This window comes from Budorcas taxicolor, chromosome X, assembly GCF_023091745.1.
Source record: "Budorcas taxicolor isolate Tak-1 chromosome X, Takin1.1, whole genome shotgun sequence".
NCBI lineage: Eukaryota > Metazoa > Chordata > Mammalia > Artiodactyla > Bovidae > Budorcas > Budorcas taxicolor.
Genome location: NC_068935.1, coordinates 106,045,252 through 106,117,340, shown reverse-complemented (window position 1 = coordinate 106,117,340; position 72,089 = coordinate 106,045,252). Strand labels below are relative to the sequence as shown.

Genomic DNA, 72,089 nt, shown 5'->3' with positions numbered 1-72,089 from the left:
TTTCCTATATAGTGGTTCTTAACTTTGGCTGTGCATTAGAACCACCTAGGGACTTTAGAAAATTCTGAGGTCAGGCTACACCCCAGACTACTTAAGTGGCAATGTGTGAGACCCGGGCATCAGGGTTTTCCTAAAGTTTCCCCAGGCGATTACACTGCAGCTGGGCTGTCCAGCGATTCAGAAATCTTGCTGTATAAGAAAGGCAGGTGTCTGGGACTTAACAGCAGGTGAATATTTCATCAGATATACGTGTCAAAAGGTAACAGAATCACTGATTTCCTCACACTGAGCTTAGATAACCAAATAAAATGTAGCTTCTTTGTATTCTAAAATGGATCTGAACTTCCTCCTGACTCCCCTTCCCCAGTGGCACACACAAACACACAAAAACCCAAACACACACACAAAAAAAACAAACAAAACAAAACTTTGCTAAGCCTGGTGTCTCTATCTATGCTAAATTGAGTAGTCTCTTTGCACTAGCTGGAGATCTTAGACTTAAAATGCTTTGTATTTCATTTAAATTTTTTTCTTTAAATTTGTTTTATTGAAGTATAGTTGTCTTACAATGTTGTGGTAATTTGTGCTGTGCTGCAAAGTGACTCCAGTTATATATATATATGTGTGTGTGTGTGTTCTTTTTCATATTCTTTTTCCATTATGATTTATCACAGGTTACTGAATATAGTTCCCTGTGCTATACAGTAGGACCTTGTTGTTTATCCATCCTTTATATAACACATCTACTAACCCCAAACTCCCAGTCTATCCCTCTCCATCAGTCCCCTCCTCCTTGGCAACCACAAGTATATTCTCTATGTCTGTGAGTCTCTTTCTATTTCATAGATAAGTTCATTTATGTTATATTTTAGATTCCATATATGTGATATCGTATGATACTTGTCTTTCTCTTTCTGACTTACTTCACCTAGTGTGACAATCTCTCAGTCAATCCACATTGCTGCAGATGTCATTATTCCAATTCTTTTTCTTGGCCAAATAGTAGTGTGTGTATATACCCCACATCTTTTTTATGTTTTAATTTTCATATGTATTTAATAAATTTACAAAGTTTAATTTTTCCTTATAATTTGTACAGAAAACTCAAATATGGACAATCTGTATTTTTTCTCAGTTCGGTCGCTTAGTCATGTCCAACTCTTTGTGACCCCATAGACTGCAGCATGCCAGGCCTCTCTGTCCATCACCAACTCCTGGAGTTTACTCAAACTCATGTCCATTGAGTTGGTGATGCCATCCAACCACCTCATCCTCTGTTGTCCCCTTCTCCTCCCGCCTTCAATCTTTCCCAGCATCACGGTCTTTTCAAATGAGTCAGTTCTTCACATCAGGTGGCCAAAGTATTGGAGTTTCAGATGCAACATCAGTCCTTCCGATGAATATCCAAGACTGATTTCCTTTAGGATGGACTGGATGGATTTTGCAGTCCAAGGGACTCTCAAGAGTCTTCTCCAACACCACAATTCAAAAGCATCAATTCTTTGGTGCTCAGCTTTCTTCACAGTCCAACTCTCACATCCATACACGACTACTAGAGAAACCATAGCCGTGACTAGACGGACCTTTGTTGACAAAGTAATGTCTCTGCTTTTGAATATGCTGTCTAGGTTGGTCATAACTTTCCTTCCAAGGAGTGTCTTTTAATTTCATGGCTGCAGTCACCATCTGCAGTGATTTTGGAGTCCCAAAAAATAAAGTCTATCACTGTTTCCACTGTTTTCCCATCTATTTGCCATGAAGTGATAGGACCAGATGCCATGATCATAGTTTTCTGAATGTTGAGCTTTAAGCCAACTTTTTCACTCCTCTTTTGCTTTCGTCAAGAGGCTATTTAGTTCTTCTTCAGTTTCTGCCATAAGGGTGGTGTCATCTGCATATCTGAGGTTATTGATATTTCTCCTGGCAATCTTGATTCCAGCGTGTGCTTCCTCCAGCCCAGTGTTTCTCATTATGTACTCTGCATATAAGTTAAATAAGCAGGATGACAATATAGAGCCTTAACGTACTCCTTTTCCTATTTGGAACCAGTCTGTTGGTCCATGTCCAGTTCTAACTGTTGCTTCCTGACCTGCATACAGATTTCTCAAGAGGCAGGTCATGGGGTCTGATATTCCCATCTCTTTCAGAATTTTCCACAGTTTGTTGTGATCCACACAGTCAAAGGCTTTGGCATAGTCAATAAAGCAGAAATAGATGTTTTTCTGGAACTCTCTTGCTTTTTCCATGATCTAACGGATGTTAACAATTTGATCTCTGGTGTTTTTCCAAAAAGATACAAATGAACTTAATTTACAAAACAGAAACATACTCACAAACTTGGAGAATGAGCTTCTGGTTGTCAGGGGGAAGGGTAGGGGACAAGGATAGATTGGGAGTTTGTCCCACATCCTTTTTATCCATAAAGTGCTATCTTTCAGAATATCATCCCTGCCCTCCTCCTTTACTAAGATGGAGTCAAGGAAAGACACTATATGGGAGAGACACTGTGTGCACTGACCTTATGGCAGAGGGAAAGCCGAACCCTCTGGCCTGAGACTGGTCCTGGGGCCAGGTCGGGCCAGTGTTAGCTCACACCTGGGCCCTACGTCTTCTGCTGGGTTCTGCTGCCCAGGTCTGCCGTGGATAGGGCCAATCCCCTGCTGCCTTCCTCAGCATTCCTCTTCTCACTGTGAGTTGCCAATCCCGGAGTGCACCCCATTCCCTCTTTTGGGGCCTGCAACCTGGCTGCTCCACAGAGGGCACATTGAAGGGTTTTGGCCTGAGCCTCACGTCCCACCTCCCCAGCAAGGGCTTCTGGATCCCTATGGCCACACCAGAGAGCTCATCCCTGCCCTCTCTCTGTGTTACCTCAACTCCTCATCGGTTACTCATGATTAGGTTGGGCCTTGAACAAGTGTCACTCATAGAGTCAACAATGGGAAGAGAAGCTCCGAATCTGTCAACTGATTCCATATATCCCTTCCCAGGCTGAGGTCCGGAGAAGGCAATGGCACCCCACTCCAGTACTCTTGCCTGGAAAATCCCATGGACAGAGGAGCCTAGAAGGCTGCAGTCCATGGGGTCGCTGAGGGTTGGACACAACTGAGCGACTTCCCTTTCACTTTTCACTTTCATGCATTGGAGAAGGAAATGGCAACCCACTCCAGTGTTCTTGCCTGGAGAATCCCAGGGACGAGGGAGCCTGGTGGGCTGCCATCTATGGGGTCGCACAGAGTCGGACACAACTGAAGCAACTTAGCAGCAGCAGCAGTGTATATATCAGTGCTACTTTTTCAGTTTGCCCCACCCTCTGCTTCTCCACCTGTGTCCACATGCCCGTTCTCTACGTCTGCATCTCTATTCCTACCCTGCAACTAGGATCATCTGTACAGTTTTTCTAGATTTCACATATATGCGCTCATATACGATATTTGTTGTTCTCTTTCTGACTTGCTTCACTCTGTATGACACACAGAGTTCATCTTCTTAACCTCTTCTCTCCCTCCATGAGGACCCTTCCCCTCTGCATGCTCCCCACTTCTCTTCTTGAGAGGTGTAAAGACAAAGAGCTCTAAGAAAATATTCTTTTGACATGAGAGGCCCAGGATGTCTCACTACCAAAAGACTTTTCAGAAAGAGCTGAAGTACAATATTTTAAAAGTAAATGTGTGTGCCAGAAGACCATTCAGTTGGGTTAGCTATCAATCATTAAGCCTCCTACTCCCAACAGAATTGAATCCATCTCTGTGGAGTCCAAGTCCTTGCTTCAGGCTCTTTTGAATTCTAAACACTTCCATTAACCTAGTTTGATTTATTGTGAAATGCTTCCACCCTCACTCCTTAGCCTTACTCACTACTGCCTTTTAATTCCTTCTGTCCATTACCTATACCTGCACTATGTACAGCATGGCCTGGTGAGATTATATATTGTTTCCTTTAAACCACACACATACACATTTTTGTCTTGAGATGAGAACTCAGGATTCGCTTTGTTTTTTGTTGATGTATATTTTTAGTTGTACTCAATCTTTGTTGCTGTGTGGGCTATCTCTAGTTGCAGTGAGCAGGGGCTACTCTTCGTTGCAATGCACAGGCTTCTCTTTGCAGTGGCTTCTCTTGTTACAGAGCACAAGCTCTAGGCACGTAGGCTTCAGTAGTTGTGGCCCAAAGGCTTAGTTGATCCACAGTGAGGGGGATCTTCTCAGACCAGGAATCGAACCCATATCCCCTGCATTGGCAGGCAGAATCTTATCCACTGTACCACCAGGGAAGTCCTATATATTGTTTTCTGATTGTGTCCTCTGTGTATATTTTATTTCCCCAAACTGACTGTGAACTCCTGGAGGGCAGAGACTGTACAGATGGCAGAGACTGTATCAGACTCACAGCCCCCACAGTGTTAGCACAGTAGGGTGCACAGAGAAGGGGCTCAGTCAATATTTGTGGATTGATTCCCTTGGGGAAAAAATAAATGATCTCTATTTGCTTACTTTTCAAATCTTTGAAACTTAAATTCAATCTCTGGCTTCCTTTATTTGTCAAATATACACTGGGCTCTGTGCTAAACTGCGTAGGTTGAAACTTTAGTACTGCCACTTCCTAGCTTTGGGCTAGGTGCACTCACCCTCTGTGCCTCAGTTTCCACAAATGTAAAATGGGGATATAATTGTGTTATCTCACAAGATTGGTGTGAGGAGTATAAATGAGATAATATACACTGAAGAATTAGACTAGTGCCTGGCATGTTGTAAGCATTCAATAAATTCCAGCTATAAAAAATGGATGCACATTTACCTTATAATCCCACTTCTCCTACCCTCTAGCTTGAATACCCCAAGCACACATTTACATGCACATGACAAAACATAATATTTAAAATATTTTAAATTTTCTAGCCATTCACCCATTTCCTCACATTTTTCTTTTTTTTTTTTTTTCCTCACATTTTTCAAACACTGTTTGTTATGTCATTTCCCAAGAAACCCCTTGATGGTCAGGCTTTCCAGATGGCGCTAGCGATAAAAACAAAACAAAACAAAACAAAACAAAAAAATCCCTCCTGCCAGTGCAGGAGACATAAGACACCCAGATTCGATCCCTGGATTGGGAAGGTCCCCTGGAGGAAGGCATGGCAACACACTCCAGAATTCTTGCCTGGAGAATTCCATGGACAGAGGCGCCTGACAGGCTACAGTCCATGGGGTCACAAAGAGTTGGCCACAAATGAAGCAACTTCATAGGCACTTCAATGGTCACATGATCCTGGCCACCAGGTGGCGGTGTTGTTCAGTCGGGTGCAGTATGTTAGCAGTTGCCTTCCACTAGGGCTTGGCCTGAACTTCCACTGCTGTTTCAGAAATAGCACAAGTTACTTTTCTTGTCCTGTGACTAGCTGTTTTTTCCTTCTGCTTCTGTTCCTATCTACTGCTTGACTCACCTCCATTACACATCTCACCACCTCCTCAAATGACCCACCTCCATTACATATCTAACCACCTCCTCAAATATGCACTGTGTAACTGTGGCCTCATAGAAATCTGATTGAAATTTCCATACCACCCAGCAAGGTGTTGACCAGAAATGAAAAAAGTGAAAGTGTTAGTCGCTCAGTCATGTCCAACTCTTTGTGACCCCATGGCCTGTAGCCCGCCAGGCTCCTCTGTCCATGGGATTATCCAGGCAACAATACTGGGATGGATATAATGTTTTTTTAAAAGAGCCACCTTGAACATTCTGGAAATTAAAGGTTAAATCACTAAATACCTGCAATAAATCACTAACAGGGCAGAAAAGGCAAATGCCCCGCTGGTCTCTCCATGCCAATCTCCCCCCTCCTCTGCACTCCAAGCCCACAGCTGGGCCATGGGGACCAATCCTGACATTCGGTGGCCACCCGGACACTCTCTATGGCTTCAGAGTCCTTCCCAGGATGACTTTCCTTGAAGCTTCCGGTAACCAACAGGCCAACAAGCCAAACCCGTGTTTGCCAGATAGAGCAAGCTTGTGGGTTCAGGTGCAGTGTATGTGCAGTTCCCAAGCCCCACACCTGCATTCAGCTGCTTCCCAGAACCACCGCCTAGGCCCCTGCACCATTTCCTCCTCCCTAGTATGATGACAATAGCCAGGCGTCTAGTAACAGCTGCCGCCTCCAGTGAGCCCGTCCTGTGTGCTCAGTGATTCACAGGCGTTAACTCACTTCACCTTCAGAACAGAGCTGAACTGTGGCGGTGACACCTGTGGACACTATGGCTGAGGTTCAACGATCAGTCAAAGTCACGCAGCCCAGAAATGGAAGAGCTGGGGTTGAGACCAGGTCACTGACTTGAAAACCTTCCCTCTTACCCAGCCACTCCCTGGAGGTCCCATAGGACATCACATGTTCTTGCTTCAGCAGATAAAAGTGGAACAAGGCCGCCACCCTCACACCCACCCCACACCCACAATTCCCAGCTGTCCCGCCCCCTCCCTACCCACAGCTCACAACTCTGCAGAAAAATCAGATCTGGCAACTCGACCTGCCACTTTAGAAAGGCTGTGGTCTGTGGTCTTTCCCTCTGGGGCCCTGGTACCAGCGAGCTAGGAAGGTGCCCTGTGATACCCAGACGGGCAGGGCGGCCTTGTGGCAACGATAGTTGGGCACGTGGAGAGGGAGCTGACACTATCTGCAGGGCTGAAGAAAGGCCCTGAATTTGGGAAGAAGAGAGGATGAACTTAGGAAGGACAGGAACACAAAGGTTAACCTACGGGGACCCCTGTCCTCTGACTCAGAGCTGAGGTGCAGCTTCTCCGGGTCATCAGGAATTCTTCCACACCCTGCAGAGGGGCAGCTCCCACGTGGAGAACTTCTCCAACATAAGGGAAGGGCTCAGCACCTCCCTAGCTGGGGCAGGATACACAGATAAACCATTCCTAGGTCACGAGCTTCCTATGGAGCCAGGCCTGGAGTCTCTCTGGAGCGCTGGTGGTGGGGTCCATCTTCTGTTGCCGCATTGTGTGCTGCATTCCCAGCCCCATGCTGCTGCAGAGAAGGAGTAGGTGGCCGTGACAGTGTGGGTTCACTACACGGTGGATTGTGTTGGCCTGAAAAATGGGTCGTCATGGAAACCATGGAGGGCTGCCCTGGAAGGGCCCTGCTACCCTCATGTTTCCACCCATGTCTCATGTAAGGCAGTTTCCAGAATTCTTCCATCTGTAGCTATAAACTACTAATGGATCCCAAAATCAGTTTCATGTGTCACAACCAGAATTTTGTTTACAAAATAAAATAGGCTAGAGTTGAATACAAGGGAAAATATCAGAATGCCTAGAACATATCAAATCAGTTTTTCTTTGGGGGCATTTTTGTTTCAGTTCTATATGTTTACGAGGGTAGTGAGTCACAGTATAAAATAGATTCTTGTCATAGCTGTGGTCCAAAATGCTTGTAAACTGATGCTAACCTGAGTCTCATCTTGACAGAAGGGAAAAGCTTGCATTTTTTTTCAGAGGAGAAAAACATTTCCAGTAGTCAAAAATGGGACACAACCCAAATGGGTCTCAAAGATAGAAGAGATAAAGTGGCATAATGATGCAATGGGAATATTATGTATATGGCAAAGGAAGTGAATGAACTATAGCTATAAACAGTAACATGGATGAAACATATTAACATCATGTTGAACATAAGCAAGATGAAAAGGAAGACATAATTTATGATTCAGCTTATGTAAAAATTTTAAAAGGCAAAACTAAACTCTATGGTTTGCAATTACATCTATCTATGGTAAAATTAAAAAGAGAAGTAATCATTACATAACATCAGGCAAATGGTTACCCCAGAGGCAAAGGGGTTTGACGATGATCAGGAAGGGACACCAGGCAGGGAAACCAGAGGCCTGACTGTGTTGTTTCCTAACCCTGCTGGTGCTTACCTGGGAATCCACTTTAACATTATTCATTAAATTCTATGTTTATGTTATATGCATTTCTAGGTATTCATCTTTCATAGTTTAAAATAAGATCATAAAAGTATAGCGATGAAATTTTACCTTTCAGTCTACATGTTTATTAGTTTCTAGTTTTATGACTTTCTGGAAAACATCTTGACAGTGAAAGGAAATAATTATGAAGTAAAGTATGTCAGGGCCTGTTCATTCTAGACCAGCACTGGACAATAGACATTTCAGTGATGATGAGAGTGTTGTGCTTCTATGCTGCTGCTGCTGCTGCTGCTAAGTCACTTCAGTCGTGTCCGACCCTGTGCGACCCCATAGACGGCAGCCCACCAGGCTTCCCCGTCCCTGGGATTCTCCAGGCAAGAACACTGGAGTGGGTTGCCATGTCCTTCTATGCTATCCAGTGCCAAATCTACTAGCACGTGTCGCTGTTGAGCACTTGAGACAAGGCTAGTGTAACTGAGAAATTTCAAATTGTATTTAAATAAGGAAGTCTAAAAAGCCACATGTGACTAGTAGATTGTACAATACTGGTCAAGACCCACTTTCTTGGTATAATCAAATGTAATAATGCTTTTAAGATCAACCTAAATCTGAATCCTACCTCTGTTCCTACCATTGTAAGAATTTAGGTGGAATAGTTGGTTTTTCTAATCCTTATCACACTCATCTGTAGAATGGGGATAAAAAGAAACACATCTTAGTCTTGATATGAGGACTGTATTAAATTCATGAATGCATACTGGAGTGAGTTGCCATTTCCTCCTCCAGGAGATCTTCCTGACCCAGGGATTGAACCCATGTCTCCTGCATTGGCAGGCAGATTCTTTAGTGCTGAGCCACCAGGGAAGCCCATATAAATATATAATATAAACATATATATTCTTTTGCATATGGTCAGCGGGTTTTTCTTTGCTGTGCCTTCTTATATAACTTGCCTGGTGGTGTACTTGGAGGCCACTCTGACATCATGATGGATAGAATCGTACATGACAGGGAGGACGCTTTAATGGCCTCAACTCTTCACCCCTCCCTATGTGCACAGCCTTTGTCATGTGACTTTTCAGCTCCCCCCATCAAGGGATGACATGTATTTCCTCCCCTTTGAAACTGAGGTCAGTCATGTGGTGTGCTTTGCTCCATGGGATGTTAGCAGAGGCTTGAAAGAGAGCCTGTCTGGTTGGGCTTGCTCTCCTGCACCACTTCCATCCATATAAGAAGGAAGTGTCCAGGTTTGCCCACTGTTCCTAGGAGGAGGATGAAAGACACAGGGTGTGGAACCATGGCCAGCCAAGCCCATTCTAGATCAGCTGACTCCTAACTTGCCCAGCCTAGATTAGTCATCTATCAGTTCAGTTCAGTTCATTTCAGTCGCTCAGTTGTGTCCGACTCTCTGCGACCCCATGAACTGCAGCATGCCCGGCCTCCCTGTCCATCACCAACTCCTGGAGCCTACCCAAACTCATGTCCATTGAGTCAGTGATGCCTTCCAACCATCTCATCTTCTGTTGTCCCCTTCTCCTCCCACCTTCAATCTTTCCCAGCATCAGGGTCTTTTCCAATGAGTCAGCTCTTCACATCAGGTGGCCAAAGTATTGGAGTTTCAGCCTGAACATCAGTCCTTCCAATGAACACCCAGGACTGATTTCCTTTAGGATGGACTGGTTGGATCTCCTTGCAGTCCAAGGGACTCTCAAGAGTATTTTCCAACTGATCCACAAATTCGCTGAAATAATATTGCATGTTATTTTAAGCCACTGGGTTTAGGACATTTTATTAAACAGTAGTAGCCAATTTATTATATTCATCTAGACAAATTCTGTGGCCTCCTCACTTTTATTCCTGCCTCTTCCAGTCCATTTCCTACTGAAGTCATAGTACTCTTATAAGACATAAATCTGCTCATCTTACCCATCTTCTTTAAACCGTTCAATGAATCTTTTCTTTACCTTTAGGATAAATTACAAACTCCTGCATAATCTGGCCCCTACCTGTTTATCTAGCCAGCCTCATTTCTTGGCATGACCCAGATCTCTCTCTGGACTTTAAATACACTGAACTCTTTGCAGGTGTCTGACCGAGTCATTCTCTCTCTTGCCTCCAGGCCTTGGAACATGCTGTTTTCTCTACAGGGAGCATGTGTGAATTTCCTACGACTGCCTGAACAAAGTAGTACCACGAAGTGAGTGGCTTAAAACCACGAAAATTCATTGTCTCCTGGTTCTGGAAGTGAGAATTCCTAAATCAAGTTATCAGCAGATTCATGTGCTCTCTGAAACCTTCCTCACCTCTCCCTAGTCATTGGTAGTTGCCAGCCATTCTTGGCATCCCTAGGCTGGCAGTGGCTGCAATTCAATCTCTGCCTCTGTCATCACATAATCTTCTTCCCTTGTGTCTTCACCTCCTTTTTTTAAAAAAATTTTATTGTTTATGAATAATGAAGTCCTGGGTCTTCATTGGTGTTTATGGTCTTCTCTAGTTATGACACACATGCTTAGTTACAGCATGTGGGATCTAGTTCCCAGATCAGAGTTCGAACCCAGGCCCCCTGCATTGGGAGTGTGGAGTCTTAGCTACTGGACCACCAGGGAAGTCCCACACATCCTTTTCTTATAAGGACACTAGTCAGATTGAATTGAGGACCCATTTTACCCCAGGATGATCATATCTTTTTATTCCCCCACGTTTATTGGGATATAATTGACAATGATGTATAAGTTTAAGATTAGTTATCTTAAATAAAGTTAGTTATCACCTCTGTCATCACACATAATTAACATTTAATTATTGTAATGGGAATGTTGGAGATCTACTCTGTTAACAACTTTCAAGTATATGATACAGTATTGCTAATTATAGTCGCCATGCTGTACATTAGATCCTCAGAACTGATTCATATAACTGGGCACTTTTACCCTTTGACCACCAACATACTGATCTAGGGTGGCATCATCCTGCAGCAGCTTGAAGCAGATCTTGGGTTTCCAGCCAGAGATTGGTCAGTGACAAAGCCCTGGCCCTTCGGCTGTGCAGAAAAGGATTCCCGCAAAGATGGAAAGTAGTGAAACAAGTGAAGTATTTATTGGGTGGAAAAATAGAGTACAGTGCATGTGGTTAAACACACAGGCAGGCTCAGAGAGAGTCGCTGAGTCGCACCCTTGTAGTAGTTTGAATCACTTTTATGGGCATTTCTTCCGGGTTTCCTTTGACCAGTCATCTTGCTTTGTCTGGTCCTGAGTCTGTATTTGGTTTGTCTCAGGGTCCTCCCGTGTGTGTGTGTGTGTGTGTGTGTGTGTGTGTGTGCCTCTCTCAGCCAAGATGGATTCCAGCAAAGAGGCATATGGGTAGTCGAATCACTTACTATGAGGTGACAACACCCCCTCCCTTTTGACCTCCAAGGAGCCTTTCTGTGTATGTGTAGTCAGGGAGGTCTCCTTGACTTCAAGAATGAGAAATATGTTGTCTTTTATCTCTTATCTTGGCAAGGCCCAGAATCCTCCATCATCCTGCTTTTATGGAGTTTCTGCTGTTATGGAATTTCTGTCCACAGAGGAGAAAGTGTTCAGCCTGGGGCCCATCTATCTTCTACCTCAATATATATAGCTCACATCTTCTTTATCCATTCATCTGAGCCATACTTTCTTGTTTCTTTACATGCCTATAATATTTTGTTGAAAACTGGACATTTTGAATCTTATCCTGTACTAATTTAGATTATTTGCCTCACTTCCAGGATTTGTTGTTGCTTGCCTTGGGTGGTAGTTGTTTGTTTAGTGACTTCTCTAAACTACTTTTGTGAAGACTGTATTCTTTGCAATGAATGCTATATGAGGTCTCTGTTCCATCAGCTCAGTGGTCAGCTAGTCATTGAACAGAGATTTCCTTAAATGCCTTGAGTCAAATTTTTAAAAATAGAAAGAAAGAAAAATATACTCTCCAGGTCCTTGAAGAATGGCTCCCTCTTGGGATAATCCTTCATACATCAGTCATACCATTTACAATTCTGCCTAAATTTTCACTTCCTACTTACTTGGAGCATAAAGATCAGCTATATGTAGAAGTGTATAGTTTTCTCGGGTCTTTTTTGAGCACGCATCCTTCCCTGGACATGAATGTGGCCTTCTAGTTTCCCCAGTCTACAAGGCAGCTTGTCAAAACTTTTATTCCCCAAAGAATGTCCTACCCAGCTTTTCCTGCCAGGCTATCAGAGTTTCTGTCATTTGCCCCAGTGGTTATGTCTTGCCCCAGGTCACAGTGGCTTTCCTTTCAGTGCTTTTGAGGGAGGATCTTTGCATGGCCCCTCCTCCACTCTGAGACAGCTCTGATTTAGAGAAAACAAAATCAAGCACTTGTGCCAGTCCTTCATGGAACCCCTAGACCAATCAAAACAGACAAATGCTGTCCTTGGGGTTAAGGTCAGCTCTGGTCCCTCCACAACCAAGTACCCACAATGGGAACGCAGGCTGCTGTCTTCAAAGTCACTGCCATCCTGCAGAGGGGGATGGGACTAAGGTAAATTAAAATGCCACAAAGCTCTCCTACTGTGTTTTCATGGCCTTTCTCTTAGTTAAGTATTCACTTGTTGCTGTAAACATTTCATTATCATCCAGTGTTCTGATGAGGTTTCTGCTGACAGTTTTTCCCCAGGTTTTTCAATGATTCTGGGCATGGACAACCTCCCTGATTTCCTTATTCTGCCTGTATTGATCTACTCAGGGTGCTAAAACAAAATACCACAGACTGTGTGGATTCAATAAGTGATTTTTTTTTTTTGCACAGTTCAAGGGGCTAGAAGTCTTAAGGTGCCATCAGGGTTGGTTTCTGGTGATGCTTCTCTTGCTACTTCCTCACTGTATCCTACATGGACTCTTCTCTTGCACACAGGAGAGAAGAGAGAGCTCTCTAGTGTCAAAGTCTTCTTATGAGGACACCAGTCCAATCAGATTAGGGCCCCATCCTCGTGGTCTCATGTAACCTTAATTACCTCCTAAAGCCCCTGAGTCCAAATACAGTCACAATGGGGGTTAGGGATATAACAGATAAGCTTTATTTTTTATTTTTAAAAATTTTATTATTGGGTTATAGTGCCTTAGAATGTTGTGTTAATTTCTGCTGTATAACACCGTGAATCGGCTATTTGTATAATAATTCCTTCCTTCATAAGCCTCCCTCCCACCCACACCCCCAGACTTTAGAGGGACCGAATTCAGTCCATAAAACCACCATTTTTACTGACATCATCCTTGACTTCATTATTATTACAGGTTTTCAATAAAAGGAAATTTTTTCCCTGTAATATTTTATCTTCCATGCTCCTGGAAGATATTTTTTGTTTTTTGGCCATGCTGAGTTTTCATTGCTGTGCGCTAGCCTTTCTCTAGTTGCAGTCAGCAGGGCTGCTCTTCATTGTGGTGTGTGGGCTTCTCCTTGTGGTGGCTTCTCTTGCTGAGGAACACAGGCTCTAGGTACATGGGCTCGGTAGTTGTGGCACACAGGCTTAGTCACTGCATGGGCAGGTGGTATCTTCGTGGACTAGGGATCGAACCCCTGTCCCCTGCTTTAGCAGGTGGATTCCTAACCACTAGACCACCAAGGAAGTCCTGGAAGATTATATTTTAAAGTCTACTTGCGAGGAAGTTTGGGAGCTTCCAGAGACCTTGTATTTGTTTTTATTTGTTTTTGTTTTCATTCTCTATGTTGGGAGGCAGTGGAGGAGAAGGGAGTTAAGAAAATCTTGAGAGTAATGAAAACACTGCCTGCTGTGCTGGTATTTAACAGGCTAAACCATCCTGGGGAAATGAGAGTTAGAGAGTACCTCATTTTGACTCTGAGCTTGCATTGCTCATGGTGCCTCTTTGATTTCAGCTGTTTCATGAATGCCTGCAATGCAGGAGACCCGGTTCAATCCCTGAGCTGGGAAGATCGCCTGGAGAAAAGAATGGCTATCCATTCCAGTATTCTTGCCTGGAGAATTTCACGGACAGGGAAGCCTGGCAGGATATAGTCCGTGGGGTCGCAAAGAATTGGACATGACTGAGCGACTAACACTTTCACTTCATTTCATTAATAATTGCAATTTTATACAGTCACTTAAGACCCAAACATTGTTCATCATTGCACCATATTGCTAGATATTTTATGAGAATTTTAGTATCTAGAGCCACATATTTCCATGGACACTATCAGCTTTGATGGGTATGTGTTGTTTTTAAGCCAATCAATGCTTTTAAAACTGAATCACACTCTCAGGACTGATATTTATCCAATTATATGTGTATAGATAAAGACATTTAAATTTCTAAGGCAACTGAATAAATGTTAACTATCATCCAGAGTCATCAAATCTTTTTTAAAATTGTGGTTTCATTTCCACAAAAATGTTTGCCTTTGTTCAAAATCATGAATCCTTTGGGTCCAGGGAAGTTTAATAAGGGAAATAGATGTGATCTCTGAATTATATAACAGTCTGAGTTGTGTCTGAATATCTTCACTTCCTTGAACTGATAACAGTATTTCACATTTTTAGCCTGTAGTTTCAAGTTCAGTGTGTGCAGATGTCTTCTCACATCAGTGAGAAAATAAAACTTCATGGTTCATTTGAACTCTTGTTGTAGAGCTTCTTAGACTTTTTAAATTCCTGAAATCTCAGTATCAAGAAAGCAGTGCAGTAAATCTCACAAGTAACCACAAATTAATAATCTCACTGTGCTAAAATCAAATAAATAGTCATTACCTGCCTTCTTATTTTTACACATGGTCCCTAAATTAGCAAAGTTTGAAAGTCCACACAGAGGAATATTCTCATTCTTGATCCACCTCATATGCAAGGGATGACTTTGCCTAACAAAGTCATTATTCTCCTGGTGCTTGTAGTAGAAGGTAGGCACATCAACTCTTCCTTTGGACTTGAATAAACCACTCAAGCATATTTTTTTAGCCATTTATTGTACATGACCCACATGTGGCCAATGAACTCTACTTTCCTATATATGCTGACATTCTCCAGAGTTCTGCAATTTTCTTCTTCTTAACAGCCAAATCACTACAATTCGAACGCCAGAGAATGCCTGGAAGTCCAGTGTCTTTTCCCAAATATTTCCAGGAATTTTTCAGACTGTTGGCATCCTCCTGATGGTCTCCTGCTCTTCCTTTCACGTCTGATCATCTCATCATTTTTTTTTCTCCTTGCTGCCTCAGGCCCTCCTAGTCTATTTCACCACATGGCCAGCTTCCACTTTATCCCTCAAGATGACCATTAATTCAAGACTGATGCTATGTCGTGCTGGTTTATCAGCTGTAGTGGAGATAGAGGAACAACATAAAGGAATGACATTATAGGAAAGGGAAAACCAACAGTCATTATCGTGTGGCCCCATTCTTACAGATTATTACCATGAACAGGAAAGTTCCTTACTGCCCATGTCCTCTTTCTCTTTTTTAAAATTAGATGACTTCCCCACCCCCGCCCCCGCCCCCCCAAAACCATGCCACAAGGCATGTAGAATCTTAGTTCCCTGACAAGGTATCAAACTGGCGCCCCCTGCATTGGAAGCATGAAGTCCTAACCATTGGGCTACTAGGGAAGTCCTGCCCATGTCCTCTCTTGGGCCAGAGACTCTGTTCTGTTCTTGGGCCTGTTACTCATCTCTGTGAGAAACACTTCTGTCCTCCAGGACATGCTATTTCATGGTCTCCAGTGCAAGCCTCATATCAAGGTAACACTGTAAGTTTCTTCACTCAAGGACATCATCCTTTTGTTGTATTATGCTAAGCAGCTTAGCTTTTCTCTGATGCTACCTCTAACCCCTTGACCAGGCAATGCCTTTGAATCACCAAGAAGCCCATTGAAGTGCCTTCCCTCACAAAAAGCAGCATCCCCCCCCCCAAAACCAATGCTGCCCCCAAGTGCCAGAGCAATCTGTACACACTGAAGACAGCTTCTAATATGTCAGATTTTTAAGCTGCTTTATTTAAAAATGATGTCAAGCCTGCAGTAGAGTTATCAGAACAGGACAAAGAAACCCAGTGTGCTGTTGACCCAGATTTATCAGCTATTACCATTTTGTCAGATTTCCACAATCATGGTTATTGTTTTTAAACCATTTGAAAATAAATGGCCTACATTTACTCTTAAAGATTTCTCTGTGTGTTGTCTAAGAGTAAGGTCACCATCAGCAATGTGACAGACTGACATCACGTCCCTCCCTGATGTGATGCTCTAACAAGGACACTTGCCATTTCTAGCATATTCCCACCCAAATGGCATAAGTTGAGTCTACTCATAAACAAATGCAATACCTCAAAGGAGGGACATTCTATGCAATAACCAGCCTATATTCTTCAAACATGCCACAATCAGGAAAAATAAACAAATAAAACCTCAGGAACTGGTCCAGATTAAAGGAGCCCAGAGATACATGACAACTGTATTCCATACATGATCTTAGAGTAGATTCCAGAGCACAACAACAAATCACAAAAAGGGCAGTTGGTAAACTCCATGAACTGTACATTACACAATAATATTGGATTTGTGTTGTGTCTCCTAATTTTGACAACTGTACTGTGATTATATATCTTAACAGATTTTTGCATGTGGCTACAAGTATTGACCTGAAATATCTTCAGTTTCTCCTTAGCAAGCAGTCAGACCCTATTATTAATAGTTTTGTTAGGCTAGACATTATTTGGTGAAATTGTCAAGGGAACTAGACCTCAGGCTCACGTGAAATGAAGATGCTTTTTCTCTTGGAGAGAATCCTATTTCAATGCCAGTTGTCCTACAAGAACTGACACTTGCCTCTCTCATGTGGCTGACACTTGTGATGACAATGATGATGTTTAGTTGCTCAGTCATGTTTAACTTTTCACGACCCTATGGACTGTAGCCTGCCAGGCTCCTCTGTCCATGGGATTCTCCAGGCAAGGATTTCCTGACCCAGAGATTGAACCTGTATCTCCTGCATTAGCAGTCAGGTTCTCCATGCTCTGAGCCACCTGGGAAGCCCAGCTAACACTGAAGTGACTGATTAACATCTTCTCCAGAATGAACCTTGCTAACTGCTGCAAGTGGGGCTATAAGAGCTCAGATACCTCCTGGGGCAAGGAAAAGTGATAGCAGAAACACAGAAACAGTTTTCCTGCTTCAGGTCAGGGTAAAGTAGGCAGAAACTGGTTGTATGGAGTCACCCTTGTGGCTCAACAGACTCCTTCAGGCTTCTTGGGTGGAGCCAGTTCTGCATGCCAGTGGTTACTGCAGGAAACCATCAGCAGCATCTAGACTGTCAGAGGGAGACTGGAAATCAAGGGCAATTCTGGTCAGTCCTAGGTGGGAGAGCCATGTGTTGCCAACTAACAGCAAGATAGCAAAGTCCAATCCAGGGATCTTGGGACAGCAGCTGATGCTCCAAAATAAATGATTTTATTATTGACAATGAAGACCTAGCTTTACAAAATGATTCTGGAGGCGCGAATAAGCAGTGATGCATCAGACTGCCCGCATTCAAATCTCAGCTCCAGCATCAAGCAGCCATGTGATTCTGGGCAAGCTACTTTGTCTCCTCACTGCTGTTATCTCTGGTCTTTAAAGAGGGATATGAGTCTTCTATTGCTGCTGTAACAAATTTCCACAAATGACTGGCTTAAATCAGCACAAAATTACTTTTTTGCAGTTCTGGAGGTCAGAGGTCTGGAATCCCTTTCATGGGGTTAAAATCAAGGTGTCAGCAGGCCTGCATTCCTTCTGGAGGCTCCAGAAGAAAATCTGTTTCCTTGCCTCTTAGAGATTCTAGAGCTGTGTTCCTTGCATTCCTTTGTTCAGGGCTTCTTCCTCCATCTTGGAAGTAAGCCACATAGCATCTTCTCTGCTCTCTGAATTCTGGTTCATCCCTCACATCCTCTCTCAATGCACCTGAACCTCCTGCCTCCTTCGAATAAGGGCCCTTGGGATTACATTGGCCTACTCAGAATAATCCTGATAATCTCCCCATCTCAAAATTTTTAACTCAATCATGTCTTCAAAGCAAAGTTAAAGTTACTTTAACCATGTAAAGTAACATATTCATAGGTTCTGGGAATCAGTACCTAGACATTTTGGCTGGGGCAGGGGGCAATACCTTCCCTGGTGGCTCAGATGGTTAAGAACTCGCCTGCAATGCAGAAGACCTCAGTTTGATCCTGGGTCGGGAAGATGCCCTGGAGAAGGAAATGGCAACCCACTCCAGTATATTTGCCTGGAGAATTCCATGGACGAAGGAGCCTTGGGGGCTACAGTCCATGGGGTCACATAGAGTCCAACGCAACTGAGCGATTAACACACAATATTCATACTACTTCAAATGGATATGTTAAGTCTGCACACTTCATAATGTGACTGTGAAAAGTGAATGAGATAAAGCACATCAGGCACTTGGCATGTGTAAAATGCTTTACAAATGTTAGCTATTGTTAGGACGTAGCTAAAGTCTGTAAAAATAGATTTTTTTCAAGAAAAAAAAATTATTTACTCAGGAAGCATCCTTGAAAGTTTTAAATTCAAATCAATGATTAGTGAGAGAAAATAGGTAAGCTTTCCTCATTCTTCCTTATTCTTGTGAATGCTGCTGCTGCTGCTGCTGCTAAGTCACCTCAGTCGTGTCCGACTCTGTGCGACCCCATAGACAGCAGCCCACCAGGCTCCCCCATCCCTGGGATTCTCCCGGCAAGAACACTGGAGTGGGCTGCCATTTCCTTCTCCAATGCATGAAAGTGAAAAGTGAAAGTGAAGTCGCTCAGTCGTGCCCGACTCTTCACGACCCCATGGACTGCAGCCCACCAGGCTCCTCCATCCATGGGATTTTCCAGGCAAGAGTACTAGAGTGGGATGCCATTGCCTTCTCCAATTCTTGTGAATAAATGTATGCAAATCATAATCTAAAGAGTTAAATTTTAAATCCTCATCACCAGACATTTTCACTTTCTAATAAATAAAATATCAGGTAAAACCATGTTCTTAATGCCTCTAATCACCTACATCAGTAAATTACCCCTTCCTCCCTGTCTCTTCTTTTACTCTTTTTTCTCCTTCAAACAAGAAATAAAATATCTGGATCCCATTCCAGCAGCCTTATTCAACTTTCACTAACCTTTGAGACTGTGGTTATGGAATAAAAGTGGTTTCCATTACAACATGCTTTAGTAGGAACCCTTCTAGGTATAAGTGGTAGAAAGCCAACTCAAACTGTTTTTTCTTCCCCTTAAAAATAGGAATTTATGGCTTGTGTAACTGGGTTGGATACTATAATGTGGCAACTTCAAAAGTGAAAGACTTACTCCCCTGCTGTCCACACCTCCAGGGAGTGTCTTAGTAAAGAGCAACTGTCTTGCCCAAGATCATCCAGTCATCCCAGCTTCATATCTCCCCACAGGGTTGTTGAGGCCTTCTTATGACCACGTGATAATTCAACTTCTCCTTTTGCCCACTGCTGTTTTCTTATTTTTCCTTTACGTGGGTGCATGCCTCCAAAGACACTCTCAGATCAAACTCCTCAGCACTAATCTCCAACTTGGAATGTACTTCCAGGGAACTCAATCTGTAAGAATAACTGAGATATCCAAGTGTCTCAGGTAGATCAGACCCAGAAAGCAAATGCTGTTATATTTGTCTCCAGACCTCTCACTCCTTCCCCAACCTCTGATCTGATTTTGTGTTGGCATGATTCTTATGCAGCTTCTTGGCACAAAGTAGTAGAGATGGTTAGTGGCAGCAGCAGACATGCATATTCACAAAGAACAAAGAAGAGCTTCGCTCTTTCACCTCCATAGACCCTAAAAATTCCCTCCTTGTGCAAAAGGAACTCTCATTGGTCTCATTTGGGTCAAGTGCCCATCCCTGAGACAGTTACTATTTCCTGGAGGATGAAGTCCTCTCATTAGTCATCCTTAAGCAAGGGAAGTGGAGCCACGTGACTCACGGATGCATAGAGAGTGGGAACATGGTAGTTCTGAAAGTAGCTTACACAGTAGAGGTAATCCATTTTTCATCATTACCAGGAATGAATTTCTCAGGAATCTTGGTGCAGTAACATACCTGCCTTTCTTCGCCATTCCATACATCCTTCTGGAAATAACTTTAGTATACTTTTTTTTTTTTTTTAATTTGACAAAGCTTCCCTGGTGGCTCATATGGCAAAGAATCTGCTTGCAGTGCAGAGACCCAGGTTCGATCCCTGGGTCAGAAAGATGCCTGGAGAAGGGAATGGCTACTCACTTCAGTATTCTTGTCTGGAGAATTCCATGGACAGAGGAGCCTGGCGGGCTGTAGTCCATGGGGTCACAAGGAGTCAAACGTGACTGCACAACTTTCATTTTCACATACTTTTTTAATTTGACAAATCGGGAAAGAATTATACTCAGAATGCAAAATCTAGGGATCTCCTAGAGACATGGGGCTGCGTCTCTCTTTTTTCCCTCCACAAGAGGTGTCTAGGATTTCAATCACAAGCTGATGGTGTTGGTCATTGTCATTACTGCCTGCTAGAAGGGTTGAACACTTTCTTGCATTCATCACAGTCTAACTTGACACTAACAGCTTAGGAGGCAATGGAAGCCCAAGTGACTGGGAGAAGATAAACTATTAGCTGGTGCATAGAGGTTCAATTTTCTTCATTCTCCATGTCCAGTCAATACCAGTCAACCAATACCTGTTGCTCCTTTATCAAACTTTCTGCTTGTCTTTTCAAGAACAGAGCACATTGAAATTAACTTGAGCAGTATTCTCAAAAGGGAAGTTACTTGCTATAAAAGAAAGATTTTACTCTTCATTGCAACTGAGCACTCTTCCTCCAGCTGTGAAACTGATTGAGGTTCTTAAATTTCTCAAGACATCTCTACTCACAGCCCTGTGATTACTTTTATAAAGGAGAAAAAAGAAGCCATAGGAAGGAATGGTTGATCACCCCAAAAAATATTCTTTCTTTTTTGAATTTTCTTCTTAAACTGTGGAGGGAGGGGAAAGGAGTTAGGAAATGTTCAAGGAGCATTATTTCCTAGTATATGAGTATCTGTGGTCCCCTCGCAATTGCTGCCCCAGCAGAGCATGGTCCTTGGGAGGTAGATGACAAACTGTGGGAGAGACTTGACGTTTAAGATAGGTAGGGTAAAGGGATGATAAGTCAGTAGGTTAGGAAAGAGAGAAGCGGAGAGGGGTGGAGAGGGGAAGACTTTGGCAAGTTTTGTGTTTTTTTTTTTTAATTGGGATATAGTTGCTGTACAATTTAGTGTAGGTTTCTGCTGTATGATGAAGTGAATCAGCTATATGTGTGTCTGTGTGTATATATATATATCTGTATATATATATATATATATATATATCTTTTCTCTCTTGGACCTCCCTCACACATACACTCACTCCCTCGCCACCCCTCTAGACCACCTCAGACCACCAAGCTGAGCTCCCTGTATGGCAGGTTCCCACTAGCCATCTGTTTTACACATGGTAGTGTATATATGTCAGTCCTAATCTCCCAATTCATCCCTTCACCCCACCATGTCCACTCGTCCAATCTCTACATCTGTATCTCTATTCCTGCCCTGCAAATAGATTCATCTGAACCATTTTTCTAGATTCCACATATATGCGTTAATATATATTTGTTTTTCTCTTTCTGACTTACTTCAGTCTATATGACAGACTCTAGGGCCATCCACGTCTCTATAAATGACCCAATTTCTTTCCTTTTTATGGCTGAGTAATATGCTTCTCTGGTGGCTCAGATGGTAACGAATCTGCCTGCAGAGGAGGAGACCTGGCTTTGATCCCTGGGTTGGGAAGATCCCCTGGAGTAGAGTATGGCAACCCACTCCAGTATTCTTGCCTGGAGAATCCCATGGACTGTATAGCCTGGTGGGCTACAGTCCATGGGGTCACAAAGAGTCGGACACAACTGAGCAACTAAGCACAGCACAATATTCCATTGTATTTATGTAGCACATCTTCTTCATCCTTTCATCTGTCGATGGACTACTTTGATAAGTTTCAAAGACCCTGATGGAGCAGGAATCATCCCTGTGGAAGAGTTTGAGAGTGGCAGGAAGAGAGAGCTCAGATTTTAAGGTATTTTATTCCTCTTTAGGCGTACATGCCTCACTTCTTTAATTCCATGAGCAAATGAGTACAGGTCTGAATTACTTTCTGTATCAGGCAAAGTCCAGTCAGAAAAACAGAAACCACCCTGTTTCAACAGAGGGAATTTCACACCAGGGATTTGTTACATGGATGACGTGAAAGTGGAGAATCCCAATGTGGGTGCAGAGGCAACAAAAAGATTAACAGCTACAGGAAGTGGTGACTGCCCTCTGGGTTGGAGGGAACCTGGGAGGAGTTGGTGTAACTCAAGCCCAGAAGCAAGGGCCATCTGGTAGGAGCTGGACCTATAGTGATGATGGCCGGCAGGAGCTCAGGCCACAGGGAGAAAGGCTGACTGGTGGGAGCTGTAGTTTCTGGTTAAAGGCAAGCACTTGTGAGACCCCTCTTGAAGCTGAAAGCCAGGGGAAGAAGCACTCTGACTCCTCGCCTGCTCCTCATCCTCCAGTTTGACTGAACATGCCAGAAGCCAGTGGGCCAAGGAGCCTGGCAAATACAACTCTATCTAAAACAGAACAGAACAAGGAAAGGGTGAGGAATAGATCCCAGAGCAGAGAAGCAAATTACTGACACATAATTGATTGTCTGTGGTTCTTTGAATTCATCTCTGTGTGTAACTGAACCATGAAGCTGACTGTCCTTAATGTGGGTTACGCATGATTCAAGAGCCACACAGAAAGTCACAGTTGAGTACCTTTCCTTAAATATTAAAAGATGAAAAATAATTACTTTACTCATGGTCACAATTCTGCAGGTTGTCTCAAGTGCTTCAGTATACACCAACCCAAATAGTTCAGGCCTCTCTCTTTTCTGTTCTTTTTCCCTTTTGCTCCTCCAGTTTCTTCTTTTACCTCACTACTCTAGCTGTTCTACAACCACCTTGTTGCAATTAGTCAACTTTGAACTCATAGTGGCGTTACCACCCTACCCTTGTCTCTTTCATGTCCTGAAGACTGGGTGGGAGTCGGGCGGGGGTGGGGGGGATGCTAAATCTGACTTTTGACATCCACCACCTCGCACATACCCTTGTTCTGACCCTGTTTATCTACCCTGCCTAGAAAAATGACCTGTGAACCTGGGACTACTACAGCCATCCAAACATTTTGGCCTGTTTGTTGTTTTCTTTTCCCATAGTTGTATTGTAAGTGATTTGGGATGGGGTTGCCACTGTCAGGCTTTCTTATTTTGGTATCATGGTCAAAGTATGGCCAAATTACTTGGCTTTCAAATCCCAACTCCACAGTTTCCTAATTGTATGACCTTGGCCAAGTAACTTAACTGCTCTGGGTCTCAGTTTCCTCATCTGTAAATGTAATCATCATAATAGAAACTGCTTTATAAGGTAGAATATTAGATCAAATTAATTTATTTACATACTGCTTCCCTGGTGGCTCAGAGGTTAAAGCGTCTGCCTGCAATGTGGGAGACCTGGGTTCGATCCCTGGGTCAGGAAGATTCCCCTGGAGAAGGAAATGGGAACCCACTCTAGCATTCTTGCCTGGAGAATCCCATGGACGGAGGAGCCTGGAGGGCTACAGTCCATGGGGTCGCAAAAAGTTGGACACAACTGAGCGACTTCGCTTTCACTTTCACTGAATTTATATATGTGTGTATATGGGTGTCTTTGTGTGTAGACACACACATAGATGTGTATCGACTTATATATATGTGTGTGTGTATATGTACATACACATACACACATATGTATCTTAGAAAATTGGCATAATGTAAGCATGGTATAAATATCAGCCATCACTATTGTTATTATTTTTCTCAGTAAGATTATAAATGCTTCTCCAGCCTATCAAAAAAGATCACATCTATCTAATTTTTTTTTTTACCTAACATGAAGTCATGGCTAGTTGGGTGACTTTTTAAAAATTGCCATTTGCTAACCAGTCAGTCCAAAAATTAATTCACTGTGTAATTCACTATGAATTACACTGTTATTTGTCTCTCAGTTGTAGAAATTAGTTTCATTTCTCACTATGTTTAATTGTGATTGGATCATTGTAGACTTTTTTTCTGTCTTTTTTTTTTGTGGTTTAAAAATTTAAATTTGTTATGAAAACAAGCTTTTCAGTTGACCAATGATTAGCTAATTTCTGATAATAGAAAAGGAAACATATTGCCCCAAGGCTGCTATTTTCATTTCCTCATGGGAAGAAGAAGTATAGCAGAGAAGAAAGGCAAACTCAAGGCACTGAACCTCTGCTACCATGGGGAACTGGGCTGTGAATGAGGGCATCTCCATCTTTGTCATTGTAAGTACCAATAAGAAAGAAATTACAAATTCTCTAACTTGTCTAAGTCTCTTGAAAATGAAAATAGAGCAAAGCTTTATTTCATTCATTTGAGAAATTGTGTTGAAACTTATTTATGTGAACATGCATCCATCTGATGGATACAGAATGAGTCCATTCTTCCAAATTTACTCATGGAAGGAATGCATCTAGTGGCTCACTTCACCTAGTTTATTTCTGGAATTTTTTAGAAGTATTAAATTAGCCAGCATTTCACAGTGGGAGTAGAAGACATTTCATGATAACAATCCCTGAATATGAAGTGGTTACAGTGTTTACTTAGAAGCAAATTTTTCTATTTTTTATGTACTTGTACCACCTAAAAATGGGCAATTGAAACTTTATACAGTTTTCCAAATAACAAATACAAGATTGGCTGATGTACGGGAAATTGGCCTGTGTTTTCAGTAATTACACCAAAAATAATTGAATTTCTCAATTTTCTCTTTTTAAGAAGTATCTTCTTTCTTCTGAGGTAAATTGTAGTTATTTATGAAGTTTTTTTTTTTTTAAGTCAAGGAAAAGGAATTGAAGTAAACTATCTAGATATATGTGTATAATGTATGTATGATATATATTACACATAGTTATATATAAATTAATATAATCTATCATGAGAAACAACTTTTAAATAAAGATATGGTAATTTTCTAATAGACGTTGATTTCTTTAGTTTTTAACATAACAAATATTAACTATTATTTTAAGGTGGTGATCTCAGCAAAGTAATCACAGGTGGTTGGTAAGATAGAAACATGATTTAGGAGTAGCTTTTCCAGTAGCCAATGAAAGTGTTATCCTGATTTTTTAAAAGGACACCTATGAATGAAATTTTTGAAAGAATTTGTCATGAAGTAAATGTGACTTCTCATTTCTGTTTTAAGAACAGATGACTCCTATAGAAACTAAGTTCAAATTATACTTTTAGCCCTTACCACAGTTTAATGACCTCCATCTAAATTATGCATTCATATACTTGAAAGTGAAGACACAGCTTGGAAATCAAGAGTAAACATGACAAAGTTAGGAAATGGAGAAGTGGCTTTAGCACCTTCTTCTTTGTAAAGAGAGACTATTTTCCAGCAATGAAGGACATTAAATAAACTGAAAGCTCAATTAAGAAAAGATAGCCACTGGGGACCTGAAGGTGGAGCACTGGGCAGAGTCATTGTTGGATGCAGTCAGTGCTTGAGATGAAATCAACATGCAGTCTAGAAGAATCTCCTTTTAATAATAATAATAATAAATCCCATGCCTCTCATCCCCTTGGGCTTCCCAAGTGGCTCTATTGGTAAAGAACCTGCATTGCATGCCAATGAAGGAGACACAAGAGATGCAGGTTCATTCCCTGGGCTGGGAAGATCTCCTGAACGAGGACATAGCAACCCACTCCATCATTCTTGCCTGGAGAATCCCATGTACAGAAGAGCCTGGCAGGCTACAGTCCATAGGGTCACAAAGAGTCAGCTACGACTGAAGCAACTTAGCATACAGTCATCCCCTCATTGATGCTCACTTGAAGCAAAATTCATCAAGTAGAATTAAAGACTTGCCATTTTAGCTGAGGAGATTCCCACTAACTAGGGCAAGATGCTGTGTGATGGAGGGAGATCTTCCACCTGTGAGAACTGAGAATCGAACAGAGTCTTCCTGGTGTGAGAGACAGCATAGTAACAGATTCCTTTCCCTTCAAGTCACTTGCTATCATCTATCAACTTAAGAGAAGGAGAAAGAAACAAGAAGAGATAGACAGATAATAATGGCATAGTGGCCAAGTAGTAGAACAATCACAGGGGACAAGACAGAGTGGAAAGGTTACTACCAAAGTGCAGAGACACCTTTGCAGGAAAGAGCTGGTTCAAAGCTGGTTCCACCCAGCTTTGTAACCACCTTTATTGAGGGCTGTCCGTGGGGAAGTGTTGACCCTGGTCTGACTCCAACCTGGTGTGAAATTTGCCTGTTGAAACTTGAAAACTTCATGCAACCATTTCTATTTGTGCAGCTGGTATGGCTGGGGATGAACGTCTTCCTCTTTGTCTGGTACTACCGGGTTTATGATATCCCAGATAAGTTCTTTTATACTCGAAAACTTCTTGGGGTAAGTATAAGTTCCACATCCCATGGTATTGACTGGCTCCCATGTTTAATCAGAGATTCTTGTTCCTATTCCTCTTAACACTTTAAAGAAATATTCTGACCAACCCAACGGTACTATCGGCCTCAGTCCCTCCATTGCAGCCCCCTGATCAAGAGTCTTTAGGTCTTCCAGTGTGGGACAAACAGAAGGGTGGCAGAAGGTCCCATCAGCAACCTTCCCTTCCCAAGAACTACTGTGCACCTGTTTAGCTTAAAGGAGAAATCTAATACTGACTTTGGAATAGATGGCCAGGTTGAAGAGATCCATCCAGGGTGACACAGGTAGCACAAGTGAGACTTTCTATATTCTCTAAATCATCTGATTCCTACTACATTTTTGCATGAAAAGCCCTAGTGACATGTTATGAAATAATCTACAGGAAATAAGCCTCTCCCTGCATATGGAGCCTTTGAGGAACTTGCCCAAAGGTCACATCTGTTGACTAGACTGACGGAGCAAAGGCCCCTGCCTTTCCTTGGGTCCATAAGCATTCTCAATTTCCTTGAACTGCCAGAGTTCTTCTTCATCATAAATGAAATAATTACAATTAGGGCTGCCTCAGAGGATGTCATTTGTTACATCATGCTGAAACCACAAATTGATTACTTAATGATACTAATTATAATATGTATTATGCATCATATGCATACATATTATAGCATATAATTATACTATGTTATTATAATTGTTCATTTATTCAGGTTGATGCTGAAAAGGATGATTTCCTTTTGCATTTTCCTCCCCCCATATTTAATTGCATATATGCAATTTCTTTAGGCATTACAAGGAACAGTTTTAATGCCAAAGCATTACACCATACCAACTTAGTTACTGTTGAGGTTAGTCTAAGTGCTAAGAAAATCTTCTTTACAAACTCCCAGTTTCTATATTGGACTCTAATTAATGATATGCATACTGAGCTATTTAGGAGGAAGTGAACTGATGTCTGCAACTTGGAAATGCATCAAAAATAAGATGCATTGATGGATACAGAGGTAGGCAGATGCATTGATGGATACAGAGGTAGGCAGACGAATGGATAGATTAATAGACATGTGCTAAAGCAAGCTTCATAAAATGTAAAAGGTAGAATCTGGAAGATGAATAAGCAGGTATTCATTGTGAAATTATTTCAGATTCTCTTTGTGTTTGAAAATGTTCATAAAAAAATGTTGGGGTGAGGAGCAAAGCCTTAAAAATAAATCTTTGGTTCTGAAGAACCTTTGTTCCCAGATTAACTTGATGTCTCTGGAGTGTGGTCCTCATGCTTGCTGGGAAGCCTGGGGGTTGGGGGGCCGGAATGAGATGGGGGAGGGTGTTCTGGGCTCACAGGAGTCACCTGCTTTTCATCCTGCCCTTTCCAGTCAGCGCTGGCCCTGGCCAGAGCCCCTGCAGCCTGCCTGAATTTCAACTGCATGCTGATTCTGCTGCCTGTCTGTCGAAATCTGCTCTCCTTCCTCAGGGGTTCCAGTGCGGTAAGAACCAAATTTACAAAGTTTGAGTTCCTCAAAATTTCGAAGGCCATCAAGCTCAACACCCTTTTATAGGAAAAGCAAACTAAGGGTTTATGAGAATTCCAACCACTGTACAATATTCATTATACAATCAAGCCATGCTTGATTCTCTAGTTTATTTTTATATTATCTGTCGATGGAGCTCCCTGAGACAACCTTTTAACCTGGAACAGACATTGAAAACAAAACAAACCCCCCCAAAAAACAAAACAACCAATCTACCTATACCTCCACAATAGCAATAAAGTATATGTACACACACACACACACAGAGATATATATAATATGACATTATATATATATATATATATAATATAGAAATTTATGAGACTGATGTGAAATTTGGGGATTAATCTCATAGTGTCATGTTTTTCAAAATTTTTAAGTGAGAGAAAATCTCTTTGGAGGATAATATCCCAAGAAGATGGAAACAATGAGCCATGAGTCACTATGCAATGAATGTGACAGGTGTTTGGTCCATGGAATTGAGGAGTTCAGAGCTTTCTAAATGCCCCAGGCTCTTTCACCCTCACTTCAACAGTCTACTGAACCCCTAATATACTATGTTGGAAGAAAAAAAGATTATGTAGGAAGAACTTTTGTAATCTGTAAAATGGTATACAAATTTCTTATTATTATACAAAGATGAGAAGCAAGGAACTTGGAATCTACATACATACTCAAATGTGATACAAAGCAAAATGTGATGGGTCCCACAAAATGTTACAAAGAAGGAGCTACAGGGAATCAAGCAAAGGCAAAGGAAATTATATCAGGTAGTGTGGGGGATGAAAAAAGAATTCTTAGAGAAGGTAGCATCAGATATGGGCATAAAGGATAAAAATAAGCTTGTAGAAGATATAAAGCACAGGAAATGGTGAAGAAATCATATTGAAAGTCCTGTGTGATCATGACTTGTGGCTTCTTTTTGGCTGTGTTGGCCATTCCTGACCACACCACAGAGGGTAGCTCTTCCAAACTTAGGGACTAATGCCTGGGAGGACCTATTCCATTGCTCATTAGTGACTAGTTGCCTCTGTTTGGGGGCTTCCCTGCCAGCTCAGTGGTAAAGAACCTGCCTGCAATGCAGGGGACCCAGGTTCGACCCCTGAGTCAGGAAGATTCCCTGGATTAGGAAATGGCAACCCACTGCAGTATTCTTGCCTGGAAAATCCCACCGACAGAGGAGCCTGGTGAGCTACTGTTCATGGGGTTGCAAAGAGTTGGACATGACTTTGCATGCATGCAGCCTCTGTTTTTCCTTTTAATAAAATGTTTCTTTTATATTAACTAGCTTTTTTAAAAATGACCTATTAAATAGAAGTCATTTATAGTGGAGAGAAGCAAGCTATCTACTTTGATGAGAGTGTAAGGATTTTAAATGGTAGATACCTGAGGTCAAGTTGGAGCTTTGCTAGTAAACTTGGATCTGAAATGTATAGCTTAGGTGTTCATCTTAATTGGTAATCAGTGACTCTGTGGGGGAAGGAAAGTGATCTAAACTATCAATAACAATTAGAACTTGCCTTGAACTCTATCTCGCTTTTCCCTAGTCTTACTAAATTCACATTGATCCTAAGGAGATTTTTTTTTCTTTAAGAATGATACAACACTTGATTTACAAATATAGGGTTAACAAGCCATAACTAACACATTGATCACAAGGATTTCCAAAATAATCTTCTCAACCTAAGAAACCACTTAGGTAGAACTCCATTTGATGGAAAAGTTTTATTTTTTATTGAAGTATAATTGATTTACAGTGTTGTGTTAATCTACACTGTATACCAAAGTGACTAAGTTATACATATACATACATTCTCCTTTATATTCTCTTCCATTATAGTTTGTCACAGGACATTGACTATAGTTCCCACTTGCTACCTAGGTCCTATACAGTAGGACCTTGTTGTTCATCCATTCTAAATGTAATGATTTACATCTGCTAGTACCGAACTCCATTCCTCCCCAACACTCCCCTCTTTTGGCAACTGCATGTCTGGTCTCTATTTCTGTGATTCCATTTCTGTTTAGTAGATAGGTTCATTTGTGTCATATTTTAGATTCCACATATATGGGATTTTCTTTCTCTTTCTGGCTTTTTTCACTTAGTATGATGGTCTCTAGGTGCATCTATGTTTCTGTAAAGGGCAATATTTCATTCTTTTTTATGGCTGAATAATATTTCATTGTATATGTGTACCACATCTTCTTTATGCATTCATCTGCTGATGAACACTTATTTAGGTTGTTTCCATGTCTCAGCTACTATAAACAGTGCTTCTATGAACATAGGTGTGCATATCTTTTTGAATTATAGTTTTGTCTGGATATATGCCAAGGAGTGGAATTGCTGGATCATATGGCAATTGAAAAGTTTTCTTGAAGGGCGACCTGTAAAGTACAACATCTGGACATTTTCTAAATGAAGTTCAGGGACTGTAACTGTTTTATTCTCCCCCAATACCTCCTGTTCAAATAGTTTCTATTTAGAGGAAGTAAACCCTGATAAACAGGCAGTGTTTTCAGCAGGACACCCTGTTAAGAAATCCTTGTTACTCCACAGGCTCAAATTGCACTGCCGTTTTGTGGCTATGATCAGCACATTTTGTAATGGCCACTTTTAGGGTTCCTGTGACCTTAAGGGAGTAAAGATTCTAATGAGGGTTTCTAGAGACAAGGGTGAAATGAGGCTGTTCTTCAAATTGCAGAGAAGTTCAGCTCTCTAAGTAGAGAGACCTGTACATCAAAGAAGGCATTTTTCAAAAATGAGGAGCAAGTAACATTCTTTTATAGATGGGGTGTGTCCTTCCTTCCAGATTTCCCAACCTGAAATGTGAACTTGGCAAAGAATCTTCTTTTCTGATTGGGATTAAAATGAGTAGACATACTGTGACTCATTGGACACGGTAACAGCTGCCGTTTACTGAGTCTTCATAAACCTTACCTCCATGAAATCTGCATGTCAGACCAGTGAGATGGGGATGAAATTCAGTGAGAGTGTTGAGGTTCCAACCCAGGTGTTTGTGCCCCCAGAGCCTGTTCACTTTCCCACTTGCTACCTAAACTCAAACTCTTGTGGTGCCGTTATAGTCTTAGGAAGTCCATCAAATATATGAATGTTTGGGCAGGCTGAATAACGTAACCTAGAAGTGGCAAGGATGTTGTAGATTCAAGGATTTATTAGTCGGCCTTTATGAAAACTAAACAGTCACAGAACTTCAGTGTCTAATGGTCTTAATCCTTTAGAGCTGGTTTTATAATCCTTCTGGTTAGCTGGAGAAAGAAAACCCCAGGGTTGGCCTTTCCCAGGGAAGATAGGGGTAAACACTCAGAGCCTGCTCTGTTGAGGGAAATGGGGAATGGTGGGATTCAGCAGACAGACGTCCCTAAAGAAACATTAACAACCTCAGCTTGGATGGAAGTTCTAGTCTGAAGATCAGAAAGAAACAGAAACATGAGAGAGTGAGCTCTTTTCTATAACCTTATATCGCCTGAGAGCCAGAGGCTCTCAACATAGCCCTGTATCTAACATGTCGAGGGCAAGGCTCTTAGACTTCCTGTCTTGTAGTTTTTTTGTGTTTTTTCTTTCTCTTAGTTGTTTTTAGCTAAAAAGAAAATGAAATAATGCAAATGTAAGAACAGATATGAATGATATTTTAAAATTGTATTAATTGACTAAGTCTGCCAACTAGTGAGTTGTCAGTGAACAAATATTTGTTGAGTGCTAACTATGTGCTAGGCACGGGGACACATAGTGAGTAGAGGGTAAGACATCGATGAGCCATGAGCTCAGAGAGCTTAGAGTTTTATGGAAGAGATAGAAGATAAATATGGATTTTAAAATTATAGACAGTTCTATACAAATCCAGTGGTGATCTTCTTATTTATCGCATATTCTAATGCTTCCAGGTTTCTGTCAGCTTCTTTGCCTGAGTTCTGTAGAGTCAAGGCTGGCTTTGCAATTTCTCTCAAATTGCATATAGATATCTAATTCAGATTCATTTATGGCATTTGTGGTGAAACCAGGTGTACATGAAATAGAACTTTAAAGTTTCCGTAACACTCATGTTACAGAAGCTAATGGTATGCTCCATTAAATATGCACTTCTTTGTAGTTCTGTTTCTCAACTTTTTTAAATTTTTTTACTCTTGCAGTTTGAATCAAGCGTAGAAATCTGCCAAGGTGACTCAGTAATCTCCCTAGCACTTGAATGTTAGCTTATTGAGATTGAGCAAGGCTTTAGCTGACAGTAATAGAGGACCTCTCCATTATAAGTCAATGGAGTGGAAGTTCCCTGATGGTCCTGTGGCTAAGGATCCATGCTCCCAATATAGGGGCCCAGGGTTCAATCCCTGATTAGGGAACAAGATCCTGCATATCTCTATTGAGGATCCCTCATGCCACAACTAAGACCCAGCACAGCCAAATAGATAAATATTTTTCTAAAAAAAAAAGAAGTCACTGGTTATTCAGTGAAGAAGCTATGGTGCATGATGGCAGCTTGGGTCATTAGTAGGTGGCTGGTGGTAATTCACAAGTGACTCAAAAGCGTAAAAATGGTATCTGCATGGTAGCAAGGAAGAATAAAGCCCTTGTCAGTCACAGGCAGCAAAGCCCTCCCTTCCCAACCAACCGTCTCACCACCACCCCTCCTTGTCAGGAAACAATGAGGAAATTGTATCTGGAAGCCTGGTATAATCATGATATATGGCTTCTCTTTGGATGTGTTTGCCATTCCTGACCACATTATAGAGGGTGGCTGGGAAAAAAATGAGGGTTTGGTGCCCTAGTAGGACCTTATTTTACTAACTCATTAGTGACTACAAGTCTCTGTTTTTCCTTTTAATAAAATGTATATGGTGGTGGTTTAGTTACTAAGTCATGTCTGACTCTTACAACCCCATGGCTCCTCTGTCCATGGGGATTCTCCAGGCAAGAATACTGGAGTGGGTTCCCATTCCCTTCTCCAGGGGATCTTCCCTACCCAGAGGTCAAACCTGGGTCTCCTGCTTGGCAGGCAGATTTTTTACCACTGAGCCATCTGGGAAGCTTCAGTTTTGTTATCTGTAAAATGAAAATAGTAATATTTATCTGGTTATATTAAATGGTATAGTGATTATGGATAAGCTGCTTGGCTCATAGAAGGCACTCAACAAAGCCTAATTGTTTTTTTTTTTTCCCTTTTTCTGGAATCATGCGTCTTCCTTACTAGTATTTCTGCAGTTTCAGGAATCTGCTTTCATGATCCAAACAGCCTGCCCTTCCTAAATGTAACTAACTCCAAGGTAGTGGAGTAAGCACAATTTTCCATGTAATTTTATTTTTTCTATAAAACCAGAATATTTGATTAAAAATAAGTAAGTCAAATATTTAATACCCCTGTATTGAAATTAAACATGTTTAGAACCAGTTATTTATAATACCTAAGTTTTTTGTTTTGTTTTGGGTTTTTTTTTCCTCTTTGGTCTCCTTAAAAGTTTTCTGAATCTATATGCCAGTACATCTACCCTTGGAAACAAAGCAGCCAGAGCGAGCACTTGACCCCTTTTCAGGAAAACAAAGTTCTGATTCAAACAAAAAGCAGGGTTTTTTCTCTATTTCGGGTGATGACCTGAATCCAGATTGAAGCATTGAAACCCACAGCCTCTAACATACGTTCGTAAGAAAATTACGCTAACCAATTGGCCATAATTCCATTGTAATGCCAAAGTAATCATAAAAGGTATGAAATATCAGATTGTTGATATCTCTAGCATCAGGGAACTGGGGTTTAGACCCCAGCCAACTCTGTCACTTATTAACTATGAAACCTAGGGGAAGGTAACCTCTCTATGCCTGTCATGTGGTGAAAATAATGGTACCTCCCACATAGAATTAATGTAAGAATGAAATGAGTCAATGCATGTAAAACACTTCTGCACAAGCTCTTTGTAAATACCCTTGGCTATTATTATTTTTGCTGTGATTGTTTTAATGATTTCCCTTGCTTTGTTGTCTCTATCAACATGTGCAGGTAGACACTTTTCTACCTCTTATAGTGTGTATTTCCTGGAAGGGTGCTATTCTAAAACTATTCACTTGTTGTAGAACTGTTCATTTGTCTGTGCCCCCACTGGACCTTCAGATCTTTGAGGGCATCCCTGTCCTTATAAAATTTCTATATCCTCTCTTTTTTGAATAAATTAATCTGAACTAGAAGCTACATAGATGCTTTCTGTCCAAATTCATATTTTGTACAATTAAGCAATGAATTCCATGAGAGGCTTTTTATGTTAATAGTATGAGAACCTAAAACATTGCTTAAGCCAACCATACTACTCATTGGCTGTTTGACCTATCTGAGCCTCAGTTTTCTTATCTGTCAAATGGGTAGTATGATATAGGTGTTTTTTTTTTTATAAGAGAATTGGTTGTAACAACTAACTGAAAAAAGATGTGTCTAATATCTGACACAGAGAAAACTTTCTTGTTAACAATAATTATTTTTCCCTTGAATCCAAAGTGCTGCTCAACAAGAATTCGGAGACAACTGGACAGGAACCTCACCTTTCATAAAATGGTGGCATGGATGATTGCACTTCACACTGGTAAGTTCATTCAGATATTTGAGACTGCAAAGAAAACTTGGAACCAGAGTATTCCCTCTAAGATACTTTTAAAATAAGATATCAGCCTTTGCAGGTAGATTGAGATATTTTTTTGAACGAGTTCTGTTAGAAAAATATTCAACACTCTTTCTGCCATCCCAACATTAGGATTTATTCCTTCAGGTCTTAAAACGTTATTCCCTAAGGCTCTTCTGATAAAATCCCAGTGCACTCCCCCTTTTGCACACTTTTTAATGTGAAAATTGTTTGTTAGTTCACATGTAAGAGCTTTTGTTCATTCATTTTTTAAAAAAATACTTGGTTGAACATATAGATTCATGGATTTCTTGCAGTAACTCTACAAGGACCATAGCCCATAAATTGAGAATCTAAGATAGACATTATGAGCTAAACATTTTATTTTTATTATTTTTATATATGTATATATAATAGTATTCATGTATTTATATGTGTTAAATATTTTGTTTTATTATTATAATTATTAAGAAGGTGGTGTTGGTGTAAGAAGGGATCCTTATCAAATCTCCACTACTTTATCATAGAGTCAGGAAATGGCAACCCACTCCAGTATTCTTCCTGGAAAATTCCATGGACAGGGAAGCCTGGCAGGCTACAGTCCATGGGATCACAATGAGTCAGACATGACTGAGTGACTGAGCACCACACACACACACACACACACACAGGGACTGTAGCCAGAAACTCAGCTCCAAATAAAATTATGTACACCACTCACCCTCTTTGTTTCTCTTCTCTGCCCTCTTTAGCAATTCACACCATTGCACATCTATTTAATGTGGAGTGGTGTGTGAATGCCCGAGTCAACAATTCTGATCCTTATTCAATAGCACTCTCTGACATTGGAGATAAGCCCGGTGAAACTTACCTCAATTTTGTTCGACAAAGAATCAAGGTAAGCCTCTAATTTCCTAATTCAGATGTTCTCTAGACTATTAAAACTGAGGATTAGATTTCAGTGAGTGAACAATTTCACTTGATCAGAACAGCAACAATGACAAAAGTAGACTAACTATATCAGAGGGCCAGGTCTGTAGGTTCTAAGAATGTGGGCACACACACAAAAAATGCCTCCCATACTCCTGAGCTAAATGTGGAAGGTCACGATATGTTTTCCAGTTTCTTAAACTCACCTGTAAGAACGAGTATACATGAAGCCTGGAGCAACTCAGGCTTATCCTTGACAAGGCCCAGCAGTCAAAGAAAGCCAGGAACATCGTCTAGTCAAACGAACTTGGGTTTATTACTTACTGCAGCAAAGGAACCTCACACTCTGAGGAAATCTGGGGTTTCTCAGGAGGATGTTGAGAAAGGCTTGTTGTGGGATTTGTGTCAGATGATTTGGGAGGGGTTTCAGAAAACAAGCATTTGCTCTGGGTCAGGTTCAGTCCAAAATTGGGGATAGTTCCAGCATTAGGTATCTTAATAATTTTTTTCTAGGAGGCAGAAGAATGGGGCTAAGTCTGTAATAGTCTAAGAAGCAGCAGTCACGCATGTGTTTGTCTTGACTGGTCTTGAATGACAAGGTCACAGAATGACCTTGTCTGATGTTGGTGTTCTATGAAACTGTTTATGTGAAATAGGGAAGCTTCTGGCTGAGGTGTTAATACCAGCTCAGCCACCAGCTGATACCCATCAGCAATGCTTTTCCTCTTCCTTGCTTACAACATCTGAGAGGTGGCCTCTGTCTGCTAATTGCTCCAGCAGCAGCCATATGGGCCATCCATAGGCAAGGACTTCTTCCCTTCCAGTAGTTGCCAGAGCCTTCTACACTCAGAGGGAGAAGGTCAAAATCATTTTCATGTGCCCAGTGGTTGGGTAGGATATCTGAATCGAATCACTCACTATACACTGAATTCTAAACACATTTTGTTGTCTGTTTAGATTCCAAAAAAGTCCTTTAATTTTGCAGAAATCATTATCCTCAGGCTGATATTAAAAAATGTGATCTATTTAGGGACAGAATTAAACAGCATCAAATAAAATAGGAATTCTCTTTGTATGATGTCTTGGATGACTTTTCTTTTATTTATACCATGATACATAGAGGTGGCACTGCAAACATATCAAGTGAGCTGACACTGCAGTGCTGGGCCCAGATCACGCTTCTGTTGTCTGTGCTCCCCTGCCCTTCTGTGTGCTTCCTTTCAATTGCCTGTATTTGTGTTTCTTCCTCAGAGGATTGCCCTGGGGCTACTGGAGGCCCTTTCTCCACAAGCTCCAAGATCTGAAAGGGCCTAGATAGCTATCTCGCTGAGCTGGTCTTAACCAATAACTGATGGGTTTGGGCCATAAAAACCCAGCTTCTTTGCCTCTAGTCAGGATAAACACTGAGATGTGTTTAGTCAGGATAAACACTGAGATGTGTTTGACCCTCTGCAGTTTCCCTGCAGCATCAGGCTGAAGATTTGGCCCAAAATCACCCTCTCGGAAAGGACCCTGATGCAGGGAAAGATTGAAGGCAAAGGAAAAGGGGACAGCAGAGGATGAGATGGTTAGATAGCATCACCGACTCAATGGATATGAATTTGAGCAAACTCCAGGACGTAGTGGAGGACAGGGGAGCCTGGTGGTCTGCAGTCCATGGGATACAACTAAGCCACTGAACAACACCCTTATTTGACTTGACATGTTCCTCTTTCCTGTCCTGTTAACCATTCTCTTACCAGTTTCTTCAGGAGCACATTCTTTCAAAATCACTTACCCATGAATCCTCATCTCAGGATCTGCTTTGGAGGAACATAGCCTAAGATGTGGCATGCCCAGAATACTTTTACAAGCTAAGCATTATGACACTTTCCAAATCAAAGCAGGAAAAGAGCTTCTGACCCTTTTAGGACATAGAGTTGACAAATGTCCTTTCTTCTGATACTGAGAACTACTTCTGTATATCAGTTGATATTTCCTATGACACCTCAACCATGTAAGACTTTTAGTTTGGAACTATCCATTCTAAGTCTGTATGGGCTTCCCTGATGGCTCAGTGGTAAAGAATCCTCCTGACAGTGTAGGAGACATGGGTTTGATCCCTGGGTCACGCAGATCCCCTGAGAAGGAAATGGCAACCCACTCCAGTATTCTCGTCTGGAGAATTCCATGGACAGAGGAGCCTAGTGGGCTACAGTCAATGGAGTCGCAAGAGAGTCAGCCACAGCTGAGAAACTAAACAACAACAATTCAAAGTCTATACCACCCTATTGAGGGATGGTTAGGATTATCTAAAGAAGGAAAGAACATACCTATTTCCCTGTTCATTGGACACTCTATAGATAGGGAGTCCTGCATCTGAGAGCATACAAATAATGTGTGTGTGTTTTTGTCTGTGTCTGTGTATTTTACAGAATCCTGAAGGAGGCCTGTATGTGGCTGTGACTCGGGTGGCAGGCATCACCGGAGTCGTCATTACACTGTGCCTGATATTAATTATCACGTCCTCCACCAAAACCATCCGGAGGTCTTATTTTGAAGTGTTTTGGTACACACACCATCTCTTTGTGATCTTCTTCATTGGTCTCGCCATCCATGGAGTTCAGTGAGTATTTAAACTCCAAAGCCAAGTACTTTATGCCCCTCAGTTCCCAGACATGGTATTCTGTTAGAGGCACAGTGACCTTGTCTTGGTGTGATCAGCCTGTCTGTTGAGAGAATAAGAGGTGAAAACAGAAGTCACTTTGATAAAAACCACTCAGTACCACTTTAGTTTCTGGTATGCGACTCATAACTATTCATAGTGCAGTTATTTATAGCAAACTTGAAAAATACACCAAAGTTTTGAACATCTTTGCAAGCATATACAAAGCATGCTGAGAGTGCTGGTAGAGTCTTGGACGTCTGCAATGATGTTTCCCATGGCTTAATCCCTCGTAAATTAGACAAACTCCCAAACCAGGGAGGGTAATGATTCATCAGGTGAAAGGGTCTGCTGTAGTTCAATGAGTTTTGATTCAAGCCAATCATTCACTGATTACCTACTGTATATGAGGGCCAATCTCAGACACAGTGGGGAATACTAGAATGAGAAACACATGGTTATTGCCTTCAAGCATCCTAACATAATAAAGGGAAGACCTAGCTTCTATTGAGCATCTGTGACAGGCATGTTTCTTTTAACCTGTAAAAGGAAGACGTGCTCTTACTGTCCTCATTTACTGGGGAAATGATAGACAAGGAAACAGACTAAAAAAGTTTACAGGGTTGGCCAGAAAGTTAATTTGGCTTTTTCTGTACCATCCTATGGACAAACCCAAATGAACTTTTTGGCTAACCCAGTATGTAGCCAAGCCATCACCAGTTTATCAGTGGTTTAGATGGGATTGGAACTCAGAGGGGCTAAGGCAGGCAGTGATGAATCTGTCCTAGAGACACTCAGTGCCTGGATGTGCGGTTGAGAGAATTTGCCTTATTGGGACCCCTGTTTCATACCAGGCTTCCTTTTTCTACTGTTTCACACTAGCCGATTCTCCCACCTGCACGCAAAAGCAGGCCTGGGAAGTTCCCCAGTGGGTACGGGGCTGCATATAACTAAGAGTAGAGGAAGTAGGTGCTCAAGGCTCAGTGACTCTGCTCTGAGTCAAGTCAGCCTAGAAGTGGCTGAGACTTGAGTATGAAAAGGGGAAGGGTGGGGAGAAGCAGCCTGTGGCAACCCCTCATGTGCATTCTTTTTAAAAAATGTTTTATTGAAATATAGTTGAGGTACCATGTCATGTTAGTTTCAGGTATATGGCAAAATAACTCACTTATACATTCTTTTTCATCTTCTTTTCCATTATGGTTTATTACCAAATATTGAATATAGTTCCCTCTCCTCATGTGCATTCTTGATCAACTTGCAGACCCTGACCCCTGGTCATCCCTTTCTAAGCACTGAAAAATCGGTATAGACAAAGACTCTTTCAATTCAGTTCAGTCGCTCTGTCATGTCCTACTCTTTGTGATCCCGTGGACTGCAGCATGCTAGGCTTCTCTATCCATCACCAACTCCCTGAGCTTACTCACACTCATGTCCATAGAGTTGATGATGCCATCCAACCATCTCATCCTCTGTCGTCCCCTTCTCCTCCCGCCTTTCTTTATAGTGCAACTCTCACATCCATCCATGACTACTGGAAAACCCTCTTAAACCAATGAGTATCTTTAAACGGAACTCGGTCATCATCCAGTTGTTTCAGAGACTCCTAGAGAAAAAAAATTAATCTCTTCCCCTCTCTAGCTGAGTAATTCCACCACTTTACATTTGTATAGATTCATAGATTTGTATCTTTTTTTTTTTTGGCCATGGATCATGTGGTATATTAGTTCCCAACCAGGGATTGAAACTGTGCCCCCTGCATTTGTAGTGCAGAGACTTAATCACTGGACTGCCAAGGAAGTCCCTCACAGATATTTATCTTACTGTGGAGCAGGCAGAGGACAGATATGTTCCCTGTTCTCCACCTGAGGAAAATCTGCCACTTACACTGGTTGACTGATTCTTAGTCTCATAGCTAGGTAGCAGCTGAACTGGGATTAAAATGCAGGTTTTCTGACTTCCAGTCTTGGCACTGAGAAGAGAAGAAAGTCAGTTTTTTTTTTTTTCTATCACTCCCCATGTGATCTTGAGCATTAAGAACTCTAATAGTTATCATTTGTTGGATCATTACTTTGTGCGGGAGTCTTATATGCATCATGCCAGTTGATTCCCAAAATAAACTTTTAATGAGGTACTTATGCCTATCTTATGGGCTTCCCAGGTGGCATTAGGGGTGAAGAACCTACCTTCCAATGCAGGCGACATAAGAGATGCAGGTTCAATCCCTGGTCGGGAAGATCCCCTGGAGGCGGGCATGGAACCCACTCCAGTATTCTTGCCTAGAGAATCCCATGGACAGAGGAGCCTGGCGGGCTACAGTCCATAGGCTCACAAAGAGTCGGGCATGACTGAAGAGACTTAGCATGCACACACATGCCTATCCTACAGCTGAAGAAACTGAGGCTCAAAACAAGTAAAATAACTTGCCCAATTTGCCACTAAATTAGCAAGGGGTGGATGTGGGATGTGAAATCAAGGCTGTCTGGCTTGGGTCCAGAATTGCTTTCAGCAAATCATTCTGCTTCTAGTTACCTGGTCTCTCTAAGCCTCAGGGTCCACATATGTAAAATGAGGGTGCTTACATTTCAGGCCTGTTATGAAAACCAACTGAAATAATTTGTGTACAGTGCCTTTCCCATACCTGGCACATGACAGATGCTCAACACATGGTAATTCTCTTCCCTAGGACCTAGGGATAGAAAGCAATGGTTAATGACCTTGAAGTAAAACATCCTCTGAATATACCAAGTGGCCCAAACTTTTACAAAGGGCCTTCTATGTGTCATCTTATATATTTTGAAATGTTAGTGTTACTCACTCAGTCATGCCCGACTCTTTGTGACCCCATGGACTACAGCCCGCTGGGCTCCTCTGTCTATAGTCCAGGCAAGGATTCTGAAGACCTTGCCATTTATGTTTCTAGAGACCAGAGACCTGACTCTTTCAACTTTGTGCCTCCCTCCACCAGTTCCTACTCAACCTGCATTGTCTTATGTTATAGTAGTTGCTCAATTAATACTTATTGAAGTGAATGGGCTCTGAGCATTTCAGGGAACATACTATCAGTGTTGATGTCTGTGAGAATGGCATATCTCCACAAAGTCATCTCAAGTGAATTTCAGCCTTTTGATTTAATTTAGACAACTTTGAAAAAACAAATAAAGGATCTATACCAAGCCTCAGGGCTACTGTAGATGGTTGTATGGGTTGTCAACTACACAAGCATACCTGGCCAATGGGAATGAAATTAGTCCATGCTCTGCTGGCCAAACTCTTTGCCTGTAGGGCTGTCCTCAAAGAGGCGGGGCATCTTGTTCTAATTTTCAGAAAGACTCTGTACCCATCAGCAGTTGCTCTCATAGATTTGCAGTTTTTCTGTTTTTGTTTCTAAATGAGAATAATATTTGAAACAGAAGCACAAATGTTGCACTTCAGAAAACATGTATGGATGATCCAAAACTTACCCTGTAGATGTAATGTTACATATAAATATCCTTTGTGCCATCATACATTTTTCCTTTTTATTCTTTTTCTCTTTTTTTTGGCTATGCTGTGCAGCATGTGGGATGTGGGACCTTAGTTCCCAGACCAGGGATCAAACCCACATCCCCTGCGGTAGAAGCTTGGAATCTCAGCCACTGGACTGGCAGGGAAGTCCCCATATAATTTTTTTTCTATTGCTAAAGATCATGCATTTTTCCCTTCCTCTAATCTATTGGGAGGAGGCAATAAGATATTGCTTGTAAATCAGAAGTATAAGACCCATATTAGAATACTAAAAACATGTCCAGAATCTCAAAAAATTAAGAACTTAATGTCTCATTTCTAAATGGTCAAGACTTACATTTCCTCCTCAGGCAGATTGTACGTGGGCAGACTGCAGAGAGTTTATTGAAACACCAACCAAGAAACTGTTATCAAAACATCTCAGAGTGGGGAAAAATAAAGAACTGTCCAATCCCAGAGTTCTCTGGGAACCCTCCTATGGTACGTACAACCCATTGTTGCTATTATAGTTTCATTACCAATAATCTTCAAACTACATCTAAGAAATACATACAAATGTCATAGAGTTGTCCATTATGAATGTCATGGAACTGCTAGGTTAAGTATCCAGTGTTTTTCTGCTATGCTAATTGTCTAGAATTAGTTCTTGAAAAGTAACCTTTACATTAGTCTGATATGAGCATGCTCATATAAAACTTGGAAAAGTATTGTTTTTTTAAAGTGCATTTGGATTCAAGAACTTCCATCTCTTCTGGATATGATGGCCATGATAATATCAGTTAATGATTTTCAGAGGGATTCCATCCTGAGCTGAATTGGAAAGCTCAGATAATGATTTATAATATAAGGAGCCAGGAACCTCCTCAGATACCAGGAAATAAGATTTTCTATCCAGCTTTCAGAGCTGAGTAGAAATTTGTGAGATGGTACATAGGGCTGCCATTAGGTATCAGGAGGTCCTGTCTGTGAATAAAGGAGACTGGAGAGCTAGGTTCATGCCAACACCCAGTGGCACTTCGTGGCAGAGCAGGAGTGTGGCAAGGGTGACCAAGGGAAAGGATGCTAAAATATTTCCCTTTTGTTGGGAACTCTCAAGAACTCCATTTTGTTTATTCTCAATATCTCTGTTCCATAGAGTGAGAATTGAACCCTATGATTTTCATACCTTTTCCCCCATTGGCAAGCAATACACATTATTGGTTACTATGTCAGCTATTGGTATAAAACTAAGCAAAAATCAACGTTTGTATAGGTCTTCTGAAAAGTATCATTAATTGTGTCCTTAAACACAGTATAATATAAATGCAAATTTACCATCCCGTTTCTCCTTCCTTTTTCCCTACTCTGCTAATATAGGAGTACTCTTCCTCTAGAAACAGCATCTAGACGACTTAACATCTTTCAGCATCCTTACTTATCAATGAAAGTAACCAGACACATCACTGAACTACCCCCACTACATAGAGACATCAGTTGTTGTTGTTTTAGTCACTCAGTCTCATCCGACTCTTTGCAACCCTATGGACTGTAGCCCACCAGGCTCCTCTGTCCATGGGATTCTCCAGGCAAGAATACTGGAGTGGGTTGCCATTTCCTTCTCCCAGGGATCTTCCCAACCCAGGGACTGAACCCACATGTCCTTCATGGCAGGTGGATTCTTTACTGCTGAGCCACCAGGGAAGCCCAGAGACATCAATAGAAAGGATTAAAAGGGAACTGTATTGCAGATCCTCTTCTGAGTTGGGAAAGGCACATTTCCTTGAAGACACCTGGAGTCAGAATGCTACTACCTTAGCAGACACCTACCTCAGAAATGCTCCTGGGTTTCTGGGAAGATTAGAGGTGATGTCCAACACCTGGTTCCATTCAATGTGGCCCCAGGTGGCCCCCAGGAAATAGATGGATAATGCTAGATGGTTTGAAAAACCTGTCCCATGAAAATGAAGGCCAGTAGCAGAGAATTTATGACCTCCAGGCAGATATTTTTCAAGTTTGATTGGAGATAGGGCTATTTGGGTGCTCTCAACTTCCAACAATAAGTTTCTTAAAAATTTTCATAGGAAGATCATTAGTGAGAGTACGGAAAGTCCTCTGAGATTTCTTTCCCTCTTGGAATCCCTTCTGGAATGTCGTATTTAAGATGATATCACCTTCTAAAATTCTTTGCTACTTCAGATATTCAACTAGGAACCTAATTGACTGAATCCCAGGATGGATCTGTTTGGTCTAAATATTTCTGGACAGCCAACAATGCCACAGAGTAATTCCAGTGGTCTGAAACATTGCAGATTCTGACAAGAGGGGACTCTAGAAAAAGCTAAAAATCTCTGGATCTGTCCTTATTCAGCAAGTGCATTGCTCTGAGAACTTGCCAGAATATTGGAGAAACAGCTAAATTCTTACATGAAATTTCTTATCTTGTGACGAATCAAGCTTTGACTACGTGACTGAGAGAAAGTAATTGCAATGTTACATTAAAAATATGATGTTTTTGAAATGCTGTCCTTTAGAGAAACGTTAATTCCAAAACCACCTTTACTCTGCTGTAGGATTCTCACAACTCCTATTGCAACAATAGGAGGAAATCCCATTCTTGTGGGCAGTTCCTCTTGGGAGAGTTTCATACTGTAGATATAGTTCCCCAATGTGACCAAAGAGAATGTTCATTTTTACTGGCTCAGAAATTTATTTTAACTTTAGGTATTTTCATGCATTTTTTTATAGGAGAAATTTACTAATATAATATCAAATATTTAAACAAGCCCACAAATGTTAATTGCATTTCTAAAATGTTTTGTCCCCGTGAATCTTTTATTAACTACCACCCCTTAACACATGCTTTTTTCATTGTTTGTTCTGATTACAGACTTGGAAATGGATAGTGGGTCCCATGTTCCTGTATCTCTGTGAGAGGTTGGTACGGTTTTGGCGATCTCAACAGAAGGTGGTCATCACCAAGGTAGGCACTGGCTTAGGAATGACTATCTAACTATATCATGGACAAGTCTACCCAAGTTCTTTACAACACTGTCAGAGCTGTCTTTTACTTGGTTTCTTTTGATTCAACTTAGGGCAGAGCGATGACCTATGGTTTGTTTCAATGCCCCTAGCCTGATAATCAAATGATTGGACCTTTTCATTGGGGAAACTAGAATTTAACATTTTCTGTTGAAAAATGAATGCAAATATTTTATGTAAATAAATTTGTGGTGTGTGTGTGTGTGTGTGTGTGTGTGTGTGTGTGTGTGTGTGTTAAGGGGAGAGGCATGAGGGATGATGTGATTAGTTAAGAGTAAAGAAGCAAAGAGATGAGTTCAAAAGGTCACAAAGGTCATTTATTGAGCCTTAAAATATTCAGATGCTGAAAGAATCAGGGAACCAGGGCAGGTCTTACTGAGATAGAGATCATTCCCCAGGTCCTCTTTGCCTCCTCCTCTGTGCTTTGTATGTAGTAACAGAATATCAGAGGTAACATCCTCAAAGTCTTTAGTAAGCTAACTAAACTTCATTGAGAGTTGAGTCTGGTAACTTCAAATATATAGTGGTTTATTCCCCTCATGTCGATGCCACTTCTTATCACTAAATAAATAAATATCTAACTAAATAAATAAAAATAGAATTACCTTATAGTTTCAGGAAACATCAGACAAGACTATTTTTATCAAATAAAATTGAATTCAATTCAGTTCAAAAAGTATTTACCAAAGTTTACCATGGGTTGCTTTTGCAAAACACACAAAACCTTCCTGTCCACCTACCTCTTCTTTCTGGACCCCTATGGAAGGTCATAGGAACGTAGTCCAGCTGGCAATGGAGATCTTGAAATATAGGAAGCCACAACAGTTCTCCTTTTATGATATTTATATTGTATGAGAAAAAGCCTACAGATCAGCAAAAAGAGCAACCACAAAATTTCCCTTACTAGACCAAAATGAACTAACCAGACAAGTGTTTCTGCTAGGCCTATTTCTAAGGCAAACTTGTTTTCCTGTGAATAAAATGAATATCCATTTTCTTCTCATGTCAACACATGTAAGAAACGAAGTACTATCCAAAAGTATTTTGTGACTGTGTTGTCCACTAGGACATTTTACTCCCTCCTATCCCAGTGTTGCCTGTGGTGGCAACATTGCAATATGGTAAAAATCATGTTCACCACACAAAATTGCAATGTGAGCAGCGTAATTTTCGAAGTCATTTTCATCAATCTTTGTTTTCAAAATGAAGCTTTACACCTCCTTAATTCAGTGATGAAGGTCCATGGGTTGCAGCCTTGTCATTTAAGTTATATTTGAATCACAAATTTTGGAAACATTTGACAATTTTTCTTAAAAGGATTTCCCATTCTCCTACTCCTCAGTCATGAAAAGTAAAGCTCAGCAGTATCAGTCAACATTGTGCTCAGTCCCTTCAGTCGTGTCCAACTCTTTGCAGCCCCATGGACTGTAGCCTGTCAGGCTCTTCTGTCCATGGGATTTTCCAAGCAAGAATACTGGAGTGGGTTGCCATGCCTTCCTCCAGGGGATCTTCCCAACCGAGGGATTGAACCAGTGTCTCCTGTGTCTCTTGCGTCACACGTGGATTCCTTACCACCGAGCTACCAGAGAAGCCCCTTACTCAACATTAGGAGACTGCTCTTTTGTTTCTATTGATTTTCTTTTCCTTTGATGTCCCTTGGTTTGTTTTCTGTTGTACATATAAAGACCTTCTAAGATCTCAGGAATCATCACAGAAACAGCATATTACAATGAAAGCATTTTGTTGTGTTCTATTTTTATTTTTATTTACCAACTCACCAGTTGATGGGCATTTGGACTGTTTCCAAATTATTTTGCTGTTGCAAACAAAGCTATTATGAACATTCAGGTACATGGAGAACGAACAATGGGTGGGTGGAACCTGGCTTTGGGAGAGATGAATGGTGTACTTCCCAAGTAGGGAGAAACAGAAACAATGCATGAAATCAAGCAGGCTCAAGGTGGGACTTGGGACAAAGACAGGCCAGCACCTTAGGCTTAGTTTGGGGGACGTTGCTATATAACTGTCAACGGGGTCACCTTCTGCCTCTGTCTGGCTGCTAAGGCTCTTGATCATCCCCCTGGGGAAACAGGAAGGCTGAGTAGGAAACCATCCCTTCTTCCTGTTTCTAGCCACTGCCTTGATTTCTTAGAGGAAAAAAAAATCACAGTAAGCCAGAGTCTTAGGTTGAATTCCCTAGCCAAGACTCAGAGACAGAGAACTGCATGCAGAAGGCTTATCGGGGCGTGTTCTCAGGAGAGGAACTTGTAAAAGAAAAAAAGGCAGGACTGGGGGAAGGAAATGGGTGGCTGTCAAAGTGGTTGCAACTGCAGCCTCAGCTGATCCTACAGGAAGTGCTGGAGCTGGGATGGCCCCTGGGAGTTGTCCGAAAGTGAGGACAAGGGCCAGGCCTTTGGGTCCCTGCATCAGAGCTCATTGTGGGCCACTGGCTACAGCCAAGGGCTATTCCCAGTAAGAGATTCGTTTGCTGGAAGAACTACTCTGTTGGCCCTGAAGAAGGGACCTGGGTGGGGCCTCTTAGCTGAGCCTCTTATCCATACAGACACTGACAAGACAAGTACTGGGAGAAAGGGGCATTTCCAGAGACATGTTTTATTTCCGTAGGTGGTCACTCACCCTTTCAAAACCATCGAGCTCCAGATGAAGAAGAAGGGATTCAAGATGGAGGTGGGCCAATACATTTTCGTCAAGTGTCCTGTGGTATCTAAGCTGGAGTGGCACCCTTTCACCCTGACCTCTGCCCCCGAAGAAGACTTTTTTAGCATCCATATCCGCATCGTGGGGGACTGGACAGAGGGACTCTTCAAAGCTTGTGGCTGTGATAAGCAGGAGTTTCAAGATGCCTGGAAACTACCAAAGTGAGTAGAGTGCCTGTTACAAAGGTGCATGCATTCAGGAAAATATGTCACTAAATAGCTTTGCTTCTCCCATCTCTTACTCCAGTAGCCCCTGAGTCTTGACAAAACACACGGATTCTACAAACAGAGGTAACGATCTCTGTGTTCCCCATATTACATGTGGTGAAGTGTTAGTCTGTCGTGTCCGACTCTTTGAGACCCCATGCACTGTAGCCCACCAGGCTCCTCTGTCCATGGAATTATCCAGGCAAGAATACTGGAGTGGGTTGCCCTTCAGTTCTCCAGGGGATCTTCCTGACCCAGGGATCGAACCCTGGTCTCCTGTGTCTTCTGCATTGCAGGCAGATTCTTTACCATCTGAGCCACCAGGGAAGCTGTTTATGCATATCTGTATAAATCTTATGTAAAATATAAAATATTTGAATCATATGTTAATCCTGAATATTCCCCAATGCCTTTACATTTGTAAGGGTCAAGGTCAAGGTATATTAACTTTCAATCAAAGCTATACTTAAAATTTAATTGCTATACATTATTTGAGGGGAAATGCCAGGTGGCGCTAGTGGTAAAGAACCTGCCTGCCAATGCAGGAGACATAAGACACTCTGGTTCGATCCCTGGGTCGGGAAGATCCCCTGGAGGAGGGCACACCAACCCACTCCAGTACTCTTGCCTGGAGAATCCCATGGACAGATGAGCCTGGCGGGCCACAGTCCATAGGGTCGCAAAGAGTCAGACACGACTGAAGTGACTAAGCATGCATGCATGCCAGATCTTACTCAGTTGGCCTCCTTCTTCCCACATGCCTAACATGGTGTCAGGTACTTAGTAAATGCTGAAGAAAAGTTGGTCAAATAACTCAATGACTAGACAAATGAAAAGTGGAGATAATAAATTCATAAAATATTATAGCATGGAAAATTCTCACTTTAATGTGCAAGAATTTCAAGTACGGGCTGCCCTGGCAAAACACAGACATGTGTGTGTGAGTGTGTATGTGAGTGTGTATGTGTTTGATGTGTGAAGGGAGGTACGGGAAAAAATACCCCTGAGAGTTACCACATATTTTCAGTTAGCTAAAAATTTCTCTTCTTACTTCCCACCCCAATGTTCACACCGAGTTGGTTACTTGAAAGCCGTCTCACAGAAGAAAGTGCCACATCATCAATACATTGTCCCGGTTTGAAGTGATGTATTGCACACCCCCAGTGATAATGTGTGCCCCCTCCGCCTCTGAAGAGCAAGACATCTGTGTAACCATCTCCCCCCATACTTCCCTCCAGGGTAGCTGTTGACGGGCCCTTTGGCACTGCCAGTGAAGACGTGTTCAGTTATGAGGTGGTGATGTTAGTGGGAGCAGGGATCGGGGTTACGCCCTTTGCATCCATCCTCAAGTCGGTCTGGTACAAATATTGCAATAAAGCCCCAAATCTGAGGCTCAAAAAGGTAGGTTCTTTCTTTTTTTCAGAGAGCTTGGACTGGTCATCACACTCTGCCAAGTGAAGCTTCAAAGAGCCATCAGGGCAGTGGCTGGCAGAGATCAGGCAAAGTGAAGACAAGTTCTGGGTGGTTTCAGAGAGGCAGGCTTCTCACAAAAGGGCTATTTGATAAATTAAAGGTGTCTCTGCGACTTACCTGGTGTTCCAGTGGTTAGGACTCAGCACTTTCACTGCCAAGGGTTTCAGGTTCAATGCCTGGTCAGGGAACTAAGATCCCACAAGCCTCGCAGCACCACCAAACAAACAAATAAATGTGGTTCTATAGGACCAGGCCTATTATTGAAAGTAATATACCATATTTGCATGGTATTACTAGAAATTCAGAAGAGAGAGAGCTAAAGTGTTCACAATCCCAATCCAGTAATTCTCCTTTTGGTAAATTCTCTTCCAACATTTTTCCACTTGTTTATATATTTTTAGAAAGTTGCATATATTGAGTATGTACAATTTCATGTCCCCCTCTTTTGAAAACATATAGTGTTTTTCAGTGTTGTCACAAGCTTGCTAATAATCATTTTTGATGAGTCCTTCATGTTCCATTGAGAGGATATAGAATAATTTTTCTATCATCTTATGTTAGATATTGAGGTAGATTCCATTTCCAGTCACCTCTCCCCCACATTTATTTGCAGGGGGAGGACACGAGACATGTCCTTTCATGACACTTTTACTTTTTTACTTTCTATGGCTGTCTCCTCAGAGTAAAGTCCCAGGGGAATTTTTGGTCCCATGTAAGTTGGGTTTCATTGCCTGAGAAACGACATCTTTAATAAAGCTTGAGTCACTCTAATGACTGTTGTTGTTTAGTCACTAAGTTGTGTCCAAGTCTTTGCGACCCCATAGTCTGTAGCCCAGCAGGCTCCTTTGTCCATGTGATTTCCCAGGCAAGAATACTGGAGTGGGTTACCATTTCTTTATCCAGGGGATCTTCCTGAGAGAGAACCTCTAATAGGCACATGGAGCTTACTTTGACTTTCATTCTCCCTTCCCCTCTTTTCAATGTTAAGGAGGTGTGGGTAGAACTACTTTTTCCCCTAGAACTCCGAGGTGTCTGGCGTAGCAGGCAGGGAAGTTGCATGGTGGCAACCATGGCTCATCAACATCCTACTGATCTTTCTAAAAGGAGAGTCCAAGGAAGTGAGGAATTCTGAGAGGGCAAGAGCAGCCCCAGAGGGCACATGGTGGGCTCATGTTTTCTTCTTAAGCTACAGATTTCTGAGAACAAGCTGTTTATTTACTATGCTGCTATGTAAAGGCCAGAGCAGGTTCATGCGAGCTAGTTTGTCAAATATCTAGAGTTTCCTGAAAACCTATGTTTCTAGGCATCCTGAGCAACAGGGAAAAGTGGAAGGTGCGAGGGTAGAAATCCATATGTCAATGCTGATAGGTCTCTATTTAAATAAGATCTACTCAATTCACAGATATAGAGAACTAACTGGTGGTTACCAGTGGGGAGAAGGGACAGGGAAGGGCTACATAGGGGGAGAGGATCAAAAGATACAAACTATTAAAAATAAAATAAGCTACAAGGATATACAGCATGGGGAATATAGCCAATGATTTATAATAATTATAAATGGGGTATAACCTTTGGAATTATTGATCACTCTACTATACACTTGTGATTTATATAATACTATACATCAATGATACTTCAATTTAAAAATTATATATATATAATGGTTGGATGGCATCATCAACTCAATGCACATGAGTTTGAGCAAAATCCGAAAGATGGTGAAGGACTGTGAAGCCTGGCGTGCTGCAGTCCATGGGGTTGCAAAGAGTTGGACATGACTGAATGAACAGCAAATAACCTGCTTCACGGTCTGTCCCCCTCTCAGATCTACTTCTACTGGCTCTGCCGGGACACACATGCCTTTGAGTGGTTTGCGGACCTGCTGCAGCTGCTAGAAACACAGATGCAGGAGAAGAACAACACGGGCTTCCTCAGCTACAACATCTACCTCACTGGCTGGGATGAGTCTCAGGTAAGGACAAAATCCCCAATCTCAGGTCTCTCCCATAGCACCCAGGGCTTACCGACTTTCCCTTGGCTATTGGAGTGGCTTGTGTACAGGTTTTAAGAATAGTCAGTGGGTTCAGGTGATCCACCGCATTCACTCTGACTCAGTATGCCCATATGTTCAGACTGTTGAGACTAAATTCAAAGCTGGTATCTGTGGGACAGGTCAAAGCTGGGGAGCCTACAAAGAAGTCAGAGCCACGACTGTGACCTTGTTAGAGCAATGCCCCCACCAGGAGTATTGAACCAGGTGGATAAGATGATCCACTGGGTTACGGGAAGAAAAGATAATATTAGCTATCTCTCACTCTCTTTCTGTGTGTGTGTGTGTGTGTGTGAGTATATGTATATATACATGCATATGTATGTTGCTATTGTTTAGTCACTAAGTCGTGTCCGACTGTTTTGTGACCCCATGGACTGTAACCCGCCAGGTTCCTCTGTCCCTCGGATTTCCCATGCAAGAATACTGGAGTGGGGTTGCTACTTCCTACTCCAGGGGATCTTCCAGACCCAGGGGTCTCCTTCATTGGCAGGCAGATTCTTTACCGCCGAGCCCCCTGGGAAGCCCATAAATACACATGCATAAATATACATGCATATATATGGGTATATATTCCTTTAATGTGTATTATGTATGTTTTATAATATACATAATACATTTAATAAGGAGTCATAATAACTGGTAACAATTCTTAAGCATATGCTTGTGCCAAGTATTCTTCTTAGTGTTTACATAGATTGTCTAATTAAATCCTCACAACCACCTTATAAGTAGCTATTATTCTTATCCATATTTTACAGATAGGGAAGCCAAGGCCCAGAACAGCTTAGGTCATTTGTCCAAGGGCATCCAAGTAATAAATGCTCCAGGACCTGCACTCTTAGCCACTTCCAGTAGTTCATGATAATTGTTTGTAAATAAATCAGTATATATCTAGTGAAGGTGATATATGTATGTATATATGTATACATGTGTGTAGTACACATATGTATATATACTCCCTCCTGAGACATTTAGCAATGAAATTGTGAATTTTCAATGGATTAAACAACTACAGCTACAAGTATTCATAAGATAACAATTCACGAGACAACCCGCCACAACAAAGAACTATCTGGCCTCAAATGTCTAAAGTGATGAGACTGAGAAACATAGAAACAAGTTAATGATTCCTAGTGGGTAATGTGTTTCTAAATAAACAAACATTAATGACTTGGCCCAGAAACAGCACAACCGTCCTCCTGAGTGAGGAGCTAAGGCAAGAGTTTCTGGTCACTGGCTCACTGGCCACACCCATACACTGGCTCCTCATCAGAGACATTTTTCACATGTACCTTGTACCTGTGAAAACTGACTTCTTCTCATTCAGGTTTTGGCATATTGCCTATTATAAATCCTCCAAGTCTTCAGAAAGTTTTGTAGGTCCCACAGGTCCCACAAACATAGGTCCCGGTCCACATGACCAAGAAAATTGCTGCTCTAGAAAAAGTGGTTTTAAGATGTCACTTCTGCAATTTAAAGACAAAACAACAGAATTTGATAAAAATGAAACCCAGGGGGGAAAATGTATAATATATAAATTGCTCTGCAGTTCTGTTGTTTTCAAAAGCCAGTTTTTTTTCCCAGTGGAAAATTTTTTGCATTGAAAAATAGTTACTTTTCTTTGCAAAACTTTGTGTCTACAGGATTATTAAACCAGGGAAACCACCCTTCTTAACCTCTTCCATCCTCATTATCCATCCCCTGTCCAGTAAATTTAAAATCTGACTTAATTGTTAAATTTAATTAACCATTTTTACTAAAAAATACCTGTGGTTCAAACTGAGGCTCCCTAGAATGGTAACAGAAAGCAACCCCCCCACCCACCCCCACACACAGACTATTAATAGCTTTAGGCTTGGTTTGATGTCTTATTACATTAGCAAAATATGAGTGTATTTTAATCTATGATTGTGTTAATTCTTAGTGATTCTCTCAAAACAGTGGAAGTATATTCAGGACAGACTGCTAGATGTACTGTAGAGAGAAAAACAGTGAAACAGCATTTAAATCATACCCACACTTTAAAGTCCGGCTCAAATGCTGCCACCCTGAGACCTTCTCATATCCTCCACTTGTCCTCCCTTCTTTGTTCTCACGGAGATGTTTGTGCCTCCTCTATGACATTCATGGTACCTTAGTCTACAAACAGGATTGCCCACCTCTTTACTTCAAGGTCTCCCTTTCTAGACTATAAATGGCTTGAAATCAGTGTGTTCAGTGTTGTTGACCTTCTAGCTTCTGGCATAATGCCTTGCTTCATATATGTACATTTAGAATGGGTAGTTAGAGCTTGGTTTGTGGGATATGTTAGTCTATCTGTGTGTGTTTATAGAGCATGACTCTTTTTTCTGAATTCAAATTCATGTCCATTCCTGCAGGCCAGTCACTTTGCTGTGCATCATGACGAGGAGAAAGATGTAATCACAGGCCTGAAACAAAAGACCTTGTATGGACGACCCAACTGGGATAATGAGTTCAAGACCATTGGAAGTCAACACCCCAAGTAAGGAGTTCCCCCAACAGAGTGTTCTTGAGGCTTACGGTCTATGTAAAGCAGCAGCTCCCAAACACAGCTAAATTTATATATTCTGGAAACTAAAATATCTAGATAACTATATTCACACTCATAAAAGGTTCTAAATATCTCTCACTTTAAGAAGAAGTCTTTAAATCACACCCAACATTGACTGGTGAGTTCCAAACAGAGTCCCAGGCCCCACCTCAGACTTTCTGAACCCTGCTGCCCCCAAGTAGGCCTGTAACTCTATTCTTTGCTTTTATCTCCTAAATTTCACTCATGTATCTGCTTCTATTAATTCAACAAGATTTATATTGTTTACTAAGGAGACACTGGCCCCATTTTCATGTATAGCTTTTGGGTCCTAGATCATAAGTTGACAGATACCCCAGGTCCTTCCTGCCCTCACTAAAGCTTTAGTCATTATGAAGCTTTGAAGAGATCTTTTATCTTGTTAGAACACATGGCAAACTCAAGAAATCACCATAAATACACTCTTTACGTCATTGCGTCTTACACTTTAATGAACATGTAAATCACTTGGAGGAGCTTTTTAAAATGCTGATTTAGTATATGTGGGGTGGGGCCCAAGAATCTGCATTCTTGGCTTTGAATGGCTTTTTGAGTTTTCTTGAAATCTTAACATGAACAAGGAATTGGAAATACAGTCACATCAAAGAACAAATCATCACAGCTTTGACATTTAAGCCAAACAGATATTTTAGGGCAGATTTGAAAAAAGTGTGAAGTCATAACAATTTAAAAACACAGCTGACCTACTTCAATAATATGTATTCTTGAAAAGCTGACACCAGGGCTCTGGTCTGAAACCACAGCTAGAGGAATAAGGCTTTAGAGTCTAAAAAGTTGAAGGATGAAGCCACACCAAGTTGTTAGCAGAGTTGCCGTTCCTAACGTGGGTTTGTTCCTGATTTTAAGACACTGGAGTGACTTCCCTGGTGGTCCAATGGTTAAAAGTCCGTGCTTCAAGTACAGGAGGGTGTGGTTCGATCCTGGGTCAGGGAACTAAGCTCTCACATGTCCCATGGTGTGGTCAAAAATAATTTTTTAAAAAAAGATGCTGGAGTGTTTGAGAACACAGAGCCCCGAAACAAAGTAGACCACAGGCTCACAAATTCACCACCATTTTCTCTGTGGTAGAAGTTTCCATAAATCTTGCTTGAATGTCATTTTTGTTTTCAATAAAGTCAGCTGCCTTTTAAAGTAGCCAGCTGCCCCCATAAACAGGACCAAGCCACCCTTCCAAGGGTCACCTGAACTCTGTCATTTGTGGAAAGATAAAGGAGCTGAGGAGACTCTGCTCTGAGGCCTAAAATCAGTAGGAAATCTCCCCGTGTGCTTTGTAATTGATCCCATCCCAAAGCCTAAAACTGTCTTTTTCTTTCTCTGTTTCTCCCCAAAAGTACCAGAATAGGAGTCTTCCTCTGCGGACCGGAAGCCTTGGCTGACACCCTTAATAAGCAGTGCATCTCCAACTCCGACTCTGGCCCCAGGGGAGTGCATTTCATTTTCAACAAGGAAAACTTCTAACTGGTCTCTTCCATGAGGAATAAATGTGGGTTGTACCACTGAATAACCAAGTAATGCTAGTGGATAATAGAAGTTCCTCCCTTTAAAAAAGAAAAAGGAACTATGATGTGATGATTTTCCCTGAAAGGAATGTCAAAGATTTTTAATGGTGATAAATTTGCATTTGTATGGAGCTTTATGGTTTTCAGAGCAATTATATAAACTTTTTTTTTCATTTTGTTTTTTCCCTTTACAGTAATGCCAGGAAAGGTAGGGCAAAGATTCTCAGACTCAGGTTTCAGGATAAAAAAAAAAAAAAGGTTCAAAATGGTGAAGTAACCTCCCTAAGATTAAAGCTGAGACTGGCTCTAGGCCATCTGACTCTAGGTTTGGTGATCTTTCAGCAATAGCAGGTTGCCTGGAAATTGGTTTGCATACTCCCCCAAAGAAGAAGCAAACCAGGGAATAGTTATTCATATTCCCTTTTGTGTCATCTTTGTTATCAATATTGCTCTATTGAAGGAAATGTTCCAAATAGGAGATAATTTATCCTGTGAATGATTCATCACTTAATAGTGACGACATCCTCCAGTTTACCAATACAGCAGCCTAACTGGGTCAGAGATTTCTCCTAAAAAAGAATATTAGACTGACTGGATGTATATATGACCCACCATTTACACTGATACTTGGCACAGAGTGGATACTCATTGAAAGGTAGCTGAATGAATGAATGAAAAGACATTTAGAACCATACAGTGCCAAGGTAGAATCAAACTGAAAGCCTTAAACAGTATTATCTGAGGAAATCACTTCTGATACTCTAGTTGGCCAAATAAGCCTCATTCTCTTAAGGGTACAGAACAGGCTAAGGTTAGTAACCAATAGGTTGTCCTGTCCAAACACTCTTATTTGAAGCATTGCACCAAAGGGAGATGGAGGCAGAGAAATGAACTCCTCTCATAACTCTGGCTGGCTCCTTTAGTCCTGCTCCTGATGCTATGAAAGAAATGCAAACTAATTTATTGCCCAAAACGGTCCTCTCCAGCCAGCACTTGTGAATTTGAAATTAAGAATTGTGACAAGTATGTATCTGACAGCTGCTTTAAATAGCATCCACCCTTTGTTTTACTTAAATACACATGGAAAATTGATCTTACTGGTGTAACTAATGATTTATCCTTCTATCATCATGATCATAATAAAATTTACATCCCAGAAACTAAATCCCTAGCTTACTATATAGCTTTTGAATTCATATCCAATAGAATATTCTAGATATTCATGAGTTCAAGAATCTCTAAATCACTCTTAATGTAACTGCTCCTACTTCTGGAAACTAAAAACAAATTTATTTGTTATATTCTCTACGGCCACAGATATTTAGAAGTAATCAACTTTAATAATGAGAAAGAAGGAGAAAGGAGCAGAGGGGAAGGGCAGAAGACCAGGTTAGGAGGAAAGGGGAGGGAAAGAGGAAGACAATAGAAGGAAAGTGAGAGAAAGCCAAAAACAAAAAAAAAGGCAAAAGGGAAGGGTAGGGGAAGGGGGTCACTTTCTACCCCAGATTTCTTAAAGTCTTGTATGTATTGAATGTAATTGCAGGAGCCATACACATATTCATTTTATTTTGATCACATAAGGTATTGAATCTGAAATTCTGGCCACAAATTTGATGCTGAGTGGACCTATTCAGGGGACCAAGCTGAACTAGAAAGAACTCAGTTGTTCCATTGGGTCCCCAGGATGCCCAGGGCACTGAGGGCATCAAGTCAGGCTTGCTTTGGGAAGGTCATTTCTCCATGATGTCCAGGACTGTTTTTTCAAAGAGAAACTTAGGTCTGCCCCATTCACACTGCACCTGAGGTATCAGTTTATTCATTCAACAAAGCTGTATTGTGTTATTGCTATGACTCAGGCTCCTTGTTTGTGGTTTCATTTCTTTATGCCAAAGTGCGAGCCAGAAGGGGGACGAGGGTTACAGGGAGTCTGAGAATCTGGGCCCTTGCTCCCTATGTGGCATAAGTAAAACCAACTTTATTTGTTGCTCTGAAAATCTCTCTCCAGGGTTTTCTATTTTTGACACCCAGAGAGTTACGCCCTGTGTTATCCTGGTTATAAGATGAAAAATGAGTGTAAATGCGCTTGTCATTATAAGAGCTTCCTTCCTGCTCCCCAGCCACCGGCTGCCCGTGCAGCCTTTTTAGCATTTAGTATTTAGTATTTAGTAACAGTTACTGAGAGAACGATTAAGCATTATTTTTAATCTCAAGGCTATGAAGGAGTTTCTTATTTCTTTTGCTTTTGCAACATTGTGTTTATTAATTTGAATACTTGTAGATGTTGTGTGTGAATAATTTGGGAGAGGGGGGCCCTGGGAGATAATTCTTGGGAAGAACTATCAAAATTGCACTCAATTATTAAAATGAATGAGCTCTCTCTGTGTCTGTGTTATTGATCTTCGTATTCAAGGATGGACTTAGAGGGCATAGATTTTCTCTGCCCCAGTGGGATTGAGATTCTCTGTGTTTTCGTAGATGACATGTCAAACACGGCACAATTTCTGGATTGAGTAGGGAAAACGAAGTACTGAGTTCTGTACTGATATCCGGGTGACACTCACAACACTGGTACAAGGAAATGGACAAGAGAGTATCACCTGATATTGCAGATAGAATTTCAAAGGCAAAGAAGCCCTAGTATAGCAACTTCTTTTTTTTTTTTTTCATTTCCACTCATCTTTTAGGTTCTAACTTTGCAGTTCAGTTCAGTTCAGTTCAGTCACTCAGTCGTGTCCAACTCTGAGACCCCATGAATCGCAGCACGCCAGGCCTCCCTGTCCATCACCAGCTCCTGGAGTTCACTCAGACTCACGTCCATCGAGTCCGTGATGCCACCCAGCCATCTCATCCTCTGTCGTCCCCCTCTCCTCCTGCCCCCAATCCCTCCCAGCATCAGAGTCTTTTCCAATGAGTCAGCTCTTTGCAGGAGGTGGCCAAAGTACAGGAGTTTCAACTTCAGCTCATTCCCTCCAAAGAAATCCCAGGGCTGATCTCCTTCAGAATGGACTGGTTGGATCTCCTTGCAGTCCAAGGGACTCTCAAGAGTCCTCTCCAACACCACAGTTCAAAAACATCAATTCTTCGGTGTTCAGCTTTCTTCACAGTCCAACTCTCACATCCATACATGACCACTGGAAAAACCATAGCCTTGACTAGATGGACCTTTGTTGGCAAAGTAATGTCTCTGCTTTTGAATATGCTATCTAGGTTGGTCATAACTTTCCTTCCAAGGAGTAAGCATCTTTTAATTTCATGGCTGCAGTCACCATCTGCAGTGATTTTGGAGCCCCCCAAAATAAAGTCTGACACTGTTTCCACTGTTTCCCCATCTATTTCCCATGAAGTGATGGGACCAAATGCCATGATCTTCGTTTTCTGAATGTTGAGCTTTAAGCCAACTTTTTCACTCTCCTCTTTCACTTTCATCAAGAGGCTTTTTAGTTCCTCTTCACTTTCTGCCATAAGGGTGGTGTCATCTGCATATCTGAGGTTATTGATATTTCTCCCGGCAATCTTGATTCCAGCTTGTGCTTCTTCCAGCCTAACTTTGCAGTTAGGTGCCATCAAATCAGGTTGTGAATAGATATACACTCATGGTTCTGTGTTGGTCATTGTTCTAAATGAGTCAACCAATTATGATCCCCCCATCTAGGAAAGGTATAGAGGTGTGGGCATATGTTCCTGTGGGGGTCAGCAAATGCTGCCATGGAGGGAAAGGTCATTAACTGAAACAAACATCAGCAACATCAACAGCTAATCTTTAATAAACACCTTCTACTATGTCAAATGTTTTAATCCCTCAGGATTTTGCAAGGTAGTTGTGTGTGTGCATGCTAAGTTGCTTCAGTCGTGTCTGACTCTTTGCAACCCTATGGACTGTAGCCTGCCAGTCTCCTCTGTCCATGGGATTCTCCAGGCAAAAATACTGGAGTGGGTTACCATGCCCTCCTCCAGCAGATCTTCCCAACCCAGGAGTTGAACCCCCATCTCTTAGCAAGGTAGCTATTTTATCTCAGTTTTGTTGATTAAAAAAAACTGAAGCTGAGCGAGAATAACTGATAGGCTCAAACTATCCCACAACTACTGGGAAACTGGATCAAAACTAAGTCCATATATTTCTAGCTAAAAATTTCATGTTCTTTATGCCACGCTAGCAGATTAGACAAGGTATAAGTACCAAAGATTTTTTTTAAAGCTGTTGTGCTGCTGCTGCTGCTAAGTCACTTCAGTCGTGTCCAACTCTGTGCGACCCCATAGACGGCAGCCCACCAGGCTCCTCCGTCTCTGTGCTATTGTGCTAGGTACAGATAATGCACTAAGAGCTGCGTAACTGTAGTGTATAAACCTTTGGTTTTTACTATCTAAGTATCTTGGTAACTTAATTTAGAAATATTGATTAACCAGATTCATGCTAATTTTTACTTTATTTTAATGTTTTAGGCTTTGTTGAGGTATAGTTGACAAATAAAATTGTAAGATATTTAAAGTGAGCAACATGATGATTCACTGAATGTTTTTCCAAAGAACAACTTTCAGTCATATAACCACAGTGCAATGAATCAATCCAAGAAATTTAACACCAATACAAAACTATCATTTACTATATAGCCTATGTATAGGTGACATTGTATCTTTAGTGCATTGCATTGGGAGGTAGGTATTATCAGTTTGTCCTGTTATTAGTGGTATTAAGTTTGACCACCAGATATTTCTGTTATAAATGTAAAGGTATTACTTTACTTTTGTAATCAGTAATTAACATTTGGGGAATACTTCTGATGATATGAATATCATTTTCTCCAATCGTCTTTCACCCAGTCATTTTAAGATACATTGATGAAATCACATTGAATTGATTTTTATAATGATGGTTACCAAATATCTAGATTCTTAATAAAACTAGATATTTTATAAATATCTTAAACCTCAATAACCTACCAATTTCTTTCCCCTTCTCAGGTTTATTGAGATATAATTGATACGGAACATTGTGTAAGTTTAAGATGTACAACGTGTTGATTCAATACATTTATATATTGCAAAATGATTACCACTATAGCCTTAACTAACACTTCCATCCTGTCACATAATTACAATTGCTTTACTGTGGTAAGAATAATTAAGATATATTCTTTGCAGTATCCCAGACATTTTGACATGTTGCACTTCCATTTTCATTTGTTTTGAGATATTTCTTGATTTACTCTGATTTCTTCTTTGACCCATTCATTGTTCAGGAACATGTTTAATTTCCACATATTTGTGAATTTTCCAGTTTCTTACTGTTACTGGTTTCTGGCTTCATACCATTGTGGTCAGAAAAGATACTCATGATTTCAATCTTCTTAAATTTACTAAAACTTCTGTGAGACCTATCATTTACTCTGTCCTAGAGTATGTTCTGTGTGTGCTTGAGAAGAATGTGTATTCTTTGTTGTTTGATGAGATGTTCTATATATGTCTGTTAGTTCTATTGGTCTGAAGTATGTTTCAGATTAATTTCCTCATTGATTTCCTGTCTGAATAACCTATCCATTGTTGAAAGTGGAGTATTGAAGTCCTCTACGATTATTGGATAGTTGTCTATTTCTCCCTTCAGATCTGTATTTGCTTAATGCATTTAGGTGCTCTGATGTTGGGTGTATATATATTTATGATTATTATAGCTTCTTGACTAATTGCCTCCCTTATCATTATATAATGACTGTCTTTGTCTTCTTAACATTTTTGCCTAGGAGTCTATTTTGTCTGATCTAAGTATAGCTACTCTTGCTCTGTTGGTTTCCACTTGCATGGAATATCTTTTGCCATCCCTTCACTTTGAGTCTATGTGTGTCCTTAAAGCTGAAGTGAGTCTCTTACGGGCAACATAGACTCTCTGCGACCCTATGGACTGTAGCCCACCAGGCTCCTCTCTCTGTCCATAGGATTTTCCAGGCAAGAATACTGAAGTGGGTTGTCATTTCCTTCTCCAGGGGATCTTCCCAACCCAGGGATCAAACCCAGGTCTCCCACATTTCAGGCAGACTCTTTACTGTCTGAGCCACCAGGGATCCCATATAACATATATATATATATAAAACAGTCTACCTTACAGTGATAATTTCAGTTTAATTACATACAAAACCTCTTTTTACTACCCCCTTTTATATTCTTTATGTCACCATTTACATCTTTTTATATTGTATAACTAAACAAATTGTGATACTTCTGTGCTTTAACCCTTATACTAGAGTTAAGTAGTGAGCACATCACTATATTACAGTGTTACGGTATTCTGAATCTACCCTTATGCTTACTTCACCAATGTGTTGTCTTATTTTCACATCTAATTAGCATACATTTGTTTCAAGCTTGAAGAGCTCTTTTCAGCATTTCTCTTAGGGCAGATTTACTGGTGAGAAATTCCCAGTTTTTGTTTGCTAGGGAAAGTTTTTATTTTGCCTTCGATTTTTTTTTTAAGATTGATTTATTTTATTTATGGCTGTGCTGGGTCTTTGTTGCTGGACATGGGCTTTCTCTGGTTACAGTGAGCAGAGGCTACTCTTCGCTCCAGTGTGCAGGCTTCTTCTCATTGCGGTGGCTTCTTTTCTTGCAGACTATAGGCTCTAGACCCAAGGGCTTCAGGACTTGCGGTTTGTAGGTTCAGTAGTTGTGGCACATGGCTTAGTTGCTCTGTGGCATGTGGGATCTTCCTGGACCAGGGATCAAACCCATGTCCCCTACATTAGCAGACAGATTCTTAACCAATGGACCACCAGGGAAGCCCTTGCTTTCAAGTCTGAAATACAACTTTGCTGGCTAAAGTTTTCTTGGCTGGTGGTTTCTTTCAGCATCTTGAATTTTCAGCATCTTTTGGCATCCCATTCTCTCCTGGCCTGCAAGGTCTCTGCTGAGAAGTCCACTGATAGCCTTATGGAAGTTCCCTTGCATGAGAGATTTTCTTTTTCTTTTGCTGGTTTTAAAATTCTTTGTCTTCAGTTTTGGACAGTTTTGTTATTACGTGTCTTGGAAAAGATTGTTTTGGATTGAAATTTTTAGGTGACATTAGCTTCATGAACTTGGATGTCTAAATCTCTTCCCATGTTTGGGAAGTTCTCGGTCATTATTCTTTAAATAAGCTTTCTACTCCTTTCCGACTCTCTTCTAAAACTCTAATGGTGTATACATGATTTTTTATTGTGTCCCATAATCCCCCAGGCTTTCTTCATCCTTTTCCATGTTTTTTTTTTCTTACTCCTTTATTGGATAATTTCACTTGGTCTCTCTTCTTGCTCAAAGATTCTCTCTTCTGTTTGCTAAATTCTGCTGTTCTATACTGACTTCTTCAATTATTGTATTCTTCAGCCCCCAAAATTCTGTTTATATTTTTTCTTTTTTTTCTATCTTTCTGTTGAACTTCTCATGTTGTTCTTATTTTTTTTCCTGATATCATTAAGTTGTTTATCTATGTTCTCTTGTAGCACTCTGAGCATCTGTAATTATTTTGAGCTCTTTATTGGACAATTCCTAGATCTCCATTTCTTTGAGACCAATTACTGAAATTTTACTATATCCCTTTGGTGGAAGCATGTTTCCTGATTCTTCATCATTCCCATAGCCTCAAATAGGTGTCAGCATATTTGAAGAAGCAGTCACTTCTTCCAGACTTCATGAACTGAGTTTAGGGAAGGAAACCATTTACCTGCAGGAGGGGCATACTGGATCATATGGTGACTCTGTGTCACCTGGTCCAGGGTCCCGAGCTTGGGGGTATGTTGCAGCGCCCAGTCTGGGGAAACGCGATGTCTCTTCAGCTCGGGCCGCTGGACTCCACAGTACAGAAAACTGTGTGGTCCTTGGTGAGTACTGAATGGGGGAGAGGGATTCTGTAGTGGCTGCTAAATAGTACCTCCAGTTCTGCTAGCTAGTGTAGGCAGTGGGGATGGCCAGAGCTGGTGGCATACACACACTTGGTTGTGGCAGCCAGCTGCAGTTCCCATGCAGTGGAGGAGGCTCCTTGCAGACACACTCAGTGGTAGGAACCAGGGCTGGTAGCGAGGGCCAGTCTAACCATGTGCCCTCTAGTAGCTGCTGGGGATCTGGCTGTTGACACGTTCTCCTGCAGCTGCAGACACTCCCCCACAGGGTGTACACTGTGGTGTAGGCTGGTGATGGGTTCAGGCTGGGGGCGTGGAGCAAAGCTGGAGGTGCTAGGTACAGGTGGGCAGGGTGGTGCTGGCCAGTGACGACATGGCCGGATCCCAGCTCCCAAGCTGCTGTGGGGCCCTGGTTGTTGGTGCACTCACCCATGGCTGAGCACTCACCCATGGCTGAGCACTCACCCAGGGATGCACACTCCAGCTTGCAGGCTGCAGTCAGAGGCCAATGACTGGCGTCAGGCCAGTGGTATGCAGGTGCACAGCTGCAGGAGCTCGCTCCCAGGGCAGGCCTGGCAGTGGGGTCACTGAGGGGTGGGCGCTAGGCTGGCTGTGAGCCTGACTTCACGGCGCTGGTAGAAGTGGGGAGGGACTCGGATGGCTGGTATCTTACACTTGCCCAGCCACCCAGACCTCAGTGCCTGCAGGTGTGACCAGCTTCCGGTGGGGGCGGGGTGGCAGTGCTAGGGTAGGGGGCGGGGCAAGACTCAGGTGTTAAGCATCACTGAACAGACTACCTGTGGGGCAAAGGCTGGAGACATCAGCAGGGCCTCCACGCATGTGTGCTGGCCATTGCCTTCATCAATGGAGAAACCTGCAGAGTTTTTCTGCAGAACGGGTCTCCGTGAACCACACTCTCTCCCACTGCATGTCTGCTAATAGCAGCTAGCCTCTGCGTTTCCTCCTGGTTCGTAGCCGGCTGTATTGACCTCTCAATTTGGCCAGTGGGGTGGGGGTGAAACTGAAGCAGAACCTTCCTGCAGTGTCCCAAGAACCCAAGGAAGCTGTCATTCACCCCACTCTTAGGGAAGGGGTGAGTTCCTGGTGAGGGCAACTCTTTCTAACTGGGAGGTTCCTTCTTAGCCCTGAACAATGCTTGCTTGGGAAGGGGGGTGGTGGCAGGGAGTGATGTGAGCAAAATGAATTTGTTTTTTCTTCTCTTTTTATGTGATGATTCCCAGGAGTTTTTGTTGTTGTTCCACAGTGTCGCTAACAGTTCCTAAGTGGACTCCAGATGTCTCCCAGAGCTGTTTTTGTTCAGGAAGAGTGTCCAGTCATTAATCTTTGTAAGGAGATTAGAAAGCTGGTTTCTCCTACGCCACTATGTATTAATTTTTGGTTGTGTTGGGTTTTCCTTGCATTGTGTGGACTTTCTCTAGTTGTGGCAAGCAGGGGTTACTTTTTATTTCCAGTTCAAGGTCTTCTTATTGTGGTGGCTTCTCTTGTTGTGGAGAAGGGCCCTAGGGTGCTAGGGCTTCAGTAGTTGTGGCAGACGGGCCTAGTTGCTCTGCAGTATGTGGGATCTTCCCTGACCAGGGATCAAACCCACATCTCCTGCATGGATAAACAGATTCTTTACCACCGAGGAGACACAAGAGAGGCGGGTTTGATCCTTGGATCGGAAAGATCCTGAGGAGAAGGAAATGGCAACCTAGTCCAGTATTCTGGCCCGGGAAAGCCTGTGGACAAACGAGCCTGGTGGACTACGATCCACGGGGTAGCAAAGACTGGAACATGATTTAGCAACTAAAACAACAAACAAACAATACCAGGGAAGCCTCCTACGTCACTATTTATCCCATAACCTAATTTTCACTTTAGAATGGACCTATTAAGAAATGGAATTATTTTGCTTGGAGAAAAGGCTTCAAAGTGATTCAATAATATTTATGAAATCCATGTTTTTGATATTTATTTTATTCATAAAGGATTTCTGTCAGAAAAAGCCAGTTATTGTCAATATTGTTGTGTGTGTGTTATGAAATAAAATTGCATGAGGAAGAAGCCAGTTTTGAGTTTTAAGCCAGCTTATCTACTTTCCTCTTTCACCATCAAGAGGCTCTTTAGTTCCTCTTCACTTTCTGCCATAAGGGTGGTATTATCTGCATATCTGGGGTTATTGATATTTCTCCCGGCAATCTTGATTCCAGCTTGTGCTTTATCCAGCCTGGCATTTTGCATTAAATACTCTGAATATAAGTTAAATAAGCCGGGTGAGAGCCTTGACATTCTCCTTTCCCAATTTGGAAACAGTCCATTGTTACACGCCAGGTTCTAACTGTTGCTTCTTGACCTGCATACAGGTTTCTCAGGAGGCAGGTCGGGTGGTCTGTTATTCCCATCTATTTAAGACTTTTCCAGTTTGTTATGATCCACACAAAGGGTTTAGCATAGTCAATGAAGCAGAAGTAGATGTTTCTCTGGAATGCTCTTGCTTTTTCTATAATCCAACACATGTTGGCAATTTGATCTCTGGTTCCTCGGCCTTTTCTAAATCCAGCTTGTACATCTGGAAGTTCTCAGTTCACATACTATTGAAGCCTAGCTTGAAGAATTTTGAGCATGACCTTGCTAGCATGTGAAATGAGTGCAATTGTGAAGTAGTTTGAACATCCTTTGGCATTGCATGTCTTTGGGATTGGAGTGAAAACTGACCTTTTCCAGTCCTGTGGCCACTGCTGAGTTTTCCAAATTTGCTGGCATATTGAGTGCAGCACCTTCACAGCATCATCTTTCAGGATTTGAAATAGCTCAGCTGGAATTCCATCACCTCCACTAGCTTTGTTTGTAGTGATTCTTCCTAAGGGCCACTTGACTTCACACTCCAGGATGTCTGGCTCTAGGTGAGCGATCACACCATGGTGTTTATCCAGGTCTTCTGTATATTCTTGCTGCCTCTTCTTTTTTATATATATATTTTTTAGTATCAGTGCAATATTTTCTTAAATAATAATCATGCAAAAGAATCCTGAATATTAAAACTCTAAAGGACAAAATCAGTATGTTACAGTTTCTCCTGGTCTGTTTATCTTAATAGCAGCTCTATTGAGTTGTAACTCACAGACCATACAATTAACCCATTTAAAGTGTAGACTGTAGCGGTTTTTAGTCTATTCACTGAGTGTGGGTGGAACTGTCACCATAGTCAATTTTAAAACATTTCATCACCCTTTAAAGAAGCCCTGTACCATTAACAAACAGTCACTCCCCATTTCCCTCTAATCTCCCCAGTCTTAGACAAACATCCATTTACTTTCTGTCTCTATGGATTGAATTTGCTTATTCTGGGCTTTTCTTATAAATGGAATCATTCAATATGTAGTCATTGGTGATTAACTTCTTTCACTTGGCATAATGTTTCCACCTCTTCCTAATGTCTTCTGCTTCTGTTAGGTCCATGACATTTCTGTCCTTTATTGAGCCCATCTTTGCATGAAATGTTCCCTTGCTATCTCTAATTTTCTTGAAGAGATCTCTAGTCTTTCCCATTCTATTCTTTTCCTCTATTTCTTTGCATTGGTCACTGAGGAAGGCTTTCGTATCTCTCCTTGCTATTCTTTGGAACTCTGCATTCAAATTGGTATATCTTTCTTTTTCTCCTTTGCCTTTCGCTTCTCTTCTTTTCTCCGCTATTTGTAAGGCCTCCTCAGACAACCATTTTGCCTTTTTGCATTTCTTTTTCTTGAGGAATGTTTTGATCACTGCCTCCTGTACAGTGTTAGGAACCTCCATCCACAGTTCTTCAGGCACTCTATCAGATCTAATCCCTTGAATCTATTTGTCAATTCTACTGTATAATCATAAAGGATTTGATTTAGGTCATACCTGAATGGTCTAGTGGTTTTGCCTACTTTTTTCAATTTAAGTCTGAATTTGGCAATAAGAAGTTCATGAGCTGAGCCACAGTCAGCTCCCGGTCTTGTTTTTGCTGACTTCTCCATCTTTGGCTGCAAAGAATATAATCAATCTGATTTTTGTATTGACCATCTGGTGATGTCCATGTGTAGAGTCATCTCTTGTGTTGTTGGAAGAGGCTGTTGGCTATGACCAGTGCATTCTCTTGGCAAAAATATGACCCATAGAGTTTTCTAAATACAAGGCAAAAGATCAACCAGGTACCCTGAGATTTTTTAAAAACTGTAGTCTTTATTATCCTGTGGTGATGGTTGGGAAATAAAATAGCCTCAGGAATTGGATATTCCAGTTAATAATAATTAATACCAACAGATTTGCAATCTTCAAGGAATTGGGATACTTTATAAAGTAGAAGAGGAAACTCAGTCCTGATATATACTATTTTGTGGACAAAAGGAGGTACCAAGAAAGATAACACATGAATAGTGGCCTCTCTGAGTTTATTTTCTTGATCTTACTCTGAGAACTATTAGCTGTCTGACTTTGAGAAACAGTCCAAAATATTACATTCTGAAACTTCATCCTTCAGAGAAGACTACTCCAAATACAGTAAAATCTGATTTATACTAAAAAAAAATGAGGCTCAAAAATCTTAAGTTTTAGAATCACATGAGAATATTAAGTAATCACCAAGTTTACCATTATATTAAATCACTTGCTTGCTAAACACTGCTTCCTCTTTCGAGTCATGCAATTCCCAATTAAGTAACAATAAAAATCACTAGCCCTCCCACTCACAGAAGAAGTGAAACATCCCTCTTTCACATCAGATGGAGGGAAATTCAGGGCAGAAGGAATGAACCACCTTTATCTTTCCTGAGATTCCAGAGGAAATTTCAGATCTCCTTGCATTTGTTGATAAGAAAAAAGAATCGTGCTTCTAAACATCTCTCAGGAATAGTTAATGTGCCTGTATTGGCTGAAAATCACCAGAGCATACAATTCACATAGTAATTATTCCATATGTAGCTAATGAAGTTCAGCAGACCTCTCTGATGATCCTGTTTTTCAGTTGGGAGCTCAGCAGTACCCACCCATGGCTAAAATATTCAAGTCAAGTGTCTCTGTTGTCAGCTTCCTGGTGCATTTATCACTTGCTGTTCCATTCTTCTAGGACCACTGTGCCTGTCACTTGACAGCTCAAAGGCAACAGCGGGTTTGACCACATCCAACTCACGACGTAATTTTACTGTCAACCTCCTTTTAAGAATATGAGGTTTTGCACCTTTTTCCTTTGTAGAAACCATTCAGCAAATTTTACTTTCCATGTGCTTGGCAGAAAAATGCATTTTAAGAAGTCTTCCTCTTTAAAATATTGTATATCAAAGAATGTGGAGATGGAAATAGGGGGAAAATAATTGAAACATCACTAGATGATACCAGCATTAATTAGAAGGAGTGAAACAAAATAGGGAATATTATAATAAAATGGAGTGATTCTTTTTCCTTGCTTAAAAAAAAAGTAAATGTTTCCAATGATTGCCATCTGGCCCTGAGTTTCCGCTACTCTCTGTAGCCATGTCCTCTGCAATGTGGCTTCACGGTTTCTTCCAGCAAGAGCAGGAGTCTATTCACTCACCCCTTAAACCTCAGTTATCCTTATGACTTGACACTGACCAGTGGAATGCAGTGAAATTGATGTGTGAGTTGCAGTCTAGGCCTCAAGAAACCTGGCCTGCTTCTCTGTTCTCTTTTGCCCTTCTGCCTTTTCCATGGCACTATGCCCAGGCTAGCTTGCTCAAAGGTCAAGTGTGGAGAACAGAACAGATCCAGCCTAGTAGTGCCAGCCGAGATGCCAGACATACAAGGGCCCAAGGCTAACAGAACTTCTTAGGCAAAACCCACCACTGACTGTGAATGTTTAAGGGAGCTCAGCTAAATCAGCAGAATCACCCAAATGACCTCTAGATGCATAGAAAATAGTAAAAAAGTTCTTGTTTTAAGCCTCTAACTTTAGAATAATTTGTTACATGACAAAGCTGCTGACTAGACAGGTCTAGGATGAGAGTTGAAGGTGATAATATACTTGTTGACACTGCATGAGAAATTTTTTTTTCTGGGGATTACCATAAAGAACACATTGGCTTTGCTTTGAGTAAAAACACAATATCCTCTGAATTATCATGACTGATGTGGAGTTATACTTGCTTGGAAAATCCCCGGGATCATGGATCCCAAAGGTGTTGCCATGTAGAAAATACAGGTAGTTTATTTTAGACAGTTCTAACCCAATAGATAGCACCTTGTCCTGTCTATGCAGCAATAAGCTATCAGACAGTCTATCTGAAACAGAACTAAAAACTGGGGATGAGGGCAGGAGGAAGTGTATGAGCCACCAAAATAGAACTAAAATCCACAAGCAGTACATATAACTCTGCCCAAGCCAATCTGAAATTCACTCAGAGCATTTTCATACTTGCCATAACAAGCTTAGTGATCTTGGTCCCAAATCCATAGTTGATGAGAAGTGGCAAGTTAGAAGTAGAAGAGGGCAGCAGAGTATGAGATGGTTAGATAGCATCACTGACTGAGTGGACAAAAATTTGAGTCAACTCCTGGAGATAGTGAAGGACAGAGGAGCCTGGCGTGCTGCAGTTCATGGGGTTGCAAATAGTCGAACACGACTTAATGACAAAAAAACAACTGGACAGAGTGGTATCAAGTGACATTTGAGAACCTAAAGAAAGGGCAAAGAAAGACATGCTACAGCAGAGTCAAAAACTCAGAAGCATAGCAATCTGGAGTCATTTAGTGTAGGGGAAAAGAGGTCCACATACCTCAACAAAACATAAAGACATCATTGTATTGTATTCCTTTTTTTGTACTGTATTTCTTCATTCATTCATTCATTCATATTCAACACATGCTATATACACCGAGCTTTTTCTCTGGTCATTGTACTTGCCAGAACCTAAAGGGTGGAGAATAGTAATTACAGCCTACAATTTGACACAATATCCTGTGTGATGGCAGTGATGTTTTTATTGAAAGTGTTAGTTGCTCAGTCATGTCTGACTCTTTGCGACCCCATGGACTGTAGCCCACCAGGCTGCTCTGTCCATGGGATTCTGCAGGCAAGAATACTGGAGTGGGCTGCCATTCCCTTTGCCAGGGGATCTTCCTAACCCAGGGATCGAACCCAGGTCTCCCGCGTTGCAGGCAGATTCTTTACTATCTGAGCCACCAAGGAAGCTCTACTCCATTCAAAAAAAGAAAAAAAAAAGAGTTAAATCATGTTAGTCAGCACATGCACAATGGTTAAGATTTTTGTCTCTGTTTAAAGGGTAAATTTTCAGTTATCTGGAAAGTTCAGACATTGAAAATGACTCATTTCAGGGTGTTCCTAGATGGCTTAAGTTTTGCACTATTAGTATGTCCAAGTTATGTCTAATGTGGGTTTTGTATAGTTAGTGTATCCCTGTCCACTATAGGAATGTCCACATTTCTTGGAGAAAGACAAGGAAAACTTGTGTAGATTCTCCTTTAAAAAGCAAACTTTGTTTATAATTAAAGAAAAAAATACAGAATTAGATTGCTTTCAAAGTGGGGAGGGGAAAACAAAGTTATGTGATATGTAAGACATTAAAAGAAGAAAAATAGTTTTCTTCTTCTGAAAATAATGCCTTAAATCTGCTGAAAATGAAAAAATACAGGATGCACTAACAATTTTTCTTTTTTACTTTTCGTTTTCTTTTACTGGTATTTAAAAACAAAATTAGTTATTTTCAGAAATGAGGAAGTTTTGACCTGCTGGATAAAGCTCTGCTGCAGGTGGTGTTGATTGCTTTCAGATGGCAGAGAATGGTAAGCTTTTCTCTAAGTGAAGATTAAACTGGGAAAATGAACCCAAAGCATGCCTAGCACTTAGGGAAAAAAACACGAAACCCACAAGTCACATGGAAAAGACAAATTCAACAACATAATAAAAATTTAGACACTTCCAGTTCGAGATGAACTGACCCTAAGTAATTTTCTTCCCTGTTCTCCCAAGACTTACAAAGTACATTTAAAAATAATAATAGCATAACCCATGCAAAAAGAATAAAAGAGGGCCATCAAGGGATAGAAGATTTCAGTATATTCCTAGAAGCTAGGTAATTGGCAAGGAAGTGGTAATTCATGAACTGGGATGAAGAAAACCAAAACCAGAATTATGTGAAGAGGAGGCTAAAGCTCAGGAAGATGCCTACCTGTCTTGAATGATGCCAGAGGGTTTCAATTCTGTTCAGTCACTCAGTCGTGTCCAACTCTTTGCAACCCCATGGACTGCAACACACCAGGCTTCCCTGTCCATCACCAATTCCCGGAGCTTGCTCAAACTCATGTCCGTCGAGTCGGTGATGCCATCCAACCATCTCATCCTCTCTCGTCCCCTTCTCCTCCCACCTTCAATCTTTCCCAGCATCAGAGTCTTTTCAAATGAGTCAGTTCTTCACATCAGGTGGCCAAAGTATTGCACCTTCGGCATCAGTCCTTCCAATGAATATTCAGGACTGCCAGAGGGTTTAGGGACCTGGAAATACCAGGTATAAAGGAAGAGAATAGTGACAACTGTGACTAAAAAGAGTAGAACATCATCCAACTAATGAAAATTCCAGAGAGAGTGCAGGGATAGCAGGTGGGAGAAAATCATCAAAGAGAGAAGATAATTTCTCTGAGCTAAATAACACAAGTTATCATGCGGATAGGATTCCGCTGAATAAACCAGTCCATTGTAAGCAAATCTCCACATCTAGACACAGTGTTACAAAATTTCAGAATATCAGGTTAAAGCAAAATGGAAACAGCCTACACAAAGCACAATCAAACAAATCAAAACACAGCTAACCCATAATGTAGAAAGAATCACAGTTTCTACCAACACTGCAGACTTGAAGATCCTGAACTTCCATAGCTCCTCATAATTTTGTTACAAGTTATATTCAACTTTGAGTTCTATTTGGTCTCAGACTAGGTTCCCTT

At 41.4% G+C, this 72,089-nt stretch overlaps 1 protein-coding gene across 1 annotated transcript; it reads left to right on the top strand.

The window, feature by feature from the left end:
• The first annotated feature begins 24,275 nt into the window (after positions 1-24,275).
• On the top strand, positions 24,276-55,415 carry LOC128070075 (cytochrome b-245 heavy chain). Its single transcript, XM_052663381.1, has 13 exons — positions 24,276-24,320; positions 26,362-26,457; positions 27,861-27,971; positions 34,517-34,601; positions 35,390-35,535; positions 37,982-38,172; positions 42,066-42,195; positions 44,582-44,674; positions 47,359-47,612; positions 48,896-49,058; positions 50,956-51,102; positions 53,562-53,686; positions 55,126-55,415. Exons 1-13 carry the CDS (start codon positions 24,276-24,278, stop codon positions 55,250-55,252), a joined length of 1,713 nt encoding a protein of 570 aa, XP_052519341.1. The 3' UTR covers positions 55,253-55,415.
• The last annotated feature ends 16,674 nt before the right edge of the window (positions 55,416-72,089 follow it).

What these genes read in the sequence shown, in the direction of transcription:
- LOC128070075 (XM_052663381.1), top strand. Translation starts at nt 24,276, where the DNA reads ATGGGGAACTGGGCTGTGAATGAGGGCATCTCCATCTTTGTCATT. An exon ending in ATACTCGAAAACTTCTTGGG is followed by an intron (nt 26,458 to 27,860) that starts GTAAGTATAAGT and finishes TGCCCTTTCCAG; the next exon opens with TCAGCGCTGGCCCTGGCCAG. An exon ending in CTCGCCATCCATGGAGTTCA is followed by an intron (nt 38,173 to 42,065) that starts GTGAGTATTTAA and finishes TTTCCTCCTCAG; the next exon opens with GCAGATTGTACGTGGGCAGA.